This window comes from Zingiber officinale, chromosome 5B (genome assembly GCF_018446385.1).
Source record: "Zingiber officinale cultivar Zhangliang chromosome 5B, Zo_v1.1, whole genome shotgun sequence".
NCBI classification, from domain to species: Eukaryota; Viridiplantae; Streptophyta; class Magnoliopsida; order Zingiberales; family Zingiberaceae; genus Zingiber; species Zingiber officinale.
This window is the reverse complement of record NC_055995.1, coordinates 124509070-124581158: the sequence shown is the minus strand read 5'-3', so window position 1 is coordinate 124581158 and position 72089 is coordinate 124509070. Positions and strand designations below refer to the sequence as shown.

The following is a 72089-nucleotide window of genomic DNA, read 5'->3' as shown; positions in this document are numbered from 1 at the left end:
TTGGGTTTGTATCCCAAACCTCTATAGACATTGGATGACTCTTGTCTAGCTTTTCCAATGTTGTGCTCGCTTTGCCCCTTAAGCAAGTTTTCCATTCTTGCTAAGGTTCTCTCTAAGTTATCAAGTCTTGACCTTAAGACTTGGTTTTCCCTTACTAAATCCATAGATTTGGATTTTTGTTGATTCCTATGAGCATTGCTAGCCTTAGGCTTATATCTAAAGTCCTTAGAATTATTGCCTAAGTAGTTATCTACCTTCCTAACCTTAGGTATGGTAGATCTAGCATGAGGAGGTATATATTTGTCCTTAGGTTTATCATGCATTCTATTTTCATGATAAATAGCATTATAACGATTTAAATTTGAACTAGCATTCAAATTAGGGTTTACCTCCCTTACCCTTGAAGCTCTCTTCTTCTCCCACTTCTTCAAGTGCGCCAATTTCTTGAGCTCTCCTCTCCTTGGGCACTTTGTGTGGTAGTGACTCCACTCACCACATGTAAAGCACCTAATGTGCTTCTTCTCCTTCTTCTTCTTCCTACAACTCACATTAGTTTCTAAATTAACTTTAGTGAGTTTAGGATTTACCTTCTTTACCTTCTTGAGCGAAGGACACCTACTCTTGTAGTGCCCCATCTTACCACACTCAAAACATTTGATGTGGTCCTTTGTGCTCTTCTTGGTAGTTGAAGTAGAGGGTTGAGCTTCCAAGATCTCCTCTTCCTCAGATTTCTCTTCTTCCTCTTCACTTGAAGATGTGGACTCTTCCACTTCTTCATCTCTTGAGGATGTGGAAGATCTCTCCTCTTCCACCTCTTCCTTCTCTTTCTCTTCCTCCTCTTCCTTTTCCTCCTCGAATGTTGACCTCTTGTCAACATCGGATTGGTCCTTCTCTTCTTGGACCAATGAGCCATTTTCCTTGGGCTCTTCCACTCCTTGGATTTTTATAGGGTCTTCATGATAGGCAATGATCTTTTTCCAAAGATTACTTGCATTTGTGGTTTCACCTACACTCAACAAAATATTAGAAGGTAGTAAATTATGCAAAATTCTCGTTACCTCCTTGTCCGCCTCCGATTGCTCTCGTTGCTCTTCGGTCCAATGCCGAGTTCGGCGGCGTTTACCCTTCTTGTCCGTAGGAGCTTCAAATGGGTCACTCAAGACAACCCATTGGTTCCAATCCATTTGGAACCATGTCTCCAACCGCTTCCTCCAATAATTGAAGTCTTCTTTGTCGTACGGAGGTGGAATTCGGATATCCCATCCGAGCGGTCCTTCGCACTCCATCTTCTTCTTCCTCTAGCTTCTTGCTCTCTTGGCGGTTAGTCCGTAGAAGAGCGACCTCGCTCTGATACCACTTGTTGGGACCGATGTGCCCGCTAGAAGGGGGGTGAATAGCGTCTCACCAAAATCGATGGCTTCCTACGTATTCGTTAGTTGCACAGCGGAATAATACGAAACTAAATACGAATATGAAAGCTAAAAGACAAAGAAAGGAAATGCAAACCAATGCACGTTAATGTAACGTGGTTCGGAGATAACTTGCTCCTACTCCACGGCTGTCCGTAAGGTGGACGATCCCGATCCTTCGGTGGATTAACCCCCGGCAAACTCCGGCTACTCAAGCAACTCCTTGTGGGTGGAGAAACCTCACCACAACACCAACCAAGAACACTTAGACACAAGAGAACCTTGAGCACGTTTGGTGACTACTAATTAGGCTTTAACCAAGTCTAATTTCGTCACCTTGGTCGGTCATCCCACGCTCCTTCTTATAGAGCTTGGAACAAATCAGTAAGCTGATTTGCCCATTACCAGTCGATTGGTCCTTGCACCAGTCGACTGGTGTCAGCCCAACGACTCTCTACAGTGCACCAGTCGACTGCTACAGTCACCAGTTGACTGCTACAGTAACGCTATAGTACTGCTACAGTAACGCTACAGTACTGCTACAATAAACCCTAATTATAGGATTTTACCTCGAGTACATTCACTCAGCACTCGTTCTCGCCCGACCAACCTAGACCTAGCCTTCTAGCCTCCTCCATCAGCCTTGCGTCCCTCGGATGCCTCCCCATCCTTCACGTCTTGCCTTCTGGAGCTTCCATCGGCCTTGTCATTGTTGTCGGGTCTTCCTTTGCCAAGAGGTCGCGCCTCTGGGACTTCATCCATTGCCAAGTCACACTTGGACTTACGTTGCCAAGACTACATGCTTGGACTTACACCGCCAAGACTCATCCTTGGACTTTCCTCCTTTGCCAAGATCACACTTGGACTTACGTTTCCAAGACTACATGATTGGACTTACACTGCCAAGACTCACCATTGGACTTTCCTTGTTGTACCTGTATCCTGCACACTCACAATGCATATCAAATACAACAATAAACCTAACTTAAACCTTTTCCCAAACATCAAAACTTAGGGCATCTAGATTACTCCAACAAGAGGGACCTAATTTGATATTTTTGGGTCTTTGACCACCCAAATACATGCCAAGTCCTTTAGGTCCAATAATGAACCTCTCTAGGACTTTCTCCATTTCCTCAATCTTTGCCTTCAAGGCTTGATTTTCCAACTCTAGGGCTCTAACCCAAAGTCAATATGTCCACCTTGGACATCCCTAGACCTACCCACCTTCCTAGACATATGTCTCCCTTTCTACTAGATTTAGTATGAATAGGTCTCCTAGGGTTATCTCCTACATTAACCTTATTCTTATCATTATATCTAAACCCATGATTATGCTTGGGTAAATAATAAAAATTATTTCTAGAATGCATGGAAGAATTTAAATTTGAACTTGAATTCAAATTAGGGTTTACCTCCCTTACCCTTGAAGCTCTCTTCTTCTCCCACTTCTTCAAGTACGCCAATTTCTTGAGTTATCCTCTCCTTGGGAACTTTATGTGGTAGTGTCCCCACTCACCACATGTGAAGCACCTAATGTGCTTCTTCTTCTTCCTACAACTCAAATTAGTTAAATCAACATTGTTGAGTTTAGGCTTTACCTCCCTTACCTTTTGGAGCATTGGGCACCTACTCTTGTAGTGTCCCATCTTACCACACTCAAAGCATTTGATGTGGTCCTTTGTGCTCTTCTTGGTAGTTGAGGTGGAGGATTGAGCTTCCAAGATCTCCTCTTCCTTGGATTCTCTTCTTCCTCTTCACTTGAAGATGTGGACGGTTCCACTTCTTCCTCCCTTAAAGATGTGGATGATACCTCCTCATCTTCCTTCTCCTCCTCGGATGTTGAACCCGTGTCAACATCTGATTGGTCCTTCTCTTCTTGGACCAATGAGCCCTTCTCCTTGGGCTCCTCTACTACCTGGAGTTTTGTAGGATCCTCATGAAGTGTAATTACCTTTTTCCAAAGGTAGTTTGCGTTCTTGTATTCACCTACATTCAATACCAAATTAAGAGGTAATAACGACAACAACAACTAAGCCTTTTCCTACTAGGTGGGGTCGGCTGTATGAATCCTTTTACGCCATTGAGCTCTATCTCCTATTATATCATCATCTATATTTAAATAAATTTTATCTTGTTTTATTGTTGCTAACCAAGTCTTTTTTGGTCTTCCTCTTCCTTGTTTGATATACATGTTTATCATAGTTTCACATCGCCTAACTGGAGCATTTATTGGTCGTCTAAGTAAATGTTCGTACCATCTTAAACGTGTCTCTCGGAGTTTGTCCTCAATAGATGCAACTCTGACTTTCTCTCTAATGCTCTCATTTCTTATTTTGTCCATCTTTGTATGTCCACACATCCACCTTAACATCCTCATCTCTGTAACTCTCATCAAATTAAGAGGTAATAAATTAATCAAAATTCTAGCTACCTCCTTGTCCGCCTCCGATTGCTCCCTTTACTCCTCGGTCGAATATCGAGGCCGGAGGCACTTTCTGTTGGATCGAAAGCGCTAGAGGGGGGGCGGGAGAATAACGCTCGTGACTATTTTAACTGAATCGAAAAACTATCGGAGTAAAATACGCAGCAGAAAGTAAATGCAAACACACAGAGGACACAAGAAGTTACTTCGTTCGGAGCCTATCTCGACTCCTACTCGAAGGTCTGCGGTCGTTGACCGCTTTCGGTGGGCAACAACTATATAGCGCAAATCTTTACAAGTAGATGAGTACAAGTAATAACAATAAAATATACCAACGACAATGGAAAGGTGAAAGAACTGAGCTCCGGGTCGTCGGAATAATGATGCAGCACTTCGGGATCGACTTGTTAGCAACAGGAAGTAGAAAGTTCGCTTCTGAAATCGTTGATCGAAGTTGCACCCCAAGGCTCCCTTTTATAGCTCTGCAGACGCTGATCGAGATCCCTAAGTCTCGGGATCAGCTTTGACCCGAAGCGGATCGGTCGACCGATCCCCTGTTCGATCGACCTATCAGGCGATCTTCTCCCATCTGATTCGCCCAATCCTCTCGCTCTGCTTCTATCTGGTCAAACTCCATCCGAGGTTCGGTCGACCGATAAACCTGTTCGGTCGACCGATAAGCTCTTCTGACTAAGCCCAGTCAGCCTGATCCAGTCGATAACCAACCTAGGTTCGGTCGATCGATCCCAAGGTTCGGTCGACCGATCCCCTGGTCGGGCCCGGTCCAACCTCTGGAGATCTGATCTACTGATATGTGGGTTCGATCGACCGATCCCAAGGTTCGGTCGACCGATCCCGGTCACTTCTAACTCTGCACAAAAAGGTTAGTTTCCTGCAAAACAGAGTTAGAACACAAAAGATAATATATAGAAATAAATTTGACAGTCACCGGACTGTCCGAGTCTGACTTCGGATTTCCAACCAGAAACCTTAGGTCGACCCGACGCCTACTGTTCCCTCTTCCGAGGAACGCGTCCTCACCTACTCCTCTCAGGAGATTTACCTGTTGCCAGTACGATCCTCCAGATCGACTGGACTTTTGCTCAGCGTCCGATGCTTCCGGTCTTCATGCTGGATGTCCGGTCCTCGACTCATCCAGACTTCTACCCGGTTCACGACACCAGGATTTTAACCTAGGGTTACCACCCCCTAGGATTTTTACCCGAAGCGTCGACCCGCCAAGACTTCCCACACAGGGTTACCACCCCCTATGACCTAGGGTTACCACCCCCTAGGGTTTTCCCTTACCTAACCGCAGCTAGGACTTTTCTGAAACACTCAGTCATACACATTAGATAACAATTAAACTTAACTTTGAATCTCTTTGCCATTATCAAAACTAATGTTTGATCGTCAGATGCTTCCCGCACCAATAATCTCTCCCTTTTTGATTATGACAACCGAAATTCAAAGTTAAGTAAAAAAATACAATAATGAGTACAAGCATAAATAAAACCTTAGCACATTGAAGCTCCCCCTTAATGGGAGCTCCCCCTTTAATTGATTTCTTTTAGTTTAAAATTTTTGAATTTTAGTTTCCTTTGAATTTCCTTATACTCTCCCCCTTTGCCATATATCAAAATAAAGAGGGGAGTAAAAATTGAGTACTGAAGTAAACACTTAGCTTTTCAAATTAATTTTCTTGCAAACATTAAAGTCTAAGTGTTTCTTTTAAAATTTCTTCTAAACTCTAAGTTTAAGAAATAATTTTAAATTATTTTGAAATAATTTTCAAAGTATTTTTCAAATAATTTTTGAAATTAATTTTCAAATGATTTTGAAATTAATTTTCAAAGTATTTTCCAAATGATTTTTGAAATTAATTTTCAAAGGATTTTTCAAATAATTTTGAAATTAAGTTTTAAAAGATTTTTAAAATATTTTTTTTTAATTTAACTTTTAATTATTAATTTAAATTATAAGTTTAATTTTAAATTTGAATTAATTTGTGAGTTTAAATTAATTTTTATTCCTTAGTCATCTCACCCGATCTAAATTTTCAATCAGGGAATCCTACAATTTTTTGTGAGATGATTATCTTTAATTTAGGTTATTTCTAAGGATTAATTTACATTTGAGTTAAACTTAGGTTTTCCAATTAGTCAATTAAATATGTCTTTCCATGATTGATTCCCAGGTCAGGGCGAGGCTCTAGGCCTTCTTGGGTATGAGATCATCCACCCCTTCCTAGACAGAATCGCTCAAAGAAATATATATTTAATTTTCTTTTTAAAACTCCTAGATTTAACTAGCAAGTGTAAATTATGCCTAGATCCTTAAGCTATCCTAGTCCAAGCATGTATATTGCAAGGAAAATAAATAAACAAGCATCAATCAATTTTATCTATTTATTGAGATAGTTTTTCTATTTGCTCCCCCTGGATCATAGCCTCGATATGGTCTATCAAGGAAATAGATCTGATCTTTGGGGACCCAATAGTGACTAGGTCCAACTTGATTAACCAAGTTTGACTTGGGGACCCATGCTTGAATTATGTTTCTATTATTTCTATTTACTAATGACAAGTATGATTTAAACTTTGTTTTGGTCTTAAATCCAAGTCCGGATTTGTTGTAAATGACTCGCTGTTTCCCAAGAATCAGATCCAGATTCTTGGAACCCAAGGTGAACCGTTCCAACGTGTCCTTGAGTTCTTTAATTTGAGTTTTCAAATTGAAATTTTCTTCCTCAAGTTGTTGGACTTGAGTTGAACTTCTAATTTGAACTGGCTCATTTAAAGAACTCAAGTCAGTCGCTTCCTTAAGGGTTGTTACCTCCCTTTAGAGCGACTTAACCCGGATGTTGGATTTAGCCAACTTCTTAAGCAAGTACGGAATTAAATTTTCCGAGTCATCTAAGTTAATACTAGACATTAAAGCACTTACTGTGGGTTTTGGTCCTTCGGAAACAGATGTGTATCCGTGGCTTCGCTCGGACTCAGTTTCTGACTCGCTCTCGGTTTCAGACTCGAATTCAGACTCGGTTTCGTCAATATCTACTTGTATTGGCAACGCGAGGAAGCTTGTCGGTTCTTCTACGTCGGACTCGGATTCATCTGATGACTCGGACCAGGTCGCCTTTAATACCTTCCTTCTTTTCTTCTTGTTTGGACAATCTGGCTTGTAGTGTCCCTTCTGGTTACAGCTGTAACAGGTGACTTTAGATTTGTCCTTCGTGTTTGTTTGATTTATCTTTTTCGACTTGCATATTTTTCGTACGAGCTTTATCAGTTCAGAAACAACTTCGTCATCGTCCTCTGTATCTGATTCATCTTTGGACTTGGGCTTAGTTTTGCGCCTCGACATTGGTTCACGTGTTCTGCTGGTACCTGCGACCAAAGCAACACCTTTCTCGACTGGGCGTACATTAGTCTGTTCATACAATTCTAATTCCGAAAAAAGTTCGTCTAATTTGATTGAAGAGAGGTCCTTGGAAACCTTGTAAGCATCAACCATGGATGCCCACAAGGTGTTCCTTGGAAAAGCGCTAAGTGCGTACCTTATTATGTCACGATTTTCTATTCTTTGGTCGATTGCGTGAAGGCCATTTAGGAGGTCCTGAATGCGTGCGTGAAGCTGGCTTGCCGTCTCATTTTCCTGCATGTTTAAGTTATACAATTTATTGAATAATAAATCACGCTTACTTACTTTGGTATCGATCAGCTTCTCCCATAGCTCCTAGGCGCTTGAGAATGGACTGACATGGTTTAGTTCCTCCTTTGTTAGTCCGCACTGAAGGGTACAAGTTGCTCTGGCATTTGCCTCCACCTTCTTGATTAATGTAGGTTCCCAGTCCTCGCAGGGTGTAGGATTGCCGTCTTTATCCGTTGGCAGATCCAAACCAGTCTTGACGATCATCCACGTCTCGAACTGGATCTTCAGGAAGTTCTCCATTATGCCCTTCCAGTAACCAAAGTCCTCTCCGGTGAAGAGCGGGGGACGGACAGTGCTATAACCCTCTTGTTGGGCCATTTTAGATCAACTATGAAGAAAATAAACAACAAGAAAATTCCAGGACTTGGTCCTGGATTAGTAGTTCGAGAAGTATTTAAAAGAAAACGGACTCGAGTGGTGTTGCACCAACTTCGAGTAAAAATCGATTCGAGAAAAGAATTAGAATATAGCTATAAAACTAAATTCTAATTGACTCCGAAAAATCTGAAAATACCACAAAAAATTATTTTGAATGGTGGTTGCATCGATTCAAAACGAACCTGACTCTGATACCAATTGTTGGATCGAAAGCGCTAGAGGGGGGGGGGGAGAATAACGCTCGTGGCTATTTTAACTGAATTGAAAAACTATCGGAGTAAAATACGCAGTGGAAAGTAAATGCAAACACACAGAGGACACAAGAAGTTACTTTGTTCGGAGCCTATCTCGACTCCTACTCGAAGGCCCACGGTCGTTGACCGCTTTCGGTGGGTAACAACTATATAGCGCAAATCTTTACAAGTAGATGAGTACAAGTAATAACAATAAGATATACCAACGATAATGGAAAGGTGAAAGAATTGAGCTCCGGGTCGTCGGAATAATGATGCAACACTTCGGGATCGACTTGTTAGTAGCAGAAAGTAGAAAGTTCGCTTCTGAAATCGTTGAACGAAGCTGCACCCCAAGGCTCCCTTTTATAGCTCTGCAGACGCTGATCCAGATCCCCAAGTCTCAGGATCAGCTTTGACCCGAAGCGGATCGGTCGACCGATCCCCTGTTCGGTCGACCGATTAGGCGATCTTCTCCCATCTGATTCGCCCGATCCTCTCGCTCCGCTTCTATCTGGTTAAACTCCATCCAAGGTTCGGTCGACCGATAAACCTGTTCGGTCGACCGATAAGCTCTTCTGACTAAGCCCAATCAGCCTGATCCAGTCGATAACCAACCTAGGTTCGGTCGACCGATCCCAAGGTTCGGTCGACCGATCCCCTGGTCGAGCCCGGTCCAACCTCTGGAGATCTGATCTACTGATATGTGGGTTCGGTCGACCGATCCCGGTCACTTCTAACTCTGCATAAAAAGGTTAGTTTCCTGTAAAATAGAGTTAGAACACAAAAGATAATATATAGAAATAAATTTGACAGTCACCGGACTGTTCGAGTCTGACTTCGGATTTCCAACCGGAAACCCTAGGTCGACCCGACGCCTACTGTTCCCTCTTCCGGGGAACGCGTCCTCACCTACTCCTCTCAGGAGATTTACCTGTTTCCAGTACGATCCTCCAGATCGACTGGACTTTTGCTCAGCGTCCGATGCTTCCGGTTCTCATGCTGGATGTCCGGTTCTCGACCCATCCAGACTTTTACCCGGTTCGCGACACCAGGATTTTAACCTAGGGTTACCACCCCCTAGGATTTTTGCTCGAAGCGTCGACCCGCCAAGACTTCCAGCACAGGGTTACCACCCCCTATAACCTAGGGTTACCACCCCCTAGGGTTTTCCCTTGCCTAACCGCAGCTAGGACTTTTCTAAAACACTCAGTCATACACATTAGATAGCAATTAAACTTAACTTTGAATCCCTTTGCCATTATCAAAACTAAGGTTCAATCGTCGGATGCTTCCCGCACCAACACTTTCCCTTCTTGTCCCTTGGAGCTTCAAACGGTTCCTCCAACACAATCCATTGGTTCCAATCCATTTGGAACCAAGTCTCCAACCGCTTCCTCCAATACTCGAAATCATCTTGATAATATGAAGGTGGAATTTGGATATCCCATCCTAGAGGTCCTTCGGAGTCCATCTTCCTCTAGCGCTCGCTCCCTTGGCGATTAGTCCAACAAGAGCTAACCTGGCTCTGATACCACTTGTTGGGACCTTGACGTTTGCTAGAGGGGGGTGAATAGCATCTCACCCCAAATCGTCACTTCCTACACTTGTTAGTACGCAGCGGAAAATAAAAATACAAACTAACAAGAAGAAAGTTAAACCCTATAAACAATAAGGAAAGACAATAAACCAAAACAAATCATAACACAAGGAGTTTACATGGTTCGGAGATTAGGGCTCCTACTCCACGACTGTCCGTAAGATGGATGATCCCAATCCGTCGGTGGATGACTCCCCGGAAACCTCCGGCTAGCTCAAACCTCCTTCTTAGTGGAGAAACCTCACCACAACCTTGATCCAAACACTCTTAGATCACAAGAGAGCTTGAAGCTTTGGAAGACTACTAATAGAGGTTAACCACCTCTATTTCGTCAACCTTGGTCAAGCACCTCGAGCTCTATTAAATAGAGCTCGGGAGGAAAACACCTACTATTTTTCCCACCACCAGTCGACTGGTAGAACCACCAGTCGACTGCCCCTTGTGGAAATTCGACCGTTACATCCCAACGGCTTGATACTAGTCGACTGATACTTCTATCAGTTGACTGCTCTACACTAACCAAACGAACAGAAGCATTCTGTTCGCTCCCAATCGACTGTCTGGTCGACCACATCAGTCGACTACTACAGTGACGCTACAGTACTACTACAGTAATGTTACAGTAAAACCCTAATCCTAGGATTTAACACATGAGTACATTCACTCAGCACTCGTCCTCATCCGACCAACCTAGACCTAGCCTTCTAGCCTCCTCCATCAGCCTTGCGACCCTCGGATGCGCCTTCAGGACTTCATTCATTGCCAAGTCACACTTGGACTTACGTTGCCAAGACTGCATACTTGGACTTACACCGCCAAGACTCATCCTTGGACTTTCCTCCTTTGCCAAGATCACACTTGGACTTTCCTTGTTGTATCTGTATCCTGCACACTCACAATGCATATCAAATACAACAATAAATCTAACTTAAACCTTTGCACAAACATCAAAATCTAGGATCACTAGATTGCTCCAACATACAGGAGACATGATGTGCTTGGTATGATGACCCTTATATACGGATAGGTCTTGGTGAGTACAACTTCTTTGCTTGTTCAATTTTTGCATTTCCTGTTATTGATCAGGAGACTGTACTCCATGATTATTACTGTTAGATATATCTTACTATGCATGTCAGCTTGATTCCCGCTGAGTTGTTGAACTCATCCCATTGCCTTATTTCTATTTTAAGTTGAGGATGTCAGGAGGTTCCAATCGCTAGTCCCCCTCCTCGTGTAAATATGGTTTTCTACTTTCAGACTTTGTTTCCTTGTTTTGTGATCTACATGTGTGTGATGTGCAGATCTTGTACTCGTGGATGTTATATCGAGTTTTGGTCTACTATCCTTGTTTTCTACTATGATGATTTTCCGTTGTGAGTTGTGTTTTCCTCGAGTAATGGAGTAGCTATTATTATAAACTATGTGGTTGTGTAGTCAGCCGGAGGTTGATTTATTATAAATTGCATGGATTGTTTGTTTATATTATTATATATGTTCTGATTGTGTTGGCCGAGGATTGTGAGGCCTGCGGGCTATGTAGTCAAGTATCAGATTGTCACCCATACAGGGTAGATGCAATCGGAATTCCTCTGGCAGGGACCCCCCGGGGCATGACAGCTTACCTCCACTAACCAATCGCAGATTTCCTTGATGTCAGGTCCCTTGACCCACCAGGACCTAATTTTTGTATAGCTGGTTAGATTAATTGCATAGATGTTGTTATGTCTAAATCTCTTAAGGCTAATGTGTTGGTGCAGTTGGCACTAATGATCAATGTTAATTTTTGATGAATGATAAATGAATTACAATTAGATGTTATGTGATCTAGCATTTCTACCAAGTGTGCAGGACTTGATGGGTATAACACTCGGCTGAAATCCAGCTAAATATGGAGGACCTGATAGCTGCTGTAGAAGTCTAGATAGGTCAAGGAGTGACTCGATATCCGACGAGAAGTCCGGTTGGGTCCACAGGACCTGATAGCTGGCTGAAATTCAGTTGGATCTGCGGACCTGATAACTGGCAGGAAGATCTGGTGGACCGAAGCCAAGCGATTTTATTTGGTAATAAGGTAAGTCACTGGAGGAGAGTGTCCAGTGAGGGCGAGTCCCAATTAGGGACTTTAGGCGCAGGTCCAGTTTAGGTCCATTTTGGAAACCTAGACTAAGACCGTGACTAAATATTGGTCTTAGAAAGATAGGATCTAATTAATGATGCTTATAAATTATGCTAACTTTATTTTGTAAGTTAAATATTTTTCTATTAGCCTAACATATTTTTATAAGAGAAAAAAAAAAGCTAATTCTCGAATGAACAGTGTCTGAGGCGCCTCAAAGTATCATGGAGGCACCTCGGAGCGGCGTGGAGGCAGCCTAGATCCAACGGAGGCGCCCTTGCGTGGATAAATTTTGCTGATAAAGTTTTTCTACAAGGAGCACCCTGGAAAGAGCATGGAAGATGCCTTAAAATGGATAGAAGATGTAGTTCACATGACTTATCATGACCAAAGTTCTAGCGATCAGATTTGCAATTGGAGGCGCCTTTGAGGAGTTTGAAGGCACCCTCAAGAGCCTATAAAAGAGCTATTCGGCCAAGCATTCAAGATTACTCAATTACAAGCTTCAAATGACTCTTCTGCTACTCTGACTTTGCTCTCCTTGTGCGCTACTGCTCCAAGACATCTAACTGCTATCGGTGGACTGACACCGACACACAAGCACACTCAGTTTCTACGGTGTTTGGTAATGATTTAATATTCTTGTATTTTTTTCATACTTGCAAAAAGGGAAGTGTAGGCTGTTATACTTTCCTATTTTCTATACTTATAGTCGATTTCCTCTTCCAACAGTTTTGAAAAAGGTTTTTAGAGGATTACCCATCAATACGGTCCAAGGGATCATTGGTATTAAAGTAGAAGTCGCCGAAGGTTCCGAACCAAGTAACTCCTTGTGTTCATGTTCTACTTTTTCTCTACTTAACTGTTTTTAATTTTTCCACTACACTTTGATTTCAAAACGTTAAAAAGATAAGTTTTCTAAAATCACATGATTCACCCCCTCCCTCTCACATGCACATCAATCTTACAAGTGGTATTAGAGCTCTATTCGCTCTGAATTGGTGGAACCATCAATCGAGCAGGGGAATTTTTTTTGTTTCCTTTTATTTCTACTTTAAGTTTTTTTTAGTCTATCTGAATTAGTATAATTACCCCTTCAGAAAATTTCCTCATTGCAATTTATTTGAATTGCTCAAACTGGCGCAATACCAATCGAATTTTCTTATCTTTATCATTTCTCACATTACTAATCCAAGACCTAGTCTTGGGATTTCTTTGTTGCTTATTTTTTATGTGTAAGATTCTAATGGCCCAAAGTGAAGCTTCAGCACTGCGCGCCCTCCACTCTTCACCGGGGATGACTTCCCGTATTGGAAGAGGAGAATGGAGGTGCATCTCAAGACGGACATCGACCAGTGGTTCTCAATCTGACGCGTGTATCAGGCGCAGGTTGACGAAGCAACCAAAGTACCTATTGATCCGGAGAATAGGAACCCAAACATGAAGAAGAAAGCTCATATCAACTCCAAAGCACTAAATACCCTCCAGTGCAGACTGACCAAGAAGAAACTAAAGAAGGTCGTGTCATTTGAAAATGCAAAGGAGCTCTGGGAGAAGCTAATTGAACTGCATGAAGCCACTAGTGACACGAAGGTAACAAAAAGAGATCGGTTATTAAATTCATTATTTAATATTAAAATGCAGGATGGAGAAATGACAACATAACTTCACGCAAGGATCAAAGACATCCTCAACGGATTGCACCTCATCAGCCATAATCTTCAAAACTAAGACATTATAAAGTATGCTCTAAATTTATTTTCTTGTGGGCATCTATAGTAGATACCTTTATAGCTTCAAGGAATTTAAATAAACTTAAGTTAGATGAATTATTTGTGAACTAGAACTACATGAACAAACTAGCACCCAAAGGATCGAGAAAGGTGTAGCTTTCCTTGCAGGTTCTATAAAGCAGACAAAGAACAAGGCCAAGCAAAAGGCAAAATCTGAATCTGACTCAGACTCAAATATAGAAGAGCAATTAGTGAATATGGTAAGGAGAATATTCACCAAGAAGGACTTCAACACAAAGGACCTTCAAAAGATAATCAAGCCCAATATCAGTAAGTTAAGCATCACCTACTTTGGATGCAACAAAAAAGGCTATTATAAGCACGAGTGCCCGAAAAAGAAGGTACTCAAAGCAACTTAGGATAAGTCATCTTCGGAAGAATCGGACAATGACGAATCCAAGCAACACAACTATCTTGCACTGATGACAACCAGACCAGAATCCAAAAGCAAATCAGAACAAGATGAAGAGTCAGAATATGAGTCGAGTCACGACTCCGTACTCGTTTCTTAAGGTTCCATCGAGGTAAACACTTCTCTCAATTCTAAATTCTTTAAAATTATGGCATGTCTAGATAGAAAATTAAGTACGGCTAAAAATCAAGTAAACATATTTAGTAAAGAAAATGGGGAACTAAAAGAACAACTTAAATCAAACCCTGAATCAAGTCAGTTTGAAATTTCAACTCAAAATATTAAACGTGAAGAAGAAAATTCAAAACTAAAAAAATGAAATTATAAATCTCAAAAAGTTTATTAGAAAAATTTACAACAAGATCCAAAAACCTTACTTAATACTTGGATCTCAAATAGCTATTTATAACAAATCTGGACTCGAATACAAAAATAGCTCAAATAAAATATTTACCTCATAACTTGTCTAACCAAGCAAGTAGGACCCAACCAATATTATATACCTAAAAATAAAATTTACTACCTAAAAATAAAATGAAATAATCCTAACAAATCAAAACCAAAGTACAACAAATCAAATCAAAACTTAAAACACAGTCAATAAATCAACTTCAAACATAAACTACAAACACTACAACAAAAATGTCTTTCTACAGCACGCAATTATGTTATCCGTAGCGCGCATTGCATGCTGCACAACTCCATACTATTAAAAGTCATAACACATTCGCAGTGTGCGGCCACGCGCTGCGGTAAACGGTAAATTGAATTTACAGCACGCAGCTGCATGCTATGGTAAATTCATTCGCAGTGTCACACTGTAGTTAATATCATTCGCAGTGCGCAACTGCGCGCTGCAATTAATTACATATAAAATAAAAAAAATATCACACATATAATTATCAATATCGTATAATTATCACTAAAGGAATAACTGTATTATAGACATATAAAAATAAAAATAAATAAATATCATATAATTTTTCTTTCCAATAGGAATAACTGTGTTACAAGTTAATAAGATAAATAAATTATGAACATCAAGTCTTTCCTCTCTTTCTATGCCTCTCTGAAGTAGTGCAAATAGTTCAAAGTCCATATTGATTTTTGATTATTGCGTTGGTTCTTTTAACTCTCTTGCATTGGAATACATAAAATAGTCACAACATTAATAGACCACTTGGTTCTCACAAGCTAACATTCATGAGACTAGTCCTACAATAATCAAATGACACAAGTCAGCATTAGATAACCAACCACTGATTCATGTGTTTGAAAAGAATCAAATGATGATTTTCTTATTCTAAAACAAAAGGAGTTGGAAACACTTTGATAACATAACAGAAAAATATTTTGACAAGGAGGGGCACTCACTAACCTTCTGTGCTTTTACAATTAAAGTTTGATCGGCTTGATGCCCCTCAACTGCAAAGAAAGACAAGTAAGATATTAACATGAGCAAGAAAAATACAAACATAAATAAGAAACAATTTTTAGGTGACTAAAAAATGAATACCTCTACTAATCACGTGTAACAATTTTTATAAGCAAATTAGGTAGGTTCATTTTCTGATCACCTAAACAGTAATATGTGGAATATACATACTATGCCACTCCAATTGCACTTGTAATCAATTCAACATTTGGGATATGTGTGTCAAGGTAATCGCCAAATTCCTCAGGACTTCAGCAGACTCCAAGCTACAAAGACAAAAACACATCAAAAGAATCTCACTATCCTATTAGCAGATCAAGTTGTCATTACCATATCCCAAAATCTATGTACATGGAAGTAACATCTCCTGATCACATTCAAAACCTAAACATAAATATGACAATGAGTTATATGACATGACCTGTTTGTCGATCAAACTATTTCTTTTTCTATTAAGTTGATGACTTTATATTGACAAAAATGAGATGACCCACAATTAATATGACAAATAACTTGGAAACCTTATTTAATCATCTTGTTTTGCAAATTGAGAACAAGAATATGGGTTATGTATCAGACAATTCACGATAATTTCTTTCAATTAGCACGGAACTTAGCTTCTTATGTAAAATTATATGAAAGTTTTCGGAGGTACTTGCTTACTGATAAAAGAATCCCTACAAAGAAGAGGACTCCTTGTGTATCGATACGAGATAAGGCTTGTGGTACTTTGGTTTGTGGTACTTTCAATTTTTGTCTCATCGGTCAAAATCCATAGGACTCCTTGTCCTAGAAGCATACCAATGTAAGGTGGCAAGCCTGTAATGGCCTTGAACACCGGAACAAACAGTAACGCTCCTATGCCAACAGCAAAAACAAGCTGTCCACTAGGAGCCATTTTCTCGGAAGCTAAAATATTGGCACCTTTCTCAGATGTACCACTGACCTAGCTACAAAAAATAGAACAAAAAATTTATATCGGTAAAATTATTGAAAATATAACTTCATATTTGCTAGTTATGCATTACATACCTAGTGAGGGACATCAAAGCCAATGGAACAGCTAAAGAAATGGCTGAAGGTACAAATAAATCCTATATGCAACAATGCACAATAGCGAAATGTTTAAAATACTATCTTGAATGCCCATTAACATTCCATAATTTTTTAATAGACAAAAAAATAATGATAATAAGGAAATGTAAGAAATTGGTCTTAAATGTAGATGTTTAAGAGGATGTTTGGTTAAACTTATTAAAAATAGCTTATAAGCTCGTACAGTTTATAAGTTGTTTTAGGAGCTTATAAGTTGTTAGGTCTTATTTTAAAAATAAGTTGTTAAAGTGTTTCGGTAAACTTATTACAATCAACTTAAATGTATTGATGTGTTTAGTATTATAAGATCTTTTTATTAATAAAATTATCAAAAAAGATATAATACTATTAATAGAGGGTTTTGGGTTTTTTTATTAATAGAGGGTTTTGAGCGAATTTTTGTACCGAGGGAGAGAAAATTGGAAAGAGGCGTTGGCCGAGAAGATGACACGGCGCTGGAAAAGAAGTCGGCGGAGATAAAAAGATATTAGGCTTATAAAAATTTATGGAGGATAAGATGAGGATTTATGAAATTATATAAAGATATTTTAGAGAAAAAAATTATTAAAATAAGATTTTTTTAAAAAAAGTATGGTTTTCCATATTTATTTAAAAACAGCTTATAAGCTCCAAAACAATTTATTTTGACAACTTATAAGTTGTTTGAAAAAATTTTTATCAAACAAATTTGAAGAGCTTATAAACTACAAAACAACTTATAAACTTTTTTAGAGAACTTATAAACTCAGTCAAACACCCTCTAAGTTTGGTAAGGTGAACCAACAGCAAGCTTTATCCAGTCAAGATGCATACTGCACACCAAAATGATCACATACAAATGCCTCATTGGAAATCGAGATTCATCGTGGTCTTTACCATGTACATCTTGTGAATGAAAGCAACAATTTGATAAAGCAAAGACTTTCTTGTTTGAAACTTTGATCATGAGATTGTAAACAATTAAGTCAACCTTATAATCGATCTATCAAAACATTAAAATTGATAGAGTAACTTTGTTATTTTTGCCGATTTCATAGTTTTTAAGTTAGCGTATCAAATTTATTTAAGTAATTTTCAAAAAAAAAAAATCCCACAATATTAATTACCTTATGAAATAAGTTTAGCCATTTTTTTAAATAAAATATTTTATTGTGATTAATACATTAAGTTAGAGAATATAAAAAAATTATTTATATAAGAATAAAAAATTCACGGATCGGAATGATGATGGCCGAAAGAGAAATCAGAGAACAACGACGTCGAGGACGAATAGCGGCGGGGGCGAGAGGCGGCGACGGTTTAGGGTCGAGGAAGTTGGATGGTTGATAAAAATTTATATTCTGAATAACCCCTCCTATAAATTGATTCTTCAAACACACTTTTGACCAAGTCAAACGATTTATTATAACAAATATAATACAAAATTATTTTAATTTTAAAAAATCTAATAAATTTTATATAATCATATAAATATATTTGAGCTTAAAATTAAAGTAATTTTGTATTATATTTATTAGAATAAATCGTTTGACTAGGTTAAAATCATGAAGAATCTATTTAATTATATTAGGAAATATATTAATCATTTTATATAATCATATAAATATATTTGAGCTTAAAATTAAAATAATTTGGTATTATATTTATTAGAATAAATCGTTTGACGAGGTCAAAATAAGGAAGAATCTATTTAATTATATTAGGAAATATATTTATATGATTAAAATAAAAATAATTTTGTATTATATTTATTAAAATAAATCGTTTGACTAGGTCAAAATCGTGTTTGAAGAATCTATTTATTTAAGGGGTTGATTTAGAACCAAACATCTAACTCCCTCAACTCTAAACCGCCGCCGTCTTCTCGCCCCGCCGCTGTCCCTCCTGTTTGTCTGGTTCTCCGATTTCTCCGACGACAATCATCATGCCATGAATTCGTTCCGGCCATGAAGCGTTCCCGCCGATCCGTTCCGGCCATGAAGCGTTCCTGTGCCCGACGAACCACGACCATGGAGACCGAGTTAATTCCAGGGCTGCCGGACTGCCTTGCTCTCGAGTGCCTCCTCCGCCTCCCCTTCCATGCCATCCTCGACGCTCGGGCCGTCTGTAAGCGGTGGAAGTACGAACTCGACTCTCTGTCCTTCTACCGCATCCGTAGGGCCGACGGCCTCACCCATCGCGTCGTCTCGTTGCTCCTCCGGGGCAAGCTCCGGCACACCGTCGGCAAATTTCACCTCGCCTTATACGAGCCTGACACGGGCGTTTGCACGATGCGGCAGCTGGCCCCCGACCGTCCCAGGATGCGGCAGATGGCCCCCGACCGTACTGACTGCCTCAATCTCAAGATAGGCAGCATTGCCGGGATCGTCGGGAGAGAGCTGGTGGTGATCTTTGGATGGGACGCGATGAAAAACCGCCGTACCGGCGAGGTTCACTTCTACGACCTACTCTCCGGAGCCTGGCGGCCGGGCGCGCCAAACCCGGCTCCACAGCGGTCGTTATCGAGGAACGTCTTCAGGGGAGACAAATTGTTTGTGATAGGTGGCAGGGACGGGGAAGGCAAAAAGTTGCGATCTGCACTCATCTACGACGTGCCCACCGACACGTGGATTAAGATACCTGATTTGGAGGGTCTGGGAAGTTTACTCGATGGTAGTTTCTACCATCGTAAGTTTTGGAAAAGTAAGGAGGAATACATCAGCGGGATTCAATGCTGCAGGGAGCAGTTGTTATTAGACGATGACGACGATGACTACGATGACGATGACTACGATGATGACGACGACGATGATGACGACGATGACGACCATTTGATATTCTACCCGACCGAGGGAGGGAGAGAGATAGTCTTTCCAGAGGAGAATCTTATATTAAATGAGAACGCTTTAGCTAATTTGAGGCGTCGTTTAGGAATACTTCCAAATGAACTAGGCCGATATCTTGAATGCATTCATAGCTGCCGGTTGTGAAAATAAGATCACATTATATCTCTCAGTTTTTTATGGTATATTAATTATGTCATATGTTTAAATTATGGATAATAGTACAAAGTCTGGCACTTTATCGTTTATATCATTTACAATTGGTTTAGGAGCACTAGCCTTTTATTCTAAATGAGTTTAGATCATCAAATTTGACTTTATATTTATTTGTTCTTATGTTTGTATGTGAAGAAACACGCTAGCCATACCAGGTTTAGTATGTTGATGGCTTCCAACAATTTATATCATTGAATAACTATAGCAACTATGCACATTCAAGGTAACTCCATCAATAAACAGAAGATGAAATCATATTCTGACGGGCGGCAGCTAGCGACTCATGCGAGGGAGCGCCGACAGGGATCAGTGGCGAGCGGACTGGTGAGGGAGCAGCCACACAATGAATAGATTTTTAATTGAAAGGAGCAGGGAGCGACAATGAAATTGAACAGGTTGTTGACGATGAAATTGAACAGGTCTGAAGGGAGCAACGGCACAGGGAGTCATCGAATTTAAAACTTATTAAAACTTTAATTTAATTGATTAATTAAATAAGAGAATTATTTTCTCTGACCTAATCGAATTATTTTTATTAAAATATATATAAATTTATTTTTAAATTTTAAATATTTTATTAAATATTATCAATTTATTATTATCATTATTATTATTTGATTTAATTTATTTTAAAGAGAATTTTAATTAAATATATTTAGTTTTCATTGATCATTTTAGTCATCTTATTAAATATTAAATTAAATTTTCAGGTTTTTATAGGATCTTACTATTTTACTACCTTGACTCATTTGATTTTAATCCCAAATCGATTTTGCATTAGATCGTGATCTTACGAAGGATCGTGATCCTACAAACTATGAATTTATCCATAGTTCACATGTAAATGCAGTCCTGATCGTGTGCATCGAGTTTTTTTGCCTCTGGATACCTCTACATATATCATCGGCTCTGTTTGCTTATTCATTGACACCTTCTGCCTCATCTCTCAACGTCTCAGTCGCACGACCTTCAAATATACGTTCGTTGGACAGTGCAAATGGTAAGAGAAAGACATCTTCAGTTCCATTCAGTAAATCAAAAAAGGTTTATTCTCTAATTGTTTTACCCGAATTAAATGCTATAATGGTATATAAAAAAAAAAGAAATATAATTTTTCCTGTTTTCATAACTGGTAATTATTTTTCATATTAGTTGATGTCGACTATAGGTTGCAGTAATCTTCCAGTTTTGAATATCATACATTACATCCTTATTTTTCCCTATTGCTTGGGGATTTTACAGAAGCAGCGGTATTGACGAGGGACCTGATGCTGATTTCCTTGAGAAGAAGAAGGACTACTTCATGGAGGTCGATGCCTTTGAACTCCCTGTAGAGTTGGTCGAAGAGAAAGATCTTGAATAAGATTAACAAAATCAGCATATCAGTTTAACCTTAACACTTTGTATAGTTACCGTACCCATCTCTCTTTTTGACATGCCAATATTTACAACTCCCATGCAGCGGAGGTTAGTTTGGCAAAGCTAATGTTACTATGATACACCTGTAAACCATACCCATAACCATCAGCATCTTCCCAAATAAAATGGTTCAGCTTCTTCTGAATTACGAGTTCATCTCACTTGTTATCTGCAGCATTTTATTACGAGGAAAACTTATAGGCAAGATCTGAATGGCTGAAGTAGCAATTGCTCTGCATCTCCAAATGGGAAACGTTCAAGTCTGATGCATGTTTGTTGCTTGTAGAATACTGTCAAGGGAGTTTGGGCCCATATTAGCATAACCACCACTGATAAACACAAGACTGAACACTCTATACAACCTCAGTGATATTGTAGAGTATTATTTGACTTTGTTATTGACAACTTGAATACAATCTATTTCCATGTTTCACACTTGTAGACCTGGAACAAAGTGGTTGATTTAAGTGAAAGAACTGGTAAACGGAAAACTTTTTGGTGTGTCTGTGTGACAAATTTGTTTTTTTTTTTTTTAAGCTAGCTGTTAGGAATAACACAATCGTAGACCTTTTCTGACAAACTTGGGATTAACAATTGCAATGTTAAATAATAACAGTGGAGATAACACAAATTGTTTACAGCTTAGAACTGAAAGATCTTGTCTAAGGAAATGTACATTAGTAGAGTTTTGGAACCTCAATGTTGACATGGTCCCTAATTGAGGACGGTTGTAGGGGCACTTGGCTCATATCTGGTGGATATTTCGGATAGCTGCATTTACGGTTTTACAGTCGAAATCCATGATCTTCATCCAGTTCTCAAAATCACCAATTTCCTGAAACAAAATAAAAAACACAATAAATATTAAGAGAGTTTAGCCTACACTTCTGCCAGACCCACCCAAAATGATGACGGAACACCTGATCAAGTTAGCATCACAGGTGAGAATATAGAATAGATCATACTAGAATGCCAACAAACTTGTTCAAGGTTGTGGTAGAAAATATTTTAGGTTACGAAGTTTCCCTATCAACTCAACAAATTGTGCATCATGCTAACAATCTACTAAATTGGATACCGAATTAAAGAAGAAATCATCCATCTAGAATTTGTCCATATAATTTCAACTTTACATACAATATTTCTTCAACACTAAGCATGGATCACAACTATCAACAATGACTATCTATTAAACATGCCTATTGGATTTTCTGATCCTTTCATCTTCTCACATCACAAAATCCTACTGTGCAACAATCTGCTAAAGAATGATAGATTCAAATCGAATATGAAGATAAGTTTCTAGGGTGTGTGATAATTGGAAGCTCTTTAGCTTAAAGAAAATTTTTACAAGACTACAGTTTGACTTGCTATGCTTTATGAATTATGGATAGTAGATTTTGTTTGTTACAAAACAACATGAAAATATTACTATAGATATGAGAATATTAAGATGGACGAGTGGAGATACTAGATTGCATTAAAAAGATACTAATATATGACAAGTCACTTGAGTGTAGCTCCAATAGATGATAAAATGAGATAAAATAAATTGAGAGAGTATGAACATGTTTAAAGGTACCACAGTGAGAAGAGGAGAATCTATTTGAGTGAAGGGTATAAGAGACAGGGAAACCAAATAAACAATTTAATTAATTTGAACCTTACTGATGGCATAGCCTTAAATTGAGTTCAATATAGGAATAACATGTAACTGACCCCAATAATCAAGACAAACACGGCTTGATGAGATGTGTGTGAAAAACTGCTTGATATTTCAATCGCTAACTACAACATTTCTTTCCACACTAGCAAACATCAGTAGCTTACATCTATTGTCATCTGAGAAGTAATAATAGAACCTATAGAAGGATTAAATATCTCTCTCTTCAGAGTTAACAATGTGCTCCTAGTTACTTATTTTTCTTCAAGTTAAAACAGCAGAAGTAGAAGTAGAAGCAGAAGCAGAAAAACAGAAACAAGCCACATAAAGAAGAATGAAGCAAAATATATAAGATCATCTGTTGTTTAATTTACAATCATATTGGATAAAGTTGTTTCCATGTGATCTAGTGGTCATGGGTTCAAGTCGCGGAAACAACCTCTTGCAATGCAGGGTAATGTTGTGTACAATATATCTTTCTTCGGGACCCTGTACACAGGCTGCCCTTTATTGTATAAAATGAAAAGAAGAAACAAGTCTAATTTAACTTGGGAGAGATGATTAATCAAAATGTAGTTCAGTGCAAATGGACATCACTCAAGTTTTGTTCAAATGTATCCCAGGCTGTGGAGGAGATAGATACAGCCATTTAAAACAACTAGTTTTTGTCAAAATAACTTTTATTAAACTCAGGATTTGAAACAATTAGAAAGGTGCAAAAAATTGATGCAACTGCCAATGTACATGAAAATATTATGACATACTTTGTAATTCAGTGAGGATAGAGCACCTTTATAACAGTGTTCAATGCATGGGAAGCTGCAAGCCATTGGTCTGTTTGCTTTTTATAACGCATAATCGTACTAACTAAAGCATGAATTTCAAGTTCAATCCGTTTCTCATTTATAAATGTGGCTTCAACTTGTCCATTAACAGTCTCAACCAGAAGCTCAGAAACTCGTATAGCAGTTTGTAAAGCATCCTTCTTAGCTTTATCTGCAAGGGGAAAAAGCATTACAGAACTCAATGAAAAGTCTTAGTTATTCTCTTAGATATAAAAGCAATAGTCTCAATCAAATATATAGTTATATATCATTGTCAAGTTACATTCATCCCAACTACTTCGGATTGCTGCTTGAATAAAAATATTACTTGAACTTGTGATGTAGGTATCTTCAATCTTTTCCTTGATTTCCTGAAAGGAATGAAACTTGACAGATCTGGGAGTCACTACTACACACAATCATTTTATTTTTCATTATTCAGATGTTAGAAAGTATCAAGTTCTAAGATAAGTTTAGGCCCCTGGAAGTTGGTTGTTCGAAATTAGTCAAATTGGAATTATCATTGTGTGCCAAAATTTGACAAAATTAACTCTCTCCAAACTAATCTGAATTTGGGACCTGGAAGAAAATATGTAGTGACCCTTGTGATTAATGATAAACATGGTGAATAACTATCAATGTAATTGGCCATAGAAGGCATCATGTGCATTTTATCAATAAAGAATCCAAATTGTGGCAGATTATTCAAAAAGGAACTTGTAAAATAAGCAGAGAAGAAAGTCTAAGTTATTAAAGTGGAGACATGAATCATGTCAACATCCACCGATCACTTGATTGAGATCTCTAAGATTGGAAATAATGTGTCTGTATTGGGAATTCAAAAAACTCAAGAACCAATTTGTTTCCATGTTGAGCAAATTAAAGCAAATCAGATTTCTTTCTTGTTTGGCATGTCCGTTCTCAGTCCTCCCTCATCTACTACTGTAAAAACTGCTTTTTTCATTGAAGAGGGATGGGAAGATGAAAAAGGTCAAAAACCCCATGTAAGAAATTCATTTTCTTTCCCTCAGTAGATTCCAAGACATTGGTAGATTCTGAGATTTTTCTCACTAGTGAATTCCACCATGCTGAAGGTGGTCTCCTAATTTTCTTCCCTTATCGTTTCTTTATTTAAGGTAATATTCTCAAGAGATTTGTTGTTTTTATTTGGAATCTAGTGGTTTTATTAATGAAGTTAATTGCTACTTAGTTCATGTTCATTTTGAGAATGTTATGTAATTTTGTATTGGTTAACTTTTCCATTTCTCGTTGTATTACCTATGATAGTGGTATTTTGTTTTGTCCATAGTTTCATCCTTTAACACTTTATTCAGACTTCATGCCAATATAGTGGTTAGACTGATATCTAATCAGCTAAAAGATCAGTCTAAATCAAACTGTCTGATGGAGGTAGCAAGTAAAAGGCAAAGTCTGCACAACTATGGTGAAGAAGCTGGATGCAATCAAGAATGTGCATCCACTTCTTATAATGAGAGGGCATAAAAGAGAATATCAGATATTAAACTTTGAGCTAGTATTTTCTTTATGGCCTGCTTCCTAAAAGCTTCTCAAAATCAGTTCCAACCACTTACAACCAGCAGGCTGGAGTTCAAAATGTTACTAAAATTTTACATGTGAGCATCAATAAAAATATAATCAGATAAGTTTAGAAATGGAAGCTTAAACTTGCCTCATACAAATTCTTTCCCAATCCCAATCATAACAAATACATGTTAAAGAAATCTAAACTCGACATAACATATCGGATTGATCATTCTGTTTGTCATGCACTCAAGTTTTTCTGGACAATGGATTCCAATGTCCTCAAAGAAAAGAAAAGTTTGATAAATAATTTTTTTTTTTAACAATCTGAATTTCACGCTACAAATCTTGAATGGCCAGAAGCAATCGAACATAACTCACGACGGGATCATCAAGCAATGACAAATTAAGAAAATATGGACTACCAGAGAACAAGGAGTGACTAGTTGGAGATAAACCTGTTTTCTCTCTGATGCAAATTGACCTTCGTTGATGTTCCTGGACGATCTGTAGAAGCGACGATTCCAAACTTCCCACCTCCGCCCTCACACCCTCCATTGCTCCGGGAACCCTAAACGAATGTCTTGCGCAGTCACAACCACACGGCTCATTGAGAAACCCTAAACGAATGCACCTTTTGTTGGGATCATTTGCAAAGATAGATTAGTTTCTTTTCCCTTCAAAATAGTTATCAATGTATCATTAATTGAAAGTGTAGATTCATATTCAAATGATTGCATGCTCATTATTCAATAGAATGCACCTTTTGTATCTCCTTATTTTCTCTTACAGTTTACTCCTTTTAATTAGCGACTAAAAGTTTTATTATTATCAAAAATGTTTAAATTGTTTCTCTTCCTGCAAAAAGGAGTGTTCGAAATTTCGCCCTAGGCGGCCACCTAGGCGTTGTGCAACAGCAGGCCGCGCCGGAAATCAGCCAGGCGGAAGACCTAGGCGGCCCTCGGAGGTCCTCGACGGGCTTCGGTGGGCTTAGGCGGCCATCGCGGGCTTCGGCAGGCTCGGACTTCGACGGGCTTAGGTATTTTAGGCATATTTTACATTTTTTTATCACTAAATCGGATTTGCCGAGGCTGGCGCTTCGTCTTCTTTCTTTCATCGCCAACACTTGCATCTTCTCTCATCGCGGCCTGCAACTTCCGGTAAGTTTTTATTTTTTTCTTGTTTCTGTTAATTTTTTTTTGTTTCTTCGTCGTCGCGGCAACTCTCTGGCAACGCCGGACGCGTCGCAGGGCATTAGACACCGCTGGAGGCCGACCTCCCGCGAGGCGCCGGTGGCGTCGCGACGTCACGCAACGACATTTTTTTCTGTTTTGTATTTTTTTTATTTAATAAATTAAAACAATTCCTAACGGGGATAATTTTAATAATAGAGTTCGGTTCATAAAGCCGAATAGGATTCAATAATAGATTTAATTTTTTTAATAAATATTATTAAATATTAATTTATATAACAGATTTAAAAAAATTATTATAAATATTATCAATTATCATTTATCACTAATCACTATCAGATTTAAAAATATAAAAAAAATAAAATTTAAAAAATCATAATACATATTATCAATTTATATAAATCATATTTATAAATTTTATATATTATTAATTTATATTAATCAGATTTATAAATATTAAAATTATATTAAAATTTTAAAAATTCTAATAAATATTATTAATTTATACAAATCAGTTTTAAAAATATGAAAATTAAATTAAATTTTTAAAAATTCCAATAAATATTATTAATTTATATTTAAAAGTATAAAACAGATTGAAAAATACAAAAAATATATTTTAAATTTAATTTTTTTAAACAAATATCTATTATCTAATAAATTTTATTAGTTAGATTAAGATATAATGATATATAAAAAATATTCTCAGACTGGTTAATGTTATATTTCATTATTTTGTATCGTTTGGTATAGTATAAATGCATAATTAAATTTTATTATCATGTTATGTTGTTAACTTGTTAAGTTGTTATATATAATTTTTTCAAGTTATCTGTTATTATAATGGCAAGCAATTCATCTTCGACAGCATCTGTCACTCAACCCGAATCCGGGATTCTTAGAAGAAAGTCCAACGACATCGGATGAAAGTTTGAGATATTGATTGATCCTAAGAAACTCGATAAAATTAAATGCAAGTTATTTGGAAAAACAATGGCAGGGGAGTGTATAGGATAAAGGAGCACATTGGAAATATATCTGGAAATGTATCTGGTTGTCGAAAAGCATCTCAAGAAAATAAAAATAAGTGCAAACATGCTATTTTAGAAGGGAGGAACAAAAAGAAGAACAAAATAATGGAAGAACAAAGTTGTAGAGCAGAAGTGGCTATTTCTCTAGATGAAGAAGAAGGTCTTGAAATTGAAGGGATGGATGGAATTAAAAAACCTCTTCCACTTGGGCTCATGGATAGATATGCATCGGCAATTGCTCCAGAAAATGTAGACTCCAATGGAAGTAAAGTGTTTCACCAAAAAAAATATAAATGAGACACTTTTCAAAGAGAGAACTCAATAAGTTCAACAATATGTTGGGAGATGGGTTTATGAAAATGGAATCTCATTCAATGCTGTTGATCAGTGTTGTTAGAGGCGCGAGGCGCACCGAGGCGCAAAGGGCTCATAGAGCCAGAGGCGTGAGGCGCGCGCCTCTTGAACATGAGGTTGATGACTACTAAACTATTGACCCACTTATAAAATATGTCAAATATGATAACTATTAATATTCCACACACATCAATATCAAATATAATAAGTAAAGCAACACCATCAATATCAAATATAACAAGTAAAACAACACCATGATAAAATTAATAAAAGTTTCAAACTTTCAAGTTTCACTTTCTAATTTAAACTAACAAAGTTCATCAAAACAAGCGTAATAAGTCAAATTAATCATCAAGCTCAAGATCATCCTCATTGTATTCTTCTTCTTCTTTATCTTCATCTTCTTCAAATTCAATTTCAATTTCTTCTTCTTCTTCTTCTTCATCTCGAAGTCTTAGAGATGAGTGTCTCATAGAGGAAGATTTATTTTCCTTCTCGACTTGTTTAGGCCTAACATGTGAACTAGAGGTCATCGATGCAATATTTTTTCCTCTAGTACAATATTCAGGCTCTTCAGCTCCACTAGCCCTAGCAACGACATCCCATGTCAAGTCATCACCTTCAAAAACCAACTCATCTTCTTCATTATCACTTTCTCCATCCATTCTACCCATCAACCATTCATTACTATCATCAACATCTGTCAAAGAGATGGGGTCAATCTTATCACGTGCGTCATACCGAAGTTTTAAGGCACGATTGTATTTCACAAATACCAAATCATTTAAGCGCTGCTGAGCTAGCCTATTCCTTTTTTTACTGTGAATCTACAAAATGTCAAAAATCACAATAAGTATAATAAAATAACAAAGAATATTTTCTACTTATAAAAGTAACATACTAATAGTATTACATTTATATTTATTACATACCTGCTCAAATACACTCCAATTGCGCTCACAACCAGAAGCACTACAAGTGAGGCTAAGCACTTTAATAGTAAACTTTTGCAATTCTGGGGTATTTGCTCCGTAGCATTCCCACCATTCTGCTGGAGATAATGCTCTTCTATGTCTAATTGTCACATTCCTCCCAAATAGCCCTTCTGCCTTTCGATATATAGAGAGCTGGGCAGTGATTTTATCTTGCTCGGCAGCTGTTACTCTCCGCAAGTGTACGGAAATGTCGCAAGTAATATAAAAGATTATCGTATCCACAGGGACTGGAATAAGCACTAGAAATGTCTCAATGCGAATTAGCTAAACAACTATCCAATCGTTTCAAAAGCAAAGTAAAGGTAAACAAATCTAATATTAAAGATCAACAAACAAGAGTTTAGTGTTTTGGGTTATGATAAAGGGAGATTCTAGGAGTTTCGATTTCTTTGTAAGATTTCTTGAATGTAAATGGTTCACCAATTCTTATTCCTCAATTGCCAACATGTAGAAAGTTGCCGGTTCCCTCTTGCAATAGACAACCGGCTAAGGACTGAGAAATGTATCTAAATAGGATTAATGAGACATGAACCTACGTTGTCCTTACACAGAAGCGCACCTATTACTATGCCTTCCTCGGATATCAACATAGAAGCCCACAACTTATTAATCTATAAAGATACAAGAAGCTAATCATAGAATCCATCCTACTCTCTTGAATATTCCTATTTCCTCTTCAAGATTATCTCTCAAACGTCCTTACACGGGCTTGCACCTGTCACGTGGATCCCTCGGATGATCGAGTGAGAGTTTATCCTTACCAAGTCCATAAGAAATCCAAACAATCAATCAAGAATGAGAATTAAGCACAAACCACCATCAATCATTCAAGATCTAATTGATACAAGCAAGATAATGTCATTGAAACAAGAAAATGGCAAATCCATAAGAGATTACATCAATCCATCATACAAATACTCCCTTAATCCTAGAATACAAGATCTACTCCATGAATCGAGGAAGAAAACCCGAAAGAATAGAGATTACAAGCATTCCTTGAATCCCCAATCCAAGAAAACAAGAAGAGGGGAAAAGAGAAAACTTATCTACGAAGAAGCCTTATCTTCGGATCCAATCCTCACTCCGGAGTCGAAATCGTCGAGATCTCCCTTAGAATCGCCCAGAAATCCTCCCAAGAATGGGAGGAAAGCACCAAATCCTGCTTTCTCCCAAAGGGGGAGATATCCCCTTTCAATTCATGAAGAAGGGTTTAAATAGAGGAGGAATCGGGCACACGGCCCGTGACACGGCAGTGTGAGATTCACACGCCATGTCCGCCCTCTCGCCAGCTGCAGTAGTGTGACTCCACACGCCGAACCCTCCGCTCGGAAATGCTACACGTGGTGCACACCCACACCGCTTGGTCTCTGGAAGTCTCACACTGCCGTGTAGATCCATGTAAGGCTTCTGCTCTCGTTGGCTTCAAATCTTGACACCGTGCGAGGTTCATACGGCCATGTCATCTTCCTCTTCTGTTGGTGCCAAACCCCACACGGCCCGAGCTCCATACCAGTGTACACGGCCCGGTGCTTTCTCCATTTGTTTCCTCCAATGCATGCCCAAAGATGTAGATTCTTCACCAAATCGACTCCTGTGTACGAAAATGCACAAAAGCGGATCTCCGAACCAAAAGAGTAAATATGCTAAAAGGAAAGCTGGAAGTATAAAAATGCATAGATCAAGCATGCTCAAAGTATGTAAATGTGCGTAAAAACATGCATAAAAGAGTATATAATCTACGCACATCACACCCCCAGACTTAAACCTTTGCTTGTCCTCAAGCAAAATGCTGCAGTCTAAATTCATATGTTCTACAACACATTCATAAAACCCAGTGCACTTTCCTAACTCTATCAAAAAGTTTCATTAACAAGCTTGATCATGGAAACAAGTAAAGTATGGTTCAAGCATAAGAATCTTGTGCACAGTGTAAAAGTAACTCAACACCCTTCAAGTTTCAATCCATGTCCTAGTCAAGTCGTCATCAAATTTGAATTCCTAATGTTTCCAGTGAAAGACAAGTAACCAGTGATAGGCACTTACTTACCATTCACTTGGTTCATATTTCTCAACTAACCCAAGGTCTCAAAGGTGTGCTCAATCTCAAGAGAAACTAAACAGTCATTTCCCCAGTAACCTAACTCGGTCTCAAAGGGGTGACTTGCTAGATTCCACTCATGACAACTGTTTTTTATATCCCTTATTGTTCATTTTTTTTTATAAGTGTTTGCATTGTGCAAAACTTATTCACAAATGTACTTTTAGCACACATGTTGGGATATTTTGATTTTTCCAAATGAGCTTTAATGATTTGAGCCTCATCCAGTAACCAAAATGAAAGTTGAGAGATCACCATGGAAACCAAGTACTAAGCAAACAAGATGAATCATGACTATTTCAATGACATCAACTATTCAAGCATCAAGCACAAGTGTAGTGAAGATAAAATCCTTAAGGTTGAACCAAAACTAAAACTCATCACAATAAGATTCTTAGCTTATTAATGCTTCCCAAGATAGAAAAAAGAACTACACAAAGTTTACTACTAGCATCATTCGAACATCATGAATCAAGCCAATAATCGTGCTAACATTTCACTTGAATCCAAGAAAGCATATAAGTGAAGTTTTGATGTTCTCAAGATGTATGCCACAAAAAATCAAAACAAAATGCAAGACATAAGCAAAAACAAAAACAAACAAAGCAAATCAAATGCATCTAATGCATCCCCCCAGACTTAAATTTTTCATTGTCCCAATGAAAACTAAAAACAATGTGGAGGAGATTTTAAAAGAAGTTACCAAGTGATGAGCTCCAAATGGTTGACGTTCATGTTTTTAAAGATACTCCTCCATCCAATACTCACATTCCTCCACAACTTTGAATTCTACAACAATAAGATAGACAAGAAAAATTAAGTAGAGGATACATGTTTATTATAAAGAGAGAACTAAAGACATAAAAGAAAATAAGGAAAATGAACTTGGGTTGCCTCCCAAGAAGCGCTTGTTTAAGGTCATTAGCTCGACCACCTCATTAGATTCATCTAAATCTTGCTCTTGGAGGGGTAAGATATTTTAGAACCCTCCTACCAAGGGCTCTTATTATGGAGGGAGCTTTCATCAAAGGAGCTACAAAGTAAAGTATAACTCTCTCCATCTTCGTCTTCTTGGAAATTTTTTCAGGTGGTCGAAAACGGTTCAGATTGAGCTTCCAATTATTGGCCCATGTGAAATCTGCACATCCAAAAGAAAAACAAATCTCCCACAAGCATGTTATATAGTATAGAGCTAGAACCATATCAAGATAAGATGAATAAGTAATAAAAACTGAATCACATCCAACAAAGTCAATTATAGGTACCTCCATAAAGTTTTCCAAAAGATCACAAGAAATACTAACCTTACTTTGTTGAGAAATACCTGAAATTTCTAAACATGTAGATGTGACTTCCTCTGAATCAAATGATGGTTCTGGCTCTAGCTTAGGTGTTGATGATATCAATGATGGTGATTCTCGAGACTCTACTAGCTCTGTATAAGTCCCTACACATTGTTCCACAACATGATCAATTCTTAAAACCTCTAAGGGTTGTCTTGACAAAGGTGGTGATCCTTGAGATGCTGCTTCCACAACACAGCTCCCTACACATTCTTCCATATCATCATCATCAACACATACATCAAAAATAAACCAACATCTATGTCCTCAATAGGAGAATCAATAACAAGAGGATCAATAACTTCACTTGCAGTTTTAAGTTGATCTACCACATCACATTCATCATCTGAAAATTCGATGTCACTATAACACCTTATAAAATTTTGAGATAGATCTGAAAACTTATTTACCACTACATTATCAATAAAATCCTCATCTGAAAAATCTTCATCTTCATATATATTCAAAAATCTACACTCAACCATATTAGTGTCACAGGATTTGCCGAAGTCTTTATTTTCATTGACCCCACTAACCTTTGTGGAAAAGGAACCCTTAGTGAAGGTCCTGGGAAAGACTGAACTCCCTTTTTCCCAAATTCCCTTTGAGCTTTTGGAGGAGGTCCAACTTGCTTATCTAATGTTGGTGTGATTAATCGTTGAGGGAAAGGTACTTCTGGCCTTTGGGAACTTCCTAGAGAAATGGAACTGAGTTCTTGTGATCTTCTATTATTCTTCCCCTCAATTCTAAACATGTCGTTCTTCGAAGTTCTTCATGATTTTTTCCACTTCTCAACCCAACATCATCACACTTTTCATTGGATCTTGACTGTGTAGGAGGGGGATCTTCTTTAAACCATTTTGAAACAATACTATCAAGCTTTGCCCCCAAATGTTTGAACTCCTCACTCTGTGACTTGTGAATTTCAACATTTTTAGGTGGTTGAATTTCATTTTGTTTGACAGGCTCTCTTACATTTATGGCTTGCACTTCTTGAATATCTGAGGGAAATTCCATCCAACTTTTGTTCGACCATTCATGGAGGTTCAATGTCACTTGATCAATTAACGAATAAGCTTCATCTACACTTTTGTCCATAAAAGAACCTCCAACTGATGAATCCAATAAAGTCTTGTCTGAGAAAGAAATTCCCCCATAGAATATGTGCAAAATCAACCATTTTTCAAAACCATGATGAGGGCACTGTCTTTGAAGACTCTTGAATCTATCCCATGCTTCAAATAATGATTCTCCATATGCCTGAGAAAAATTTGTTATGCAATTCCTCATATACACCGTTCTACTTGGAGGGAAAAAATGATTCAGAAATTGCTTCTCCAATTGTTCCCAACTTGTGATGCTTTGAGGACAGAGAGAATATAGCCAAGTCCTTGCTTTATCCTTGATACTGAAAGGAAATATCATCAATCAAACTGCATTTGCTGATACTCCTTCACATTTCACCAAATCACAAATCTCTAAAAATGTTTCAAGATGCAGATAAGGACTTTCTGATACTTCTCCTCCAAATTTGTGACCTTGTATCATGAAAATTATCTCTGGGTCTAGTTGGAAACTTTCTACTTCAATTTGAGGTTGCACAATGGGAGATAAAAATCTTGCAGAAAAGGGTGTAGAAAAATTTCTCATGGTCCTGCTTGACATGTTAGTGCTCATGGATATTCAAGAAGAAAAAGAAAATTATCAAGAATCAAAAACAAGAAATAAAATGCAATATGAAAAGCAAGAAAGCAAATGCAGAATTTAAATTGCAAGAAAGAAAGTGCATAATGAAAACAAGAAAGAAAAGATAAAAGAAAAAAGAAAAATGTCTAGAATAATTCATATGCTAAAAATTGCAAGATATGTTTACAAAAGAAAAGAAGAAAGAAACAAGATCAAAAGAGAAAACAGAGAAAAGTTAGATTAGAGTACTAGAAATCAAGAATGCAAAGTTAGAATTAGAATTAGAATTCCAACAAAAAGAGTTGTCAAGAATGTTATTCAAGAAAGGAAAAACTTACGAAAACAGAATTCTAACAATTAGTTATAACTATGCAAATCAAAAGAAAAAAAGAAAAATTATGTTTAGTCTAACTCAATTGATAATTCCTAATGTTATAGCGCAGTCCCCGGCAACGGCGCCAAAAACTTGTTACTCTCCGCAAGTGTACGGAAATGTCGCAAGTAATATAAAAGATTATCGTATCCACAGGGACTGGAATAAGCACTAGAAATGTCTCAATGCGAATTAGCTAAACAACTATCCAATCGTTTCAAAAGCAAAGTAAAGGTAAACAAATCTAATATTAAAGATCAACAAACAAGAGTTTAGTGTTTTGGGTTATGATAAAGGGAGATTCTAGGAGTTTCGATTTCTTTGTAAGATTTCTTGAATGTAAATGGTTCACCAATTCTTATTCCTCAATTGCCAACATGTAGAAAGTTGTCGGTTCCCTCTTGCAATAGACAACCGGCTAAGGACTGAGAAATGTATCTAAATAGGATTAATGAGACATGAACCTACGTTGTCCTTACATAGAAGCGCACCTATTACTATGCCTTCCTCGGATATCAACATAGAAGCCCACAACTTATTAATCTATAAAGATATAAGAAGCTAATCATAGAATCCATCCTACTCTCTTGAATATTCCTATTTCCTCTTCAAGATTATCTCTCAAACGTCCTTACACGGGCTTGCACCTGTCACGTGGATCCCTCGGATGATCGAGTGAGAGTTTATCCTTACCAAGTCCATAAGAAATCCAAACAATCAATCAAGAATGAGAATTAAGCACAAACCACCATCAATCATTCAAGATCTAATTGATACAAGCAAGATAATGTCATTGAAACAAGAAAATGGCAAATCCATAAGAGATTACATCAATCCATCATACAAATACTCCCTTAATCCTAGAATACAAGATCTACTCCATGAATCGAGGAAGAAACCCCGAAAGAATAGAGATTACAAGCATTCCTTGAATCCCCAATCCCAGAAAACAAGAAGAGGGAAAAGAGAAAACTTATCTAAAGCACCCACAGTCGCAAAAAATCTCCCTAGAATCAGAAATTGAGATATATTCAAATCTTGCACTAGGAATTCCAAATCTTGCTTTCTCCCAAAGGGGAAGACCCAATAGTTAAATAAGAAGGGTTTATGGACATGGAGGAAATTCAATTCCAGTGATTTAATACAGGCCATGTCCAGTTCCTCCTCCGCCCAAGCTGCACGGACGTGTGACTCCACACGGCCAGAACCCTTCTGCTCACCGGAAATACTACCCGGTCGTGTGGTGCACACGACCACAGCCTGCTTGGTCTCTGTAAAGCTCACACGGCCGTGTAGATCTACACGGCCATGTAAGGCTTCTGCTCTGGTTGGCTTCAAATCTTGACACGCCATGTCATCTTCCTCTTCTGTTGGTGCCAAACTCCACACGGCCCGAGCTCCATACCAGTGCAGGGCCGTGTGAGGTACACGGCCCGGTGCTTTCTCCATTCGTTTCCTCCAATGCATGCCCAAAGATGTAGATTCTTCACCAAATCGACTCCTGTGTACAGAAAATGCACAAAAAGTAGATCTCCGAACCAAAAGAGTAAATATGCTAAAAGGAAAGCTGGAAGTATAAAAATGCATAGATCAAGCATGCTCAAAGTATGTAAATGTGCGTAAAAAATATGCATAAAAGAGTATATAATCTACGCACATCAGCAGCGTTTGAAACCAATCTCTCCATAGTTTCAAACAAACCGTTCACCACTTCTCCACAGATATTTGAATCTGTGTATAAATAAAAATATTCTGGATTCAAATAATGTCCTGCAGCATGCAGAGGCCGATGAAGTTGACATTCCCATCTCTTATCAATGATCTCAAACACTTCTTTGTATTTCTCTTCTTTCTCCTTAAAGGCCTTCATAATTGTTTCTTTTGCCCTATCCATAGCCTCATAAATATAGCCCATTGCAGGTTTTCTTTCGCCATCAACCAGTCTCAAAACACGGGCTAAAGGGCCATATATCTTTAAAATATGCACAATACTGTTCCAAAATCTAAGTGTCATGATGATTTTAGCTACCTTCTTCCCCGCTGCTTCTTTTGCCCATTTACTCTCTGTCCAATCCTTTGAAATGAACATTTTTCTTAAATTTTGCTTCTGTAGGTGTATCCTTTCAAGAGTGAGAAAAGCAGGAGAAAATCTTGTGACACCCGCCCAACAAAGCTCTTTTTATCTTGTGAATTGCCTCAACATATTTACCATGCCGGGGCGAACATAAATGTAAGCATTCACACTCATTGCCTGTTAGAGTGTATACTAAAAGCCTAGCTTTTGGTATAAACATTAATCTAGAAATAAGAATCGCATTGGTCAAATGTCTACATTTATGATAAATGTAGTTGCTCAATTAATTTATATTGTAGATAAACATGGTGTGTGGTGTCACATACAGAAGATCATGTTATCGGTTCCTTATAAATTATAAACAGTAGCTCACGACCAAGATGGAAAGGAACAAACCATTGGAAGGTCGTAGTGTAATTAGGTATTAGTTTATCTTAACTATATGATTACACTAGTACACTTAGAGTGTATTGAGTAGGACCATTTGAGGTCGTTCCTTTTATACTGACTTTATAAAAGAATAAAGACCTCAGTTATTATGGAAGTGTGTGCTCTTAATCCTAATATAATAACAAGCACATATATTTGATATTTATTTCTTTAATTTATCAATGGGTGAGATTTAGTTCGATAAATCAATAAACCCGATAAGTTGGGAAATGGTATCACTTATAGTGTGTGTTGTTGATTATAGAAGGAAACTGTGTCCTAGAGATACTAGGTTGATAATGTCCTCAAGAGGAGCTCATAAGGATTGTCATGTTAAACCCTGCAGTGGACTTAGTCCGACATGATAATAAGGTTGAGTGGTACTACTCTTGGACTTAGATATTAATTAAATGAGTTGTCGAGAACTCACTTAATTAGTGGACATTCGATATCTTAAACACAGGGAGACTAACACGCTCATAATAAGAAGGAGCCCAAATGTAATTTGGGATTGGTGCGGTAGTTCAATAATAGTTCTTTAGTGGAATGAATTATTATTGATGAAATTAAGTTGTGTGTTGGGGTGAACACGGGATGCTTAATTTCATCGGGAGACCAAAACCAATTCCTCCTCTCGGTCCCTATCGTAGCCTCTAGTATATAGAGATTTATACCCACCGATACCCACCTTCTTACCCATCAATGGGGCGGCCAAGCTAGCTTGGAACCCAAGCTAGGGCCGCCAAGATCAAGTGGATGAGTCATAGGTGGTCGGCCAAAGCTTGGGTCCCAAGCTTGGGTGGCCGCCACTAGAATATTAAAAGGATTTTATTAAATTTATTTCTTATGTGGATATCATGATTTTAAAGAGAGTTTAAAATTAAAATTTCCTTTTATAGTTTTCTACAAAGATTAAGAGAAGAGATTAATCTCTTTCTTTATTTGTAGTTTAAAAGGATGGTTTTAATTTTTGGTAAAACTTTCCTTATTTGTAAATCATCTACATATTTAAAAGAGAGTTTAAAATTTGAAATCTTTCCTTATTTGTTGATTAAAGGAGGATTTTAAATTTTAAGAAAACTTTCCTTTTAACCATGTTCATGATTTAAAAGAAAAGTTTAAAATTAATAATTCTCTTTTATTAGTTTCTACAAAGATTGAGAAAAGATTTGATATCTTTCCTTATTTGTAGATTAAAAGAGATTTTAATTTTAGAGATAACTTTCTTTTATCCACATGTTTAAAAGAAAGATTTTAATTTATTAAATTTCCTTTTATAAACCAATCATGAAGGGATTAAATTATTGGAGAAATTTTATAAATTTCTGGAGACAAATTAGGAAGTTTTAATTAATTAAAACTTTCCTTGTTTGTAGCTTTGGTGTGGCCATGTAAATTGAGAAAAGGAAAATTATTTTAATTAAATAAATTTTTCCTTTTCATGGCAAAAGAATTAAGGAAGTTTTAATTAAATTTCCTTATTTGCCAAGACCAAGGATTATAAAAGAGGGGTAGAGAAGGCTTCATGGTGAACAACCTCTATTATTTCTCTCCCTCTTTTCCTTGGTGTTGTGGCTGGCCAACCTCTCTTCCTCTCTTCCTCTTGGTGGTGGCCGAACCTTCTCTATTTGCTTGGAGCTCTTGTGGTGGCGGATACTACTTGGAGAAGAAGAAGAAGGAGAGAAAGCTTGTATCCCTTGGAGCTTGGTTGGTGGAAAAGATCTTCATCTTTTGGAAGCTTTGTGCTTGGCCGAAACTTGAAGAAAGGAGAAGAAGGTGCTTTGGTGGATTCTCATCTCGAAGATCGTTGCCCACACAACGTCCGAGGTTAGAAGAGGAATACTGTAGAAGATCAAGAGGTCTTTCTAAAAGGTATAACTAGTATTTTTGTTTCCGCATCATACTAGTTATTTTTGGAAATAATACCAAATACAAGAGGCTTACGATTCTAGTATTTCATATGTTTTCGAAGTTGTGTTCTTTTATTTTATTTTTCCTTGTGATTTGATTGTTCTTTTCGGTTAACCTAAAGTTATTTTAGGAAATTAAATATTAGATTTCTATAAAAGGTTTTGTCTAGTCGGTGGTGGTTGCTCCCATATCCAAGAAGGCCATGTGCCTCGCCACGTCAGTACTGGGAACCAATTATGGAAATTAATATTTAATGGAATTAATAACTTAAGGTGATTTGGGTCGAACGTGTTAAGTTCCGCAGGAGATCCAAGTCAAAACCTAAAAGAACAAATAGATTAAGTTTTGGATCAAACGTGTTAAGTTCCGCAGGCGATCCAAAATTTAATTTAAAAGAACACATGGTAGCTAGGAAAAGGTTCAGACCTTTGTACAAAATTTTTGTACAGTGGAACCTCTAGGCTTTCCGAGTAGCAACCAACAATTGGTATCAGAGCTAGGGTTTTGCCTCTGTGTATTTGGTACTAGTTTAATTATGCACATGTCATACATAATTTAGGCTGGTTAATAGTAGGATGTGCTAACTTTGTGGATGCAGGATCCAACTATTATGACTTATAGTTATTATGTGTGTGATTGGACCCTTGTACATGTCAAGGGCATTTATATGTGTGTGCATGATTGTATTATAAAATACAGCAGGAGCTGTATTTAGTTTTATTAGGATTTTATTTTGATCTAGATACATGTACATTCCTTTTATGGAATATAGGATAAAAAATGTAAAATTCTATTTATGTCGCGGATCGAATCTTGCAAAGCGTGGAACCTTCTAAGGACCAGAGGCGCAGCGACAGCTAGGGCCCGATGGCGATAGCCAAATATGGCAGTAGCTTGGGATGACAACACACGGAGGACAACTAGAGATAAAAGCCATAATAGTTGAAAATTAGATTTTCTATTTATTGCTTTTATATTGTCGTGCATGTTGGTTTACATATTTAGTAGGCAAGCATAGTGAAAATTCCTCATTTATAAATAACTAAGTGGGAGAGGGATTTTTAAGTAAATCCCATGGTCTCCATTACTGGTTTGTAAGTGATGCAAACAAGCTTGCGCGTTGGCTCTGAGTGCCTTCCTCCATAACGGATGAGCTTGTTTGCGGATCACTAGAACAGACTTCCATTTTTGGATGACTATAGGAAGTTAATTAAGAGCGTGTGATCTTCCCCAACGGAAGGGGCATAATCTTATTAATGGACTTAGTGTCAAGTAATGGTATACACTTAGACACATTTAATAGTATCCTCCCCAACGGAGTCACTACTATCACTTGTGTGACCAATGGGAAACCAACTATTGATTTGTCATAAAATTAGATTGGCAATATAATAAAATTAATAAACCCCTCTTACAAATGTTTGAATTTGTATACGTCCACACTAACGTGGCATACAAGATTCATGGTGTTTGAGGTAATTTTATTTGTCAAAAAGTTATATTGACAAGATAGTCAATGGGTAAAACCCTCCTCTTACAAATGATGAATTTGTATACGTACACACTAACGTGGCATGCAAAATTCACGGTGTTTGAGGTGTTGGTGAATTTAAATAATATTGTTTGAGGAATCAATGTTATTTTAAATTCAAAGAGTTTTGACCAAATATTTGATCAAAGACAGATCAACTATTAATTTTATTCGTCATAAAGTAAAGTTGACGAGATAATAAAATTAATGAATAAAATCTCCTCTTCGATTTTGTATACATAAAATTCATGGAGATTTTAAGGAGTTGATCTTGACCAAATATTTTTGTGATTCTTAGGATGTTTGTCAATCCCCAGTAGTCATACTATAGAAAATACTTAGTAGTCCCAATTGTAATGATTGGAAATAGGACTTGGACATTAAGGTAGACTGTCTTCTAAGAACTAAGAACAATTTAGGTGTATTTAATTCATTAGTTGAAACATGTCTAGTGGTGTTATCTACCAGAACCTGGAGTGTAGATACAAGATGCCATTAATCATGTCTGCAATTCATTGCAGGGTTCCAGGAAACCCGACAACTAAATGAAAGGTAAATCACCGTCCACATGGGTACTACTGTAAAAGTGGTAGCTGTTGCAGTGGGAGATGTTTATCCTTTGATAAGAATAAAATATGGATTTTAAGTAATTGTCTTTACGTACCAAGTTTAGAAAGAACCTGATTTCAGTTTCTAAACTATTATAAATATTGTGTCTATTTTGATAACAAAGTTGTTATCAAGAAAAATAGGGAAGTTATCTATTCTGGTATGATGGTTGACAATTTATAATCCAATAACTCCCACGATGCAACAAATGGAAATTAGTAACGCATCTTCTAATTTTAAGAGAAAGCAACCTTCGGAAATGAACCAATTATATCTTTGGCATCTAAAGCTAGGTTATACTTGAGTAAGATTCATTGGTAGCTGATGAACTTTTGGGTTCATTGATAGTGGAAATCTTTCCAACCTGCGAGTCTTACTTGGAAGGAAAATAACCAAGAAGCTTTTAGTCCAAGGGGTATGGAGTCAAAGATATGTTGAAATCGGTTCATTCTGATTTGTGTGATCCTATGACTATCCAGACAAGAGGTAGTATTGAATATTTTGTCTAATTTATAGACAACTATTCAAGATACAAATAAATTTACTTAATGTACCGCAAGACTAAATACTTTGATTAGTTCAAAGAGTACAAGGTTGATGCGGAGGAATAAAGTACAAAGTCACTATGGAAGATCGTAGTGGCAAGTACCTCTTGAGAGATTTTAGGAGTCACTTATCAGAAGTTGGATTTCAATCCTAACTAACTGCATCTGGTATACCCCAATAGAATGGTGTAGTAGAAAGAAGGAAAAGAACTCTTATGGAATAATTAGATAGATGATGAGTTATTAAGAAAATTACCAAATTTGTTTTAAGGATAAACTCTGAAAATGAAAGTGAACATAGTGCCTTCCAAGTCATAACTCTCTACTCATATAGAATTGCTGAATAGGCGTAAGCCTATTTTGAAGCATATTCGGATTCAGGTAATCCAGCATATATGTTAAAGAGAGATAATGATAAGTTGGATAGGAGTTCACTTGTTTGTAAGTTATCCTAGATAAACAAAAGTAGGTTTATAGTCTTAAAAATCAGAAGGTCATTGATAACATCAATGACTGATTTTTAGAAAAGGACTATATAATGAACCAAGTGCTCATAAGTAAATTTGTTCTTAAGGAAATAATAAAGGACATGTCTAACCTAGTACCAACTGTACAAGATGAGATACCACAAGAAAACTGCAACACGTATCACAAATGATACACAATTGCAGAAAATGCCTTGTCGTAGTGGGAGGGTTGTTAAGCAACCTTAAAAGATTCATGTTTTGGGAGAGTTTTTGAACTCGATCCCTGAAGGACATGAACCTGATCTCCGGACATATGACGAAGCACTCCAAGATAAATATGAAGCATCTTGGCAAAGAGTAATGAATAATAGAATTAGAATATATTTATTCTAATAAAATCTGTAAGCTTGTAGAACCACCAAGTGGTGTAAAAGCCTTTGGGTGTAAAGGTCTATAATAGAAAAGAGGGATAGACAGGAAGGTAGAAACCTTCAAAGCAAGGCTTGATGAAAAGGAAACCTTTTCACCGGTAGCCATGCTTAAGTCTATCCGATTCTTTTATCTATTTGGCAAGTGGATGTCAAGACAGATTCCTTAATGGAAGTCTTGAAGAAAGCATCCATATAAAGCAACCGAAGGGTTCATTGCAAAGTGCTAAGAGTATCTTGTGTAAGCTCAATCATCTATGGACCGATACAAAGCTTCAAGGTCTTGGAACATCCGGTTTATCAAAGTAATCCACACCTATGGATTTATTGAGTAAACGGATAAAGTTTTGTGTATACAAAAGATGTGATGGAAACGTGGTGGTATTTCTTGTACTATACGTAGATAACATTTTTGGTAGTTGGAAACAATATCAAAATGTTGTCAGAAGTAGGGGTATGGTTGTCCAAATAATTCGATATAAAGGACTTGGGAGAATGTATATATTTTTAAGATCAAAGTAATAAGGGATCACAAGAAAAAATATATTTATTCCAAGCTTGATACATCGGAAAAATCCTTGCTCGTTTTAAGCATGCAAAACTCCTCAAAAGGTTTCTTACCTTTTAAGCATGGAGTGTCTTTATCTAAAGAGATGTCTCCGATGACATTAAAGGAGATTGAGGACATGTAGGCAGTTCTTTATGCTTCGGCAGTTAGACAACCTAATGTATGCTATGCACGAGATCTGAAATTTGTTTTGCCAAGGGCATAGTTAGCAGATATCAAAGTAACCCTTGACAAGGACATTGGACTGCAGTAAAGCATATATTAAAGTACCTTAGAGGCGCTAGAGATTATATGCTAGCTTACAAGGCAGTTAATTTGGTCCTAGTGGGTTGCATGGATTTTGGCTTCCAATCGGATAGGGATAATAATAAGTCAACCTCGGGGTTTTGTGATTACTTTAGGAGGTATAGTCATAACTATGGAAGAGTGATAAGCATAGGTGTTTTTCTGGACTCCACCATAGAAGCTTAGTATATGGCAAGCCTCTGAGGTAGCCATAAAAGCTGAATGACTCAATAACCTCAAGATAGACTTAGATATGATTTCTGGTTTGTCCAAAGATTGTTACAATTTAATGTAATAATGTTGGTGCAGTAGCAAACTCGAAGAAACCATAAGTCTATAAGGCAAGTAAACACAATAGAGCGCAAGTACCACCCAATACGAGAAATCGTATAAACGAGGAGAAGTTGTTGCTGCCTAGATTGCATCAGGTGATGACCTATAGATCTTTTCACTAAGGTCCTTAAGGCAAGAGCTTTTGATGGGTATGTTGAAGGGTTGGGAATCAGATGTATGGCAGATATGGCAGCTTAGTCTTTTAGTATAAGTGGGAGATTGTTAGAGTGTATACTAAAAGCCTAGCTTTTGGTATAAACATTAATCTAGAAATAAGAATCGCATTGGTCAAATGTCTACATTTATGATAAATGTAGTTGCTCAATTAATTTATATTGTAGATAACATGGTGTGTGGTGTCACATACAGAAGATCATGTTATCGGTTCCTTATAAATTATAAACAGTAGCTCACGACCAAGATGGAAAGGAACAAACCATTGGAAGGTCGTAGTGTAATTAGGTATTAGTTTATCTTAACTATATGATTACACTAGTACACTTAGAGTGTATTGAGTAGGACCATTTGAGGTCGTTCCTTTTATTTATAAAAGAATAAAGACCTCGCTTATTATGGAAGTGTGTGCTCTTAATCCTAATATAATAACAAGCACATATATTTGATATTTATTTCTTTAATTTATCAATGGGTGAGATTTAGTTCGATAAATCAATAAACCCGATAAGTTGGGAAATGGTATCACTTATAGTGTGTGTTGTTGATTATAGAAGGAAACTGTGTCCTAGAGATACTAGGTTGATAATGTCCTCAAGAGGAGCTCATAAGGATTGTCATGTTAAATCCTGCAGTGGACTTAGTCCGACATGATAATAAGGTTGAGTGGTACTACTCTTGGACTTAGATATTAATTAAATGAGTTGTCAGTAACTCACTTAATTAGTGGACATTCGATATCTTAAACACAGGGAGACTAACACGCTCATAATAAGAAGGAGCCCAAAATGTAATTTGGGATTGGTGCGGTAGTTCAATAATAGTTCTTTAGTGGAATGAATTATTATTGATGAAATTAAGTTGTGTGTTCGGGGCGAACACGGGATGCTTAATTTCATCGGGAGACCAAAACCAATTCCTCCTCTCGGTCCCTATCGTAGCCTCTAGTATATAGAGATTTATACCCACCGTGATACCCACCTTCTTACCCATCCAATGGGGCCGCCAAGCTAGCTTGGAACCCAAGCTAGGGCCGCCAAGATCAAGTGGATGAGTCATGGTGGCCGCCAAAGCTTGGGTCCCAAGCTTAGGTGGCCGACCACTAGAATATTAAAAGGATTTTATTAAATTTATTTCTTATGTGGATATCATGATTTTAAAGAGAGTTTAAAATTAAAATTTCCTTTTATAGTTTTCACAAAGATTAAGAGAAGAGATTAATCTCTTTCCTTATTTGTAGTTTAAAAGGATGGTTTTAATTTTGGTAAAACTTTCCTTATTTGTAAATCATCTACATGTTTAAAGAGAGTTTAAAATTTGAAATCTTTCCTTATTTGTTGATTAAAGGAGGATTTTAAATTTTAAGAAAACTTTCCTTTTAACCATGTTCATGATTTAAAAGAAAGTTTAAAATTAATAATTCTCTTTTATTAGTTTCTACAAAGATTGAGAAAAGATTTGATATCTTTCCTTATTTGTAGATTAAAAGAGATTTTAATTTTAGAGATAACTTTCTTTTATCCACATGTTTAAAAGAAAGATTTTAATTTATTAAATTTCCTTTTTAAACCAATCATGAAGGGATTAAATTATTGGAGAAATTTTATAAATTTCTGGAGACAAATTAGGAAGTTTTAATTAATTAAAACTCTCCTTGTTTGTAGCTTTGGTGTGGCCGGCCATGTAAATTGAGAAAAGGAAAATTATTTTTAATTAAATAAATTTTTCCTTTTCATGGCAAAAGAATTAAGGAAGTTTTTAATTAAATTTCCTTATTTGCCAAGACCAAGGATTATAAAAGAGGGGGTAGAGAAGGCTTCATGGTGAACAACCTCTATTATTTCTCTCCCTCTTTTCCTTGGTGTTGTGGCCGGCCAACCTCTCTTCCTCTCTTCCTCTTGGTGGTGGCCGAACCTTCTCTATTTGCTTGGAGCTCTTGTGGTGGCCGGATACTACTTGGAGAAGAAGAAGAAGAAGGAGAGAAAGCTTGTATCCCTTGGAGCTTGGTTGGTGGAAAAAGATCTTCATCTTTTGGAAGCTTTGTGCTTGGCCGAAACTTGAAGAAAGGAGAAGAAGGTGCTTTGGTGGATTCTCATCTCGGAAGATCGTTGCCCACACAACGTCCGAGGTTAGAAGAGGAATACGGTAGAAGATCAAGAGGTCTTTCTAAAAGGTATAACTAGTATTTTTTGTTTCCGCATCATACTAGTTATTTTTGGAAATAATACCAAATACAAGAGGCTTACGATTCTAGTATTTCGAATATGTTTTTCGAAGTTGTGTTCTTTTATTTTATTTTTCCTTGTGATTTGATTGTTCTTTTCGGTTAACCTAAAGTTATTTTAGGAAATTAAATATTAGATTTCTATAAAAGGTTTTGTCTAGTCGGTGGTGGTTGCTCCCATATCCAAGAAGGCCATGTGCCTCGCCACGTCAGTACTGGGAACCAATTATGGAAATTAATATTTAATGGAATTAATAACTTAAGGTGATTTGGGTCGAACGTGTTAAGTTCCGCAGGAGATCCAAGTCAAAACCTAAAAGAACAAATAGATTAAGTTTTGGATCAAACGTGTTAAGTTCCGCAGGCGATCGAAAATTTAATTTAAAAGAACACATGGTAGCTAGGAAAAGGTTCAGACCTTTGTACAAAATTTTTGTACAGTGGAACCTCTAGGCTTTCCGAGTAGCAACCAACATTGCCTTCTTCAATGTTGCTTTAAAATCAGGCAATTTCCCAATATCTTCTAAGATCAAGTCGACGCAGTGAGCAGCACAAGGAGTCCAATACAAGTGTGGCCTTTTTGCTTCTAATAATTTTCCTATAAAATAAGTTAGAAAACTAGATAATTTTAACATATATAAGAAAAAACATAATGATAAGAAAAAATTAAATAAATTCTTACCAGCAAGCACATTGTTACTTGCACTATCCGTTACAACTTGAATAACATTTACTTCTCCTACACGCTCCACAAATCGATCAAGCAACTGAAATATTTTCTCTCCAGTTTTTGCATAATCAGAAGCATCAACAAATTCGATGAAAACTGAACCTTTAGGAGAATTCACTAAAAAGTTAATCAATGTCCTATGCCTTTTGTCTGTCCACTCATCTGCCATCAAACTACAACCATACTTTGCCCATTCTGTTTCACACGACTTAATGTAATCATTAGTCACATTATCAATAGCCTTTTTTAGAAAAGGAACCCGCACCTCATGATAACTAGGTCCTTTTAGACCTACACCATATTGGCCAACCAAGTCCAACATCCTTTTGAAGCTTGAATAGTTAACGACATTAAAAGGAATTGCCGCATCATACATCCACTCAGTTATAGCCATACAAGTTTTTTCCCTCAATTCTTTCTTGTATGCCTCATTTATCATAGTTTGTCTCTCTTTACCCTTTCTACTTTCAACATTTTTTTGCACATTAAGAGCAAAATATGTATCCATTGGACCTATTTGTCTTGGCCTTTTTTGCATATTCACTGATCTAGAACTTGTACTTGTACTTATAGGCGGTACAGCTTTAGCTCCAATATCATCCATATCAATATCATCACCAAGAGGGTCTACATCCTCAAAATCTAATGTCGCAAGTTTAGCAAGATTGCTTTTCTCCGCCTTTTTCTCCATGAAATTTTTTATTTCTTCACGTACATGAGGCGGACATTTCTTGCAAGTCGTAGTATTTCGAAACCCTCCAACAAGATGCTGTTTTGCACGATAGATACCTCCTTTTGTAACTTTTTGACAAAAGTTACAAATCAAATCATTTTTGTTATTCGGATTAACTCTTTGAAAAGAATTCCATGCCGGATCTTTTGATATATATGTTGGAGTATCACTACTACCTTCCATGATAATTGAACAAGAAAATAACCTAAAAAATTAAAAACAAAATAAAAAAAATTAATGAATTAATGGAATGGTAAACTACTGTATGTCTGTACCTAGTATCAACAATAATAGAAAAGTACTGTACCACTAGTACCGGCAATAGAAAAATAGGAAAATAAAAAGAAAAAATAGGGACAACATCACAGGCTTGAATTGCTTATGCAAAAAGAGAGAGAAAATATTTGCACATCACATTACCAACAAGCACATTATTTGCACATTGTTTTAATTAGCTAAAATTACCAGTAAACAGGGACAACAGCAACAATTTTTTAGTCCCAGTAACATAAAACAAAAAAAACAAAAAGAAAACAGCAAAATAAAAAAATAAAAAAAAGGGGGACAGCATCACAGCAGCAGCAGAAATGGGACAGCATCACAGCTCAGCAGCAGCTGTCAACGGGAAGGGAAAAAAACAAAAAACAAAACTACTGCTGCTTTGCTGTCAACGGGAAGGGAAAAAGAAAAAAGAAAACTGCGTCTGCTGTCTTGCCTTCAACGAGAAGGGAAAAAATAAAAAAGAAATAAGAGGAAGAAGATAAAACAGAGAAGAAACGAAAGTGATTAAAAACCTTTGAAAACTTGAAATATTAAACAGTGAAAACGCGAACAGAAGAAGAAGAAGAAAAAAAAGAAAAACCAGAAAACGAAGAGGAGTGAAGAAGCGAAGCGAAGAAGATTACAAAAGAAGAAGATGAGAAGAAGAAGATGAAGTGAAGAATAGAAAAACAAAAAAAAAGATGGAAACAACGCATACCTGGGCAGCAACGGAAGCAACTTAGCGGCGGCGGCGGCAATGGAGGATGGCGCGACTCTTCTGCAAGGTTTCTTCTTCTCCTTCCGTTATTTTCTTCTTCCCTTTTCTTCTCCGTGCCCTAATTCCAAACCAAATTATGTTTGAAATGGTTTTTTGGTTAGAAATCGTGAACGGGAAGGATCGCGCGATGCCCTACGATCACGCGATGTGCTTCGATCGCGCCTTCTGTGAGGCGCGAAAGCGCCCTAGGCGTGCCCAGGCGCGCCTAAGCGCGCGCCTGGCGAACAGTACCCGTCTCGCGCTGTCGAAGGCGCTTTCCTCAGCGCCTTGTGCGCCTGACGCCTGAGGCGCGCCTGAGGCGCGCCTTTAACAACCCAGTTGTTGATAATGATAGCTTCAAGCAACTAATGGAAGCAGTGGGTCAATTCGGATCAGGATTCAAGCCTCCAACTCAATATCAACTTAGGGAGCCACTGTTGAAAGCTGAAGTTGAAAGAACAAAACAATTGCTAAAGAAACATGAAGAAGAATGGGCAAAAAATGGGTGCTCAATTATGATAGATGCATGGAGTGATAGAAAAAGAAGAAGCATCTTAAATTTGTGTGTTAATTGCATGGAGGGTACTACATTTTTAGAGTCTAAGAAGTCTTCAGAGGAGGCGCATACAGCTGAACTTATTTTTGAGTATGTTGACAAGTGTGTTGAACAAGTAGGAGCTCAGAATATTGTCCAGATTGTAACAGACAATGCCACCAACAATATGGCTGCAGCTAAATTGATGAGAGAAAAATGACCTGGGATCTTTTGGAGTTCATGTGCAACTCACACTATTAATCTCATGCTTGAAATTATTGGCAAATTTCCACGATATAAAAAGGTAATTGAGCAATCCAAGGCTTTTACCATTTTCATCTATGCTCACCATAAGACTTTATCATTGATGAGAAGTTTCACGAAGAAGAGAGACATAGTCCGACCAAGAGTTACCAGGTTTGCATCAAATTTCCTCACATTGCAAAGTTTGATTGAAAAAAAAAGCTAGTTTAAGGGTCATGTTTACAAGTGATATGTGGGAGAATTGTAAATGGTCAAAAATAAACAAAGGAAAATTGGCTTACTCTACAGTGATGAGCATGAGTTTTTGGAATGGTGTGATACTTTGCTTGAAAATATTTGCTCCTTTGGTAAGAGTTCTTCGATTAGTAGATGGAGATAGAAAGTCATCAATGGGATTTCTATATGGGGAACTTCTTCAAGCTAAAGAAGATATCAAGGTGGCTCTGAATAACGTGAAATCAAATTATCAGCCTATCATAGTCATTATTGAGTCAAAAATGAACGATAGACTTGATACATTATTGCATACCACTACTTTTTTGTTGAATCCTTATTTTTACTATAAAGATAGTTCTATTGCTCTTTATGAGGAGGTTGCGACGGAGATTTTTGAATGCATAGAAACTTCGCATGCCAATGAGTTAGATCTACACGATACAATTATTAACAAGGAATTTTCAAAATATAGAAATAAGACTGGGTTATTTGGAAAAACATTGGCAGCAAAAGCATGTGAAAAAAATGATGATACATTTGATCCATGTGCATGGTGGAGTACATACGGAGCTCACACACCTAACTGGCTAAGGGTGGCATTGAGGATACTTTCATTAACTACAAGTTCATCTAGGTGTAAAAGAAATTGGAGTACATTTGAAGGAGTAAGTTTTAAACTTTCAGTCTACTCTTTAATTAAATTAGCTATAATTTTTAACGTCTATACTCTATATTCAGGTACTAACTATAATATTTACTTTTTCTATTTTTTTTTTAGATTCATGCAAAGAAAAGGAATAGGTTGGATGCCAACAGGTTGAACAATCTAGTATTTGTTCAATTTAATGCTAGATTGTTGAACAAACAAAAAAGAGAAAAAGAAAGGAATGTCGATGTCCTTCTTGCAAAAGATACTTCAAATGCACAAGGTTGGATTGTGGATGGTGGGGAAGATGCTGAAGTTGAACTAGGTTCTGGGCTCACTTGGCTAATGGTTGATGAAGCAAGTGGAGCAGATGAAAATCTACAACCCCGAAGAAGCTCTAGAGAGAGAGAACTTCATGAAAATGATTTTGAATCTGAAGAAGAAGAAGAGGATCACAATAATGATATTGAGTTTGTGTCCGATGAAGAACAAGTTATTGAAAATTATGGATAAGAAGAAGTAGAATAAATATGAGTCTATGAGATATTATTAGTTGTGTAATTTTGAACTCATTTTGTTAAGACATGATTTACATTATTTAACAATTATATTTTGTGATCCGGTCCGGAAGCTGAGTCAGACGGACCGTCGGGTGAGGTGGATGGAATGTTGACAAAGTTGCGACGTCCCGGAGGGGGGTGTGCTGAGACGATTCCCGTGTTGACCAAGTCTTCGAAAGTCCTCTGGTCAACGCTACCTGCAGCCAGTGACCGGGTTGGCCCGGCCCCTGGTACCCCGAGTATCGAGGCGGATCCAACGAATATATGACTAACCGGCTAATGATATAATAATGAAATAAATAAGGGGTGAGTACGGAAAACGTACCCTGGCCCAGGGGGCGCCCTCGGATGGGACGCGGCTCAAGTTGTCGCGCCCCGGAAGAGTAGCTGACTCTAATCAGGCCGTAGAGCTGGATCTGATGACGCGGAGCTGGATGTGGCACGGGCCCGGAAGACAAATTGCAGGTCGGGGTAAGGCACCGACACGTAGGCCGGGAAGTACTAACGGCACGTAGGCCGGAACATGAAATCAACACACAGACCGGGACACTGGGTCGACGCGCAGGCCGGGAAACAAGACCGGCACGCAGGCCGGGACACGACTTCGACACGTAGGCCGAGATACGAGATTGGCACACCGACTGAGGTAAAACATTGGCACGCAGGCCAAGACACAACACCTCAACAACAAGAGTAGCATATAGGTCGGAACACGGTAAACAAGCCAGGTCAGCACTAAGTCGGAGCACAACAATGGCACGAAGACCAAGACACCAAGCGGCACGAAAGCCGGGAATACCATAGTGACACGTAGATCGGAAGCATATGACGATGAGAATTCTCAAAGGTGGCAACACTCAGCCATCGTGTGGATGGGGCAACGGCTACGGCACGAACAGGTCGATAGCGTCGGCACGGCGAAGGGGAGGAGCCGGCAGTGATCTGCCCGGCGACGGCGCAGCGAGGAGGAGGAGCCGGCGGTTGTGGCTCGAGGATGGCGGCGAGGGAGGAGAATCTCTCCCTGTTTCTGCTGGCAGTTGTAGTGAGAAGGAGAGGGAGAGGGGAAAGGCGAGGGGCGGCCGGCGTCTGTTCCGGCGACGGCGTCGCGAGATGAGAAATAGTGGAGCGGCGTCGGTTGGTTGGTCCGGTGGCGGAGCAGCGAGGAGGAGGAGGAGAGTAGGGGAGTGCCGGCGATGAGGAGGGAGGAGGGGAGAAGAGGTGGCGACCGACGTCGGAGTCGGCGCCGGCGAGAAGTGTGAGGAGGAAGAAAGCTCCCTTCACTGTTCCCTGTTGGCGGCGGCGAGAGACCGAACGAAGCCTCCTTTTCTTTCGGTTCACGGCGACTACGGGAGGAGGAGTGGGAGAGGAACGATGGTCGGTCGTCACCGGCGTCGCAAGGCGGATGGGGAGAGAGGAGCACCGGCCTTTCCGGCGGTGGAGACGTGAGGAGCAGAGGGAGAGAGAAGGAGAGAGGTGATCGGCGGTGAGGAGAAGGAGAGGAGGTGTGGCGAAGAGGTGGCCGGCGACCTTGGCTCCGGCGACGTTGACGCGAGGAGAAGGAAGAAAGCCCGCTCCTGTGGCGGTGGAAAACCAGCCACGAACCGCCCCCCTTTTCCCGTTCGCTATCCACCGCAACCTAAAAGGATGCTACAGTGCTTTTTCCCAATTGCCCTCCTTCTTTCCCCTTATTTCTTCCCTACCCCTCACCCAATATCCACGTCACAAGCCTCCCCTTCAAGTCTAGTCGAAGGAGGCGCAAGTCCGACTGACTAGACCCATCCGAACAAAAAACAGAACCGCTACTGAATGTAGAGTCCTATCGCAGGTCTGTCATATAACGTTGAGCGAGTAGCGGTGGCAATGTCAAGCATGTGACTCAAACAGAATCAGATGAGCGACGAGAAATAATTCGAAGCGCATGTCAAGTAAACGCTCGATCAGATGCTGAGGGAGACCGAGTGATATCGCGAAGACGCTCGGACGAGGCTGAGTAGGCGACAGGGTAAATGCAGACCGGGTGATTGTGAGAATGTCAAGCGGGTAGCCGAGTGATATGAGCGAGCCGCCGAGCGATATGAGCGAGCCGCCGAGCGATATGAGCGAGCTACCGAGCGATATGAGCGAGCTGCTGAGCAAATGCCGACCGACCGACAGTAAATCATGATCGGATAAAAAAGAAAATGATGGACTCGCAAAGTCGTGAGTGCGACCGAGCAAAGTACTGCCCGAGCCGTGAGCGCGACTGAGAAAAGTACTGACCGAGCGTCAATAGATCACGACCGGGACATAGAGGGAATGATCGACGAGCAGGGCCGTGAGCGCGATCGAGAGAATGCCGACTGAGCGATAGTAGTGAGCGAAAACGTGAGCTGAGAGTGCCGGGCAGAGCGGCGAGTAAAGCGATGAATGCCGACCGAGCAACAGCAGTGAGCGGAACGTGGGAGCTGAGTGCTAGGCAGAGCAGCGAGTAAAGCAATGAATGCCGACTGAGCAACAGCAGTGAGCGGAACGTGGGAGCCGAGTGTCGTGCAGAGCAGCGAGCAGAGTGAGTATAATGGGTGCCGGACAGAGCGGCAAGTGAGCAGAGCGAGTGCTAGGCAGAGCAGCGAGTAAAGCAATGAGTGCCGACCGAAAGGTCGTTGGGCGTGAGAGCAGAACTCACTTATAACTCGCACTGGGGCGAGAGTCTGGAGGCATGAGAGCATAGTTCACTTATAACTCGCATCAGGGTGAGAGTCTGGGACCCTGACCGGGAGGTGCTCTGGAGGTCTGACCGGTACTCGATCTGGAGACTTGACCTAGAAACAATCTGCAGACCTGACAAAGAAGCAATTTGGAGGTCTGACCCAGCCTTGATCTGAAAGTCTGACCTAGAAACAATCTGAGGGTCTGACAAAGAAGCAGTTTGGAGGCCTGACAAGGAATTGATCTGAAGGTCTGACCAGGACTTGGTCTATAAGCCCGACAGGGAATTTGTCTGAAAGCCCGACCAGGGATTGGTCTGGAAGACAATGGGAATTAGTCTGATCGCCTGACCGAGAGATCGTTAGTGATACTCTTATCCAAGACCGGGGTAATACTCTGGTCCGAGACCGGTGGTAATAGCTCAACCCAAAGCCCATAACAGCGAAACCTGTAGCAATATAAAGGGATAGAACCTTTATCATACCTGATCACAAAGTGCTGCCAACTGACTGAGGATTCGCCTCGATCCCTCAACTCCCGAATACCCGTGGAGCAAGGGGAGAAGAGAATAATCTGAGGCCTGACCGTCATAAGTCTGGGACTACCGACCTGAAAGGTCGTTGAGCGTGAGAACAGAGCTCACTTTTAATTCTCGCATGGGAGCCGACCTGAAAGGTCGTTGGGCGTGAGGGCAGAGCTCACTTTTAATTCTCACATGGGAGCCGACCTGAAAGGTCATTGGGCGTGAGAGCAGAGCTCACTTATAACTCGCACTGAGGCGAGAGTCTGGGGCTACCGACCTGAAAGGTCGTTGGGCGTGAGAACAGAGCTCACTTTTAATTCTCGCATGGGAGCCGACCTGAAAGGTCGTTGGGCGTGAGAGCAGAGCTCACTTATAACTCGCACTGAGGCGAGAGTCTGGGGCTACCGACCTGAAAGGTCGTTGGGCGTGAGAACAGAGCTCACTTTTAATTCTCGCATGGGAGCCGACCTGAAAGGTCGTTGGGCGTGAGGGCAGAGCTCACTTATAACTCGCACTGAGGCGAGAGTCTGGGACTACCGACCTAAAAGGTCGTTGGGCTGCACATTTAATTTACATGAAGGGGCTACAACGAGGTCAGATATAATTCACCTGATTATCTGCAGACGTTCCGTTCATCGTGAGGCATATCTATCTGCACGGTCGTTATGCGTGGATGCCGGGTTCGCTTATGATTCTCGCAGGGGAGATGATCTTTGATTCCCGCATGGGAGCCGACCTGAAAGGTCGTTGGGCGTGAGAACAGAGCTCACTTTTAATTCTCGCATGGGAGCCGACCTGAAAGGTCGTTGGGCGTGAGAGCAGAGCTCACTTATAACTCGCACTGAGGCGAGAGTCTGGGCTACCGACCTGAAAGGTCGTTGGGCGTGAGAGCAGAGCTCACTTATAACCCGCACTGAGGCGAGAGTCTGGGACTACCGACCTAAAAGGTCGTTGGGCGTGAGAACAGAGCTCACTTTTAATTCTCGCATGGGAGCCGACCTGAAAGGTCGTTGGGCGTGAGGGCAGAGCTCACTTATAACTCGCACTAAGGCGAGAGTCTGGGGCTACCGACCTAAAAGGTTGTTGGGCGTGAGAACAGAGCTCACTTTTAATTCTCGCATGGGAGCCGACCTGAAAGGTCGTTGGGCATGAGGGCAGAGCTCACTTATAACTCACACTGAGGCGAGAGTCTGGAATACTCCAGTCCGAGACCGGTGGCGATGGCGCTGGTCCGAGACCAGTAATGATACTCCGGTCCGAGACCGGTGGCGATGGCGCTGGCCCGAGACCAGTAATGATACTCAGGTCCGAGACCGGTGGCGATGGCGCTGGTCCGAGACCGGTGGCGATAACTCGACCCCGAACGGGGGAGATAAGAAATCCAATAAGCTGGTCTGAGACCAGTGACTATCGCTCAACCTCGAACGGGGGAAATATGAAATCCAATAAGTTGGTCTGAGACCAGTGACAGTTGCTCAACCTCGAACGGGGGAAATATGAAATCCAATAAGCTGGTCTGACAGCGGTGTGGTGCCAACCGACTGTGGATCTGTCTCGATCCCTCAACTCCCGAATACCCATGGAGCGAGGGGAGAAGATGATAATATGAGCCTTGACCGTCGAAGAGAATGAAATCTATGGTAATATAGGAGAGTAGAGTTCATAAAAGTAGAGGCAAGTAAAGAACCGTGGGTGAAGGAAGCAGAGCCTGTAGACATAAGAAGATGCAGAACAGGTGGAGAATACAGAGCATATAATAGCAATAAGGTGAAACACCTATGACAGTAAGAGGATGCAGAGCTCCATGACTAAGGGCGCAGAGCCTATAGCAACGAAAGGATGCAGAGCCTCATGATGAAGGGTGCAGAGCCTGTAATGATAAGAGGATGCAGAGCCTCCTAATAAAGGGTGCAGAGCCTATAACACACATGATCGGGGAGTTGGGCCCTTGGTCCCTGATCGAAGAGTAAGGTCCCTAGCCTGTAATCAAAGAGCGAGGCCCCTAGATCCTGATCGGGAAGTGGTACTGCAAGTCTATGATCGGAAAGCTATGTCCCAAGTGTATGAGTGGGGAGCTGTGCCCCTAGAGTATGAGTGGGGAGCTGGGCCCCTAGTGTCCGATCAGAAATTGAAGGCTCTAGTCTTTGATCAAGGAACTAGGATCTTACTATTTTATCAGGGAAATATAACAGTTCCTATAATCGTAAAGAGAGAGCAGAGCTTGTAATCGTACCTGATCGGGGAGTCGTGCCAACCGATTAAGGGTTTGTCTCGGTCCCTTAACTCCCGAATACCCATGGAGTCAGGGAAAAAACATAACGGAAAAACTAACCTGTCAGCCAGCTGAAGCTCCACTCGATCCCTCGACTCCCGAATACTGGTGGGGTGAGGATAGAATATAATATATGCATCGAAATCCTCTGAAATTGTGATAATGGCAGAGAACCTCCCGACGCCGTCCATCTTCACGTTCCGGAACAGGTTGTTGTGTTCCCACAGACGGCGCCAAATTTGATCCGGTCCGGAAGCTGAGTCAGACGGACCGTCGGGTGAGGTGGATGGAATGTTGACGAAGTTGCGACGTCCCGGAGGGGGGTGTGCTGAGACGGTTCCCGTGTTGACCAAGTCTTCAAAAGTCCTCTGGTCAACGCTACCTGCAGCCAGTGACCGGGTTGGCCCGGCCCCCGGTACCCCGAGTCTCGAGGCTGATCCAACGAATATATGAGTAACCGGCTAATGATATAATAATGAAATAAATAAGGGGTGAGTATGGAAAACGTACCCTGGCCCAGGGGGCGCCCTCGGATGGGACGCGGCTCGAGTTGTCGCGCCCCGGAAGAGTAGCTGACTCTAATCAGGCCGTAGAGCTGGATCTGATGACGCGGAGCTGGATGTGGCACGGGCCCGGAAGATAAACTGCAGGTCGGGGTAAGGCACCGGCACGTAGGCCGGGAAGTACTAACGGCACGTAGGCCGGAACATGAAATCAACACACAGACCGGGACACTGGGTCGACGCGCAGGCCGGGAAACAAGATCGGCATGCAGGCCGGGACACGACTTCGACACGTAGGCCGAGATACGAGATTGGCACACCGACTGAGGTAAAACATTGGCACGCAGGCCAAGACACAACACCTCAACAACAAGAGTAGCATATAGGTCGGAACACGGTAAACAAGCCAGGTCAGCACTAAGTCGGAGCACAACAATGGCACGAAGACCAAGACACCAAGCGGCACGAAAGCCGGGAATACCATAGTGACACGTAGATCGGAAGCATATGACGATGAGAATTCTCAAAGGTGGCAACACTCAGCCATCGTGTGGATGGGGCAACGGCTACAGCACGAACAGGTCGATAGCGTCGGCACGGCGAAGGGGAGGAGCCGGCAGTGATCTGCCCGGCGACGGCGCAGCGAGGAGGAGGAGCCGGCGGTTGTGGCTCGAGGACGGCGGCGAGGGAGGAGAATCTCTCCCTGTTTCTACTGGCAGTTGCAGTGAGAAGGAGAGGGAGAGGGGAAAGGCGAGGGGCGGCCGGCGTCTGTTCCGGCGACGGCGTCGCGAGATGAGAAATAGTGGAGCGGCGTCGGTTGGTTGGTCCGGTGGCGGAGCAGCGAGGAGGAGGAGGAGAGTAGGGGAGTGCCGGCGATGAGGAGGGAGGAGGGGAGAAGAGGTGGCGACCGACGTCGGAGTCGGCGCCGGCGAGAAGTGTGAGGAGGAAGAAAGCTCCCTTCACTGTTCCCTGTTGGCGGCGGCGAGAGACCGAACGAAGCCTCCTTTTCTTTCGGTTCACGGCGACTACGGGAGGAGGAGTGGGAGAGGAACGATGGTCGGTCGTCACCGGCGTCGCGAGGCGGATGGGGAGAGAGGAGCACCGGCCTTTCCGGCGGTGGAGACGTGAGGAGCAGAGGGAGAGAGAAGGAGAGAGGTGATCGGCAGTGAGGAGAAGGAGAGGAGGTGTGGCGAAGAGGTGGCCGGCGACCTTGGCTCCGGCGACGTTGACGCGAGGAGAAGGAAGAAAGTCCGCTCCTGTGGCGGCGGAAAACCAGCCACGAACCGCCCCCTTTTCCCGTTCGCTATCCACCGCAACCTAAAAGGATGCTACAGTGCTTTTTCCCAATTGCCCTCCTTCTTTCCCCTTATTTCTTCCCTACCCCTCACCCAATATCCACGTCATTTTGCATAGTGGTTACTGGTTCACAATGCATTGTAATCTTGAATTTAACTATTGCTACTATTTTGCATTTTCTAATGTTTTCCACTACTAAAGTTGTTTTAGCTTATAGCAAGGTTTTAAAATTCGAGTTGGATATATGTTCTACTGTTTACAGTTTACTACATGATTATGTTAACTTACTGCATGCTCTGCTGTTCAACTATTTCTTTTAATCATATTTACTGAGTGTAGTATATTTCCTTTGTGTTGGATCGAGACCGCGCTAGAGGGGGGGGGGGTGAATAGCGCTCGTGGCTATTTTGTTCGATTATCGGAATCGTAAGAATTATCGGAGTAATTAAGCAGCGGAATAAAACAAAACAAACACACAGAGACAGGAGGATTTTTACTTCGTTCGGAGCCTTGATCGACTCCTACTCGAAGGCCCGCGATCCTTGATCGCTTCCGGTGGGCAACAACTATAAGCTCGATAAAAGGATTACAAGATGAAGTACAAGTAAATGGAAAAACTAGTTATACCGACAACAAGAGTAGAATTTTAAAGCTTCGGGTCGTCGGAGACTTGTAGCAGCACTTCTGGGCGTCTTTCGGAGCAGCACGTTGAAGAGAGAAGACTTGGAATGCGTTGTTTTGAAGTGCTGGTCGAATCCCCCTTATAAAGGGTGTTCAAGGCGCCTTGAGGGCTGTTCAAGGCGCCTCCATGCTGCCTGGTCTTCCGCGTGGATCAAACCTGACCTGGTCGAATTTCATCCATTCAAGGCGCCTTATATCCCTCTCAAGGCGCCTTCAATGGTGCTTCGAAGCCAACTCAGCTTTTGCACCTGAGGCGCCTCCAAGCTCCATGGAGGCACCTCAGACACTGTTCATCCGAGGGTTTAGGTTGCTCCTTTGCACCTGCAAGATACGTTAGTCCCAAACACTATCCTGCAACACAAAGTTAGCACAATACACATGATAAATGAAGTATAGACAGTGTCGACCCGACGTCTACTGTTCCGGAAACCCTAGGTCGACCCGACGCCTACTGTTCCCTCTACGGGGAACGCGTCCTCACCTACTCCACTTAGGAAATTTACCTGTTGCCAGTGCGATCCTCCAGATCGACTGGACTTTTCCTCAGCACTCGATGCTTCCGGACTTTCTGCTGGACATCCACTTCCCCGGCTAGTCCAGTCTTTCACCTGGTTCGCGACACCAGGACTTTCCACCTAGGGTTACCACCCCCTAGGACTTTTGCCTGAAGACATCGACCTACCAAGGCTTTCCGTATAGGGTTACCACCCCCTATGACCTAGGGTTACCATCCCCTAGGGTTTTACCTTTGCCTAACCGCAGCTAGGACTTTTCTCCACCTAGGGTTACCACCCCCTAGGACCTAGGGTTACCACCCCCTAGGGTTTTCACCTGCCTAACCGCAGTTAGGACTTTCCTGAAACATTCATTCAACATGTTAGATGACAGAGAATCTTAACTTTGAATCCCTTTGCCATTATCAAAACTTAGGTTCGATCGTCGGATGCTTCCTGCACCAACACTTTGTATAAAACTGTTAGTTTTCTTTTATAGTTTTTCATTTTTTGATATTAGAAAGTATGCATTTAATTCAACATACATAGTTAGATCTCCATTGCTATGAAATTATTTAAGATAACATTTAGATTTGCATATGACATTATCCACAGTCCACATAAAACAAGGAATACCGAGGAATCCTCCTAGCGGCGCCTAGTCCCCGCCTAGGCGCTAGGCGCTAGGCGCTAGGCGCTGGTCTTCCACCCGATTAGCGCATAGCGAATTTTAGAACCTTAGTTATCCGCAGCACGCATTGCATGCTACACAACTCCATACTATTAAAAGTCATAACACATTCGCAGTGTGCGGCCGCGCGCTGCGGTAAATTGCATGCGCAGCGCACGATCGTGTGTTGCGGTAAATTGAATTTACAGCACGCAGCTGCATGCTATGGTAAATTCATTCGCAGCATCACACTGTAGTTAATATCATTCACAGTGCGCAACCGCGCGCTGCAATTAATTACATATAAAATATAAAAAAATATCACACATATAATTATCAATATCGTATAATTATCACTAAAGGAATAACTGTATTATAGGCATATAAAAATAAAAATAAATAAATATCATATAATTTTTCTTTCCAATAGAAATAACTGTGTTACAAGTTAATAAGATAAATAAATTATGAACATCAAGCCTTTCCTCTCTTTCTATGCCTCTCTGAAGTAGTGCAAATAGTTCAAAGTCCATATTGATTTTTGATTATTGCGTTGGTTCTTTTAACTCTCTTGCATTGAAATACATAAAATAATCACAACATTAATAGACCACTTGGTTCTCACAAGCTAACATTCATGAGACTAGTCCTACAACAATCAAATGACAAAAGTTAGCATTAGATAACCAACCACTGATTCATGTGTCTGAAAAGAATCAAATGATGATTTTCTTATTCTAAAACAAAAGGAGTTGGAAACACTTTGATAACATAACAGAAAAATATTTTGACAAGGAGGAGCACTTACTAACCTTCTGTGCTTTTACAATTAAAGTTTGATCGGCTTGATGCCCCTCAACTGCAAAGAAAGACAGGTAAGATATTAACATGAGCAAGAAAAATACAAACATAAATAAGAAACAATTTTTAGGTGATCAAAAAATGAATACCTCTACTAATCACGTGTAACAATTTTTATAAGCAAATTAGGTAGGTTCATTTTCTGATCACCTAAACAGTAATATGTGGAATATACATACTCTGCCACTCCAATTGCACTTGCAATCAATTCAACATTTGGGATATGTGTGTCAAGGTAATTCGCCAAATTCCTCAGGACTTCAGCAGACTCCAAGCTACAAAGACAAAAACACATCAAAAGAATCTCACTATCCTATTAGCAGATCAAGTTGTCATTACCATATCCCAAAATCTATGTACATGGAAGTAACATCTCCTGATCACATTCAAAACCTAAACATAAATATGACAATGAGTTCTATGACATGACCTGTTTGTCGATCAAACTATTTCTTTTTCTATTAAGTTGATGACTTTATATTGACAAAAATGAGATGACCCACAATTAATATGACAAATAACTTGGAAACCTTATTTAATCATCTTGTTTTGCAAATTGAGAACAAGAATATGGGTTATGTATCAGACAATTCACGATAATTTCTTTCAATTAGCACGGAACTTAGCTTCTTATGTAAAATTATATGAAAGTTTTCGGAGGTACTTGCTTAGCTTACTGATAAAAGAATCCCTAAAAAGAAGAGGACTCCTTGTGTATTGATACGAGATAAGGCTTGTGGTACTTTGGTTGGTGGTACTTTCAATTTTTGTCTCATCGGTCAAAATGTAACGCCCGCCCTTCCAGGTAGCACTAAGGCCACCCCAGAGGGACGGACGTCACTAAAACATAGACATCAATTATACTAATGCATATGGATTCATGGCAGCGGAAGACATATATAATTAATTTTTTTTTTTTCATATCATAACATATACCATATGCATCTGTTCTCTTAACATGGCATGTGAAGTCAAACGTACCAACATAACATGAGTAGGATATCATACTAGCTGAACATTATCATAAGCATAGGTCCAACATTGTTCACATGCATAACTTAGATAATTCAAAAACTTAAATAGATCTATCCACCAGCACTTCCACACACATCCTCATTGCCTTTCCTGCTCTGCTCCCCTTAAACAATCCATTCCTTGCTTTATCTGCAGTACAAGGAAAACATGTAGCTATAAGCCAAAGGCTTAGTGAGATCCTTGCCTACCCATAAATCCGAAAAACACATAACATAACATAACATGTAGAAACCATAGCATAGCATAACATAACATGGAGAATCATAACATAGAACATATCTTATCATGTAAAAACCATAACATCTCATAACATAACATGAGGGAAAACAGAACATAATATATCATATCACATAAGGAGCATAACATATCAGAGTATAGCATGTGAGTGTATATCATGATTCATATCACATTCTGTAAGCACATATCATGAAGCCTATCATATCATGTAAACATGTATCATAACTCATACCTGTTCATAAGGGTGCATAAACATAATTTCATAAATATGTGCATGTAGATGCAATATGTATATTTTTAAAACATGTATCATGGAATGCACATATGCATCATGCTTCTTTCAAAACATATAGTATACATACTTGAATATCATATCATCATCATGAGAAGGGCCCCGGCTTGTACCACATGTAAACATAAATGCGCGCAATCCCTAGGACAGGGTAGCTAGCCCCGAACCTACTAGGGATCTAGGTCCGTTCATAGTCCGTCGACCTAGGGGCGTACTGAGGAGCCCATCCCTTAACGAGGTCCGTTCATAGTCCGTCGACCCCGGGGCACTTATGGAGCCCACCCTTGGTACAAGCCATACAAAGTAAAATATCATGCATATCATATCTCATCATATCATACATGTCATAATTCTTGTCATATCATGAAGAGAGCTCTTGATCCCCAACTTAAGGGAAGCATCTCTTTACCATAGCATGAAGAGTGCTCTTGATCCCAACTTAAGGGAAGCAACTCTTTTTCATAATATGAAGAGTGCTCTTGGTCCCAACTTAAGGGAAGCAACTCTTTAGGCTTTTCTTCTTACATAAGTCATTCACACATGCATTATATAACATGTTCTTATCATAACATAAAGTATAACATGTTATTTTCTTATCATCAAACTTGGCATATCATATCATGACCATAGCCTATCATGTCATAAGTCTATCATATCATATCATAAACATGGCACATCTTATCATAAGACATAGAAATGCAACATATCGTAAAGCATATTTTCATCACATCATAAAGCATGAAAGCTTAATCTACTTATATATCAAAGGCTACATATCATGAAAATGCATAAGCATGTTTGGTTAGGTTTAAACTCTTTCCTAACCCAATTAATCCATCTTGGCCGAACCATATCAGTAGGTTTCAACCTCATTTCATTCCATATGAAGCATAGAACTTATCCACATAACATGTAAACTTGATCTAAGCACATACAAGGCATTATACTTCATGAATAAGCATGTTTGAGTTCAAAACTCTAACCTTAACCCATTTATCTCAATTTGGCCAAAACATATCAGTAGGGTTCTTATATCATTTGGTTCCATATGAAGCATAGAACTTATCCACATAACATGTAAACTTGATCTAAGCACATACAAGGCATTATACTTCATGAATAAGCATGTTTGAGTTCAAAACTCTAACCCTAACCCATTTATTTCAATTTGGCCGAAACATATCAGTAGGGTTCTTATATCATTTGGTTCCATATGAAGCATAGAACTTATCCACATAACATGTAAACTTGATCTAAGCACATACAAGGCATTATACTTCATGAATAAGCATGTTTGAGTTCAAAACTCTAACCCTAATCCATTTATTTCAATTTGGCCGAAACATATCAGTATGGTTTCATATCATTTTATTCCATAAGAAGCATAAGACTTAAACATGTAACATGCACATTTAGTCTAAGTACCTATAGAGCATTGTACAAGTACCTACAAGGCACTATACTTCATGAAAAAGCCTATTTGAGTTCAAAACTCTAACCCTAACCCATTTATTTTCATTTGGCCGAAACATATCAGTAGGGTTTCATGTCTTTTTATTCCATAAGAAGCATAAGACTTAAACATGTAACATGCACATTTAATCTAAGTACCTATAGAGCATTGTACAAGTACCTACAAGGCACTATACTTCATGAATAAGCCTATTTGAGTTCAAAACTCTAACCCTAACCCATTTATTTTCATTTGGCTGAAACATATCAGTAGGGTTTCATATCATTTTATTCCATAAGGATCATAAAACTTAAACATATGACAAGCCCATTTAATCTAAGTGCATACAAGGTATTGTACTTCATGATCTAAGCATATTTGAGTTCAAAACTTTAACCCTAACCCATTTATTTCAATTTGTCCAAACATATCAGTAGGGTTTCATACCATTTTATTCCATAAGGAGCATAAAACTTAAACATATAACAAGCCCATTTAATCTAAGTGCATACAAGGTATTGTGCTTCATGATCTAAGCATATTTGAGTTCAAAACTTTAACCCTAACCCATTTATTTCAATTTGGCCAAACATATCAGTAGAGTTTCATACCATTTTATTCCATAAGAAGCATAAAAACCTTGGTTATAAACATATAAAAATTTATACATCACAAAGAGGTACAACTAGTATGGTTTCTATCTAAAATTCTTGACCTAAGGCCTTATAATCAATTTTGGCCGAACCATATAGATAGGTATCTCTTTTTTTTTCACAACATGAAGAATGAAGACTACTAACAACATGTGAAATTCATATATCATAGAGTAGAAAAATTAAGCATGTGATCAAAGAAAAATTGTTCTAGGTCCTCTCTTCCATCCTTGGCCGAAACATGCAATAAGGCTCTAAATTTCTCTTTTTTTCTTTTTCTATAACATGAAGCATCTCTTATCACTTGTTAACCCTAAGTGACTACCTATTCTTTATTTTGACCACATTCTTGCAAGAAAATTTTTAGAGTTTCGAAAAACATTTTAAACCGAAGCTACTTGTACTGCAGTGAGGGGATACTCACTTCCTTGCGCTTGTTTTCCTTAGAGATTTAACCTTTGTTGTGGATCCTTCCTAGAGAGGGGAAGCTTCCTTGCTCCTTGGTCTCGGCAAGAAGAGGAAATGGTGAAGAAGAGGTCACGGTGGAGGAGGAGGGAGTAGGAAGGTGAATGAGGAAAAATGCCAACTCATTTTAATTTCCTCCTTTTATTCATCATGAGAGGAGGAAGGAAAAATATATTTTTCTTCCTCCTTTCTTTTACTCTCTTCATAATTAAGAGAAAAGTCTAGATACATCCCTTCTTGGTGAGTAAGAAAAGAATATTCTAGAGCATCTCTTCATTAGAGAGGAAGAAGACAACTCTCACTTCTCCTTCTAAGAGAAGAGCCTTTTCTTCTTACATTTAATTATGGTTTCCCTCTCTTTTCTAACAATAATTTCTCTTGGTCTAGTGGTTATCTTATTCAGGCATCTAATGAGAGATCTAGAGTTCAAGTCCTAGACCTTATATATTTTTATTTCTATTTTATTTGTTTAAGTGTTCGGCTAGGAGCAAAATTTAACTAAAGCATATATATTTTTTCCTTTATTCATGATAAAATATTCTAGAATTTTGCTAAGGACCCTATGGGTGTTACAGTCTCCCATACCTCATAAAAGTTCATCCTCGAACTTTAAAATAGCTCGGGGTACTTCTGTCTCATATCGTCTTCGCGTTCCCAAGTCGCTTCTTCGAACCGTTGATTTTGCCACAGAACCTTTACTAAAGGTATTTCCTTGTTCCTTAGCCTTTTAATATCTCGATCTAATATCTGAATTGGTCGGCTCTCATAGCTCAGGTCCTCTTGAACTTGAACTGTCTGTGGTTCGATCCCTTGATCTGTGCCACCCATGTATTTCTTGAGCATTGAGACATGGAACACATTGTGAATAGCCGACATCTCTGGTGGTAGCTCTAGTTCATAAGCCACCTTGCCAACTCTCTTCAGAATTTGATATGGTCCTACATATCGAGGACTTAGTTTTCCCTTCTTTCCGAATCTCATCACTCCTTTCATAGGAGCTACTTTGAGGAATAGTGAATCCCCGATGCTGAATTCCAGCGGCCTACGTCGCTTATCTGCATAATTCTTCTGCCGACTTTGAGCAGTCTCTATTCTTTGGCGGATCTTCTGTATTGCACGGGTGGTGCTGTCGATAAGATCGGTTTGAAATCCCATTTCCTTCTTTTCACCGCCTTCATACCAGCATATAGGGGATCTATATTTTCTCCCGTACAATGCCTCGTACGGTGCCATACCAATGGTAGCTTGATAGCTATTGTTACAGGCGAATTCCGCTAAGCATAGATATCGGCACCAGCTCCCTTTGAAGTCCAGGGCGCAAGCTCGTAACATATCTTCCAGTACTTGATTCACCCTTTCTGTTTGCCCGTCAGTCTGAGGGTGAAAGGCAGTGCTGAATAATAATTTCGTACCCAGGGCTTTCTGAACCCATTCCCAAAAATGTGAAACAAAACGGCCATCTCTATCAGAGATGATGGTCTTAGGGATCCCATGCAGTCTGACAATCTCTTTGACATATAATTGGGCTCGCTGTTCGATTGAGTAGGTCATCTTGATTGCCATAAAATGGGCCGATTTTGTCAACCTGTCCATGATTACCCATATAGCATCGTAGCCATTCGTTGTTTTGGGAAGTCCCGAAATGAAGTCCATGGAAATATCCTCCCATTTCCATTCTGGAATCTGAATTGGCTGCAGTACACCTCCAGGTCTCTGGTGTTCTGCTTTAACTCTTTGGCAGGTCAGGCAAGTACTGACGTGCTGAGCCACATCCATCTTCATACCAAACCACCAGAATTTCTTCTTCAGGTCTTGGTATATTTTGGTGGATCCAGGATGCATTGCGTATGGTGTCGCATGCGCCTCCTCTAATATCTTTTTCCGCATCTCTGAATCGTCGGGAATACATAGGCGATCCTTGAAGTACAGTATTCCACTGTCAGCGATACGAAATCCGTTATCCTTCCCTTCTAAGACTTCTTGCTTGATCCTTTGGATGCTGGGGTCACGGGTTTGTTTCTCTGATATATTGTCGAATAATGTTGTTGCTATGGTCAGGGTAGAGAGTTGCCTGGTCACATTTTCGATCCTCTGACCGATAATGTTTCTCGGCTTCCCGATAAATTCATACTTCGGTTCGCATTTAGGATTCGATAACATATTTGCATAATGACTAATAATAGGTATCTGACCTGTAATGACTGTCGAAGCACTCGTCCCATATTCTTTGGCAAGGGAGTGGATCCTGGCATTCGTCATAGTTGGCGGGGCTTCCAGTCTCCCTTGGCCAATCTGAGGGCCTTCTAGTGCACCTTGCATTAGGTGTAGCTGTGAGGGGGCACCTCTGTTCTGGATATTTTGCTGCTGAGGTGTCTGCATCTGAGTAGGACAATTTCTGTCCAAGTGTCCTTCCAATCCGCAGCTGTAGCACTTATTCGTGCCCACACGGTATTTTCCCGGATGCTTCTTTCCGCAGGTGGTGCACTGAGGAAACATAGGTTGCTTGTTCGCTGAACCACCCTGAGAACTGTTCCATTGTTTTCTTTTATCGTTGGAGTTTCCCTTCCAGTTGGTTCTGATATGTTGAGGTTTCTGAGCTTGACTCTTACCCTCATTCATCGCCTTCTGATAGTGTTCAGTGATCAGAGCACTGCTAATTAATTCCTCGGTGGTCTGTGGTCTATTAACGCCGCCGGCCACATTTAGGGCTATTTCGGGTCTGAGCATCTTCAGCATAAGTCTGACCCTTTCTCTTTCTGTACTGACCAGCTCTGGACATAGGCGTGCTAATCGGTTAAATTTCTTCACGGCCTCATTCACTGATAGGTCACCTTGCCGGAACTCGGTGAACTCGTCGTAGTGTTTATTGGTCACCCGCATATGGAAGAACTCTTCAAGGAATTCAGTCTCAAAGTCTGTCCATCTCATCTGATTCACCTGTCTCCTTGCTTTGACTCGGTCCCACCACATTCTGGCATCGCCTGTAAGGCAAAACGATGCACACTTAACCTTCTCGTGTTCGGGCCAATCTAAAAGCTCCACGATGCTTTCCACAGTCTTAAGCCACGCCTGAGCATCCCATGGCTCACAGTTTCCGGAGAAGGCTTCTGGCTTCAGCCACTGAATCAGGTATGCCTCTTGTCGGACCACTGGAATAGGAACTACCGGTGGTACCGGTGCCAGAGGTACTGGTATAGCCGCAGGTATAATAGGTATCACATTCGGGTTCCCTGGTGGGGTAACAGGATTCCCTTCCTGATTCATCAATGCAGTGATCGTTTGTTGCTGTTCTGTGACCTGACGCTGGAGCTCGGTAATCACATGCATCAGATCGGGTGGAGGTACCGTCTCATCTGCTCCGGTATTCCGTGTTCTAACCATGCTTTATCTTCATAAATCACAATAAACTAATATAAGTTATCGTTATTCATGACTAGGCTACCCTAAGGTTGTTATTGTTCCTAATCTACCATCATATATATCTAAGCTAAAAATGTGATAATTAAATAAATAAGATAATAAGCATGCATATTATCAAACATCATAAAGAAATAGATCAAGCATAAATATCACATCAAAATAAAATTTAAGCATAAAATTCTTACTTGGAGCGGCAGGATAAAGGTTTGATGTGTGTGTAGTGGAAGGTAGACCTGCTCTGATACCAAACTGTAACGCCCGCCCTTCCAGGTAGCACTAAGGCCACCCCAGAGGGACGGACGTCACTAAAACATAGACATCAATTATACTAATGCATATGGATTCATGGCAGCGGAAGACATATATAATTAATTATTTTTTTTTAATATCATAACATATACCATATGCATCTAGTTCTCTTAACATGGCATGTGAAGTCAAACGTACCAACATAACATGAGTAGGATATCATACTAGCTGAACATTATCATAAGCATAGGTCCAACATTGTTCACATGCATAACTTAGATAATTCAAAAACTTAAATAGATCTATCCACCAGCACTTCCACACACATCCTCATTGCCTTTCCTGCTCTGCTCCCCTTAAACAATCCATTCCTTGCCTTTATCTGCAGTACAAGGAAAATGTGTAGCTATAAGCCAAAGGCTTAGTGAGATCCTTGCCTACCCATAAATCCGAAAAACACATAACATAACATAACATGTAGAAACCATAGCATAGCATAACATAGCATGGAGAATCATAACATAGAACATATCTTATCATGTAAAAACCATAACATCTCATAACATAACATGAGGGAAAACAGAACATAATATATCATATCACATAAGGAGCATAACATATCAGAGTATAACATGTGAGTGTATATCATGATTCATATCACATTCTGTAAGCACATATCATGAAGTCTATCATATCATGTAAACATGTATCATAACTCATACCTGTTCATAAGGGTGCATAAACATAATTTCATAAATATGTGCATGTAGATGCAATATGTATATTTTTAAAACATGTATCATGGAATGCACATATGCATCATGCTTCTTTCAAAACATATAGTATACATACTTGAATATCATATCATCATCATGAGAAGGGCCCCGACTTGTACCACATGTAAACATAAATGCGCGCAATCCCTAGGACAGGGTAGCTAGCCCCGAACCTACTAGGGATCTAGGTCCGTTCATAGTCCGTCGACCTAGGGGCGTACTGAGGAGCTCATCCCTTAACGAGGTCCGTTCATAGTCCGTTGACCCCGGGGCGCTTATGGAGCCCACCCTTGGTACAAGCCATACAAAGTAAAATATCATGCATATCATATCTCATCATATCATACATGTCATAATTCTTGTCATATCATGAAGAGAGCTCTTGATCCCCAACTTAAGGGAAGCATCTCTTTACCATAGCATGAAGAGTGCTCTTGATCCCAACTTAAGGGAAGCAACTCTTTTTCATAACATGAAGAGTGCTCTTGGTCCCAACTTAAGGGAAGCAACTCTTTAGGCTTTTCTTCTTACATAAGTCATTCACACATGCATTATATAACATATTCTTATCATAACATAAAGTATAACATGTTATTTTCTTATCATCAAACTTGGCATATCATATCATGACCATAGCCTATCATGTCATAAGTCTATCATATCATATCATAAACATGGCACATCTTATCATAAGACATAGAAATGCAACATATCGTAAAGCATATTTTCATCACATCATAAAGCATGAAAGCTTAATCTACTTATATATCAAAGGCTACATATCATGAAAATGCATAAGCATGTTTGGTTAGGTTTAAACTCTTTCCTAACCCAATTAATCCATCTTGGCCGAACCATATCAGTAGGTTTCAACCTCATTTCATTCCATATGAAGCATAGAACTTATCCACATAACATGTAAACTTGATCTAAGCACATACAAGGCATTATACTTCATGAATAAGCATGTTTGAGTTCAAAACTCTAACCTTAACCCATTTATCTCAATTTGGCCAAAACATATCAGTAGGGTTCTTATATCATTTGGTTCCATATGAAGCATAGAACTTATCCACATAACATGTAAACTTGATCTAAGCACATACAAGGCATTATACTTCATGAACAAGCATGTTTGAGTTCAAAACTCTAACCCTAACCCATTTATTTCAATTTGGCCGAAATATATCAGTAGGGTTCTTATATCATTTGGTTTCATATGAAGCATAGAACTTATCCACATAACATGCAAACTTGATCTAAGCACATACAAGGCATTATACTTCATGAATAAGCATGTTTGAGTTCAAAACTCTAACCCTAATCCATTTATTTCAATTTGGCCGAAACATATCAGTAGGGTTTCATATCATTTTATTCCATAAGAAGCATAAGACTTAAACATGTAACATACACATTTAGTCTAAGTACCTATAGAGCATTGTACAAGTACCTACAAGGCACTATACTTCATGAAAAAGCCTATTTGAGTTCAAAACTCTAACCCTAACCCATTTATTTTCATTTGGCCGAAACATATCAGTAGGGTTTCATGTCTTTTTATTCCATAAGAAGCATAAGACTTAAACATGTAACATGCACATTTAATCTAAGTACCTATAGAGCATTGTACAAGTACCTACAAGGCACTATACTTCATGAATAAGCCTATTTGAGTTCAAAACTCTAACCCTAACCCATTTATTTTCATTTGACCGAAACATATCAGTAGGGTTTCATATCATTTTATTCCATAAGGAGCATAAAACTTAAACATATGACAAGCCCATTTAATCTAAGTGCATACAAGGTATTGTACTTCATGATCTAAGCATATTTGAGTTCAAAACTTTAACCATAACCCATTTATTTCAATTTGGCCAAACATATCAGTAGGGTTTCATACCATTTTATTCCATAAGGAGCATAAAACTTAAACATATAACAAGCCCATTTAATCTAAGTGCATACAAGGTATTGTGCTTCATGATCTAAGCATATTTGAGTTCAAAACTTTAACCCTAACCCATTTATTTCAATTTGGCCAAACATATCAGTAGAGTTTCATACCATTTTATTCCATAAGAAGCATAAAAACCTTGGTTATAAACATGTAAAAATTCATACATCACAAAGAGGTACAACTAGTATGGTTTCTATCTAAAATTCTTGATCTAAGGCCTTATAATCAATTTTGGCCGAACCATATAGATAGGTATCTCTTTTTTTTTTTCACAACATGAAGAATGAAGACTTAATTAACAACATGTGAAATTCATATATCATAGAGTAGAAAAATTAAGCATGTGATCAAAGAAAAATTGTTCTAGGTCCTCTCTTCCATCCTTGGTCGAAACATGCAATAAGGCTCTAAATTTCTCTTTTTTATTTTTCTATAACATGAAGCATCTCTTATCACTTGTTAACCCTAAGTGACTACCTATTCTTTATCTTGACCACATTCTTGCAAGAAAATTTTTAGAGTTTCGAAAAACATTTTAAACCGAAGCTACTTGTACTGCAATGAGGGGATACTCACTTCCTTGCGCTTGTTTTCCTTAGAGATTTAACCTTTGTTGTGGATCCTTCCTAGAGAGGGGAAGCTTCCTTGCTCCTTGGTCTCGGCAAGAAGAGGAAATGGTGAAGAAGAGGTCACGGTGGAGGAGGAGGGAGTAGGAAGGTGAATGAGGAAAAATGCCAACTCATTTTAATTTCCTCCTTTTATTCATCATGAGAGGAGGAAGGAAAAATATATTTTTCTTCCTCCTTTCTTTTACTCTCTTCATAATTAAGAGAAAAGTCTAGATACATCCCTTCTTGGTGAGTAAGAAAAGAATATTCTAGAGCATCTCTTCATTAGAGAGGAAGAAGACAACTCTCACTTCTCCTTCTAAGAGAAGAGTCTTTTCTTCTTACATTTAATTATGGTTTCCCTCTCTTTTCTAACAATAATTTCTCTTGGTCTAGTGGTTATCTTATTCAGGCATTTAATGAGAGATCTAGAGTTCAAGTCCTAGACCTTATATATTTTTATTTCTATTTTATTTGTTTAAGTGTTCAGCTAGGAGCAAA

General features: G+C 39.3%; 1 protein-coding gene and 1 non-coding gene across 3 annotated transcripts; one reads left to right on the top strand and one right to left on the bottom strand.

Moving 5' to 3' along the window:
- Positions 1–21638: 21638 nt before the first annotated feature.
- LOC121985776 (biogenesis of lysosome-related organelles complex 1 subunit 1-like) lies at positions 21639–60436 on the bottom strand. Of its 2 annotated transcripts, XM_042539410.1 has the most exons (4): positions 60389–60436; positions 25558–25733; positions 23524–23729; positions 21639–21905 (listed from the first exon to the last, which is right to left on the bottom strand). In XM_042539410.1, exons 2-4 carry the CDS (start codon positions 25655–25657, stop codon positions 21816–21818), a joined length of 396 nt encoding a protein of 131 aa, XP_042395344.1. In that variant the 5' UTR covers positions 25658–25733; positions 60389–60436; the 3' UTR covers positions 21639–21815. The 2 variants fall into 2 exon arrangements, with proteins under 2 accessions (XP_042395344.1, XP_042395345.1); XM_042539411.1 differs by lacking the exon at positions 60389–60436 and having other exon boundaries at positions 23498–23729; positions 25558–25821.
- Positions 33300–33405, top strand: LOC121988046. Its single transcript, XR_006113808.1, has one exon. It is a non-coding gene; the product is annotated as a small nucleolar RNA R71 (small nucleolar RNA).
- Positions 60437–72089: the final 11653 nt, after the last annotated feature.

Bases quoted from the DNA above. Each gene is read 5' to 3' on its own strand.
- LOC121985776 (XM_042539410.1), bottom strand. From the start codon at position 25,657: ATGGAGGGTGTGAGGGCGGAGGTGGGAAGTTTGGAATCGTCGCTTCTA. The intron at 23,730-25,557 runs GTTTATCTCCAA...TTCCCCTTGCAG, and splicing joins TTGCATCAGAGAGAAAACAG to ATAAAGCTAAGAAGGATGCT. The intron at 21,906-23,523 runs GTGCTCTATCCT...ATTTTGTTTCAG, and splicing joins CATTGAACACTGTTATAAAG to GAAATTGGTGATTTTGAGAA.